At 44.6% G+C, this 72,089-nt stretch overlaps 1 protein-coding gene across 1 annotated transcript; it reads right to left on the bottom strand.

Annotated features, from left to right (window-relative positions):
• Nucleotides 1-14,878: 14,878 nt before the first annotated feature.
• Nucleotides 14,879-42,962, bottom strand: LOC115479433 (cytochrome P450 2A13-like). The gene is made up of 9 exons (XM_030217328.1): nucleotides 42,634-42,962; nucleotides 34,515-34,677; nucleotides 30,451-30,600; nucleotides 30,178-30,338; nucleotides 28,090-28,266; nucleotides 27,671-27,812; nucleotides 27,067-27,254; nucleotides 19,662-19,803; nucleotides 14,879-15,299 (listed from the first exon to the last, which is right to left on the bottom strand). Exons 1-9 carry the CDS (start codon nucleotides 42,811-42,813, stop codon nucleotides 15,118-15,120), a joined length of 1,485 nt encoding a protein of 494 aa, XP_030073188.1. The 5' UTR covers nucleotides 42,814-42,962; the 3' UTR covers nucleotides 14,879-15,117.
• Nucleotides 42,963-72,089: the final 29,127 nt, after the last annotated feature.

Raw genomic sequence — 72,089 nt, 5'->3', positions numbered from 1 at the left:
ATTCCAGCTAAAGAAATGTTGAAAAAATATTTTATCGAAGTTTTGGGCATTCCCTCAGATGCATTTCCCCCTTTAACTAGGGTGTTTTACATTTCTGGCGCTGGAACTGGCGATGTGCAAGTACCTCAGGCAGATGTGAATTTAACACAGTTTCTGGAAAGTTCATTGGAAGTTATTATGGAAAGGACAACGCTGCTGGTAACATTTGCACTAGAGCTGGAACGCAATAACATATTTAGATTGTTTTTTCGCCATATCACTACTCCCTTTCTTGGCTCAAAAATCCAAGTATTTCCGGATCTCTCATGAGAAACGCAAAAACGAAGAAAAGACTTCTTATTATTGAAATCAAGGGTCCTACAATTGGGTGGGACCTTTATATTGAAATTTCCTTGTAAATGTTATATTTCTTTAGAAGCTACTAATTATATATTTTTTTGAACCAGGAAAGCTTATAGAATTTATTGTTAGCAAAGAGTAATGTGATGTTAGCAATGGATAATAACGCTAGATCGGCTGCGTCAACCTGAGTCCTTTGAAACTCACGTGTTTTGAGATTATACCTTGGTCAGTTGGGCTAATTAATTTAAAGTTCCTGGTTCTTGGATCGTATAAGGTTTAATGTGGACAGACATATAAATTTGTATTGTACCTTCTTTATACTTTACTTGAAAGAATGTTTTCTTAATTCTGAATTTATATATTTGGCATAAATGTTATTAAAATAAATTGATAAATAAATTTAAAAAGAACCTGCAGCATTGGAGCCCGGTTGACTTTTTTTTAAAATATATTTTTATTACATTTGTACCCTGTGCTTTCCCACTCATGGCAGCTCAATGTGGCTTACATAGTATATAGAGGTACTTATTTGTACCTGGGGTAATGGAGGGTTAAGTGACTTGCCCAGAGTCACAAGGAGCTGCCTGTGCCTGCAGTGGGAATTGAACCCAGTTTCCCAGGACCAAAGTCCACCATTCTAACCACTAGGCCACTCCTCCAATCCACGTGAAGAATGTCCATAAAGGGCACTCCTGACGAGCACTTGGCTATTTTTGCCCTCCCCCCCCCCCCCCCCCACAATTTTTTTTTTACATTTTAATAATTTTTCCAATCCCACGCAGCCCCAACGAGAGGTATAGACCTCTCGTTAGATTTTCCAGCGTTTTCCAGCGTTAAGGCAATTGGAAAAGGTTAGTGCATCTCATTACGATGGGGTTTCTACACAATTTGCTCATCTGCATTCCATTTTCGTTAGCTTCTACAGTCCTTGGAAAAAAGTCTTTAGTGCATGCCAGGGTTTACTACTTGCTCGTTAATGGCTCTTTAAGGGCTCGTTAAGTTTAGTGCATCTGGCCTGCATCAGGATTTTGCACCTTGATGGCTTGTCTCTCTGTGCACCGATAAATACATTTACAAAGCTTTGCTCAGAGTCCTGAGAGTGTGCTTTTCTTTGTTAAGAGATTTAAATTTCCCTAACACCTAACTTTAGGCATCCTTTTGAAAACTAACCCCATGTGCATTCTTTATGAAATACTACCCAAATCTCAGTCAAGTTTCAGGAAACATTTTAGCACAGAGACAGCATTGGGCACTGTCCAGCCGATATTCAGCCCGCAGGAGGCAGGCTGGCTAAGTGCCGCGATTGGCGCTGAGCCCAGATATTCAATGCTGGGCCATTTCCGGTGAGTGGTATTGAATTTCTGGGTTTTTTGGGGGGCTGGTTAAGTTTATAGCAGCCAAAGATAGGACTGCTATTTAGGTGGTCTGATTTGGCCAATAAACCTAGCTTTTGAAATACTGAATATTTGAAGCTAGATGGTTATATTACAAGATATAGACGGTTAGCCACTTTGGACCCGATTCTGTATATGGCACGTTAAATCTAGGTGCATCCGATGGATGTGACTAAGTATATTCTATAAGCTGCGCGTAAATTCAGATGTGGTTTATAGAATACTCTTAGGCCAGGTGGGTGCATGTAGATTTAGGCGTGGTCATTTATGTCAGTGAAAAGCTAGTGTAAATGCCTGTACCTAACTCTATGTATATAGGCCTGAATTCTATAACACGCACTGACACGCCCATGCTCCTCCCATGACCATGCCCTCATTTTGGCTGCACACAAAATTTACACATGCCTCTTTATAGAATATGCCTAGAAAGAAACACATGTAAATTCCAATTAAGTCCAACTAGTGATGATAATTGGTCATTATCGACCACTTATCATGATTAAGTGGCTCATCAAGGGGGTCTTTTATTAAGCCACGGTTTTTTAGCTCACGGTAGAAATCAGCTGGCGGCAAACGCCAAGATGCCTATAGGAATATAATAGATGTCTTGGCGTTTACCGCCAGCTGATTTCTACGTGAGCTAAAAATGCTACTGCAGCTTAATAAAAGAGCCCTTAACAATTAGTAGTACACATAAATTGGCCGCATTAACAAAGTTACGCGCTACTCTGCACACCATATACAGAATCCAGGGGTATGCACTAAGCAGTAATGGTCTTTGCACATAGAGTGCCTTTTACCGCCCAGTTAGCGCCGTGCGATGCCTAATTATTGCTGGGTTAGCACCACACTAGAGAAAAAACTTGTTTCTGGAGCACCAGCCAGAACTACCGCCATTGGCTGTGTTGGGCCAGCGGTAGTTCCAACTTAGCTACCTTGTAAAAGAGCCCTTAAGACTGACAGCATAGGTCACTACCGCCCGGTTACCGCGTGAGTCTTTACCACTACGTCAATGGCTGGCAGTAAGGTCTCAGACCCAAAATGGAGATGTGGCAATTTTGATTTATGATGCACGTCCATTTTCGGCAGAATTTTTTAAAAAGGCCTTTTTTACAGGTGCGCTGAAAAATGATTCTGCGCGTGCCCCAAACCCACGCCTACACTACCGCAGGCCATGTTTCAGCGCGCCCTTGTAAATGGACCCCTAAATGACTAACATACCACATTTGCATATATGTTCTTGCCACCTTATTGCAGTTCCTGATAGAATTACCCGCACTTTGTGGTACATTGTTTGCACTTCTGTTTTATTTATTTATTTATTTTGGACATTTATACCCCACGTTTTTCGCACAGTTTTGCAGGCTCAAAGTGTTTTACAATGTACTGATAGGCTATCGCCAGATCAGTGGTGATACGGTTACAATTAAATTAGATAGAATAGAAGAAACAGGGAAAGAAGAAAATAGGGAAAGGATAAGTACTACTACTACTACTACTACTATTTAGCATTTCTATAGCGCTACAAGGTGTACGCAGCGCTGCACAAACATAGAAGAAAGACAGTCCCTGCTCAAAGAGCTTACAATCTAACAGACAAAAAATAAAGTAAGCAAATCAAATCAATTATTGTGTACAGGAAGGAGGAGGGTAGGTGGAGGCAGGTGGTTACAAATGGTTACGAGTCAAAAGCAATGTTAAGAGAGTCTAAAATGGTCCGTAGATATGTTGTTAGGAAGGACTTCAGGTTATATATTGAATCCTTGGAGTAGGCTGAACCTCTTTTGGCTGGAAGAGAAGTAAATGGACCGGACACACCAAGATGACCTTTCATGATGGAAATGGAGTTGAAATCCGTTCCTTTATCCGTCCACTTGTTGGCAGCCAACAAGCCTGCCAGTATGAGAGAGCTCTTTGGGTGTTGATCCACTGCACAAGGGGAGTTAACTGTCCGGTAAATGGACAAATTGGGAGGTCCGGGAGGCAGGCTGAATCAGGGCCGATCCGCCATAGTTGAATGGCGGTTAGGGCGTGGAAATGTCAAAGACGCGCAAATCCGGCTGACTTTCAATGATTTGCACTTCGGATCACCTCGGTCAGTTAAAGATCAAGCAAAGGCGGGCCAATTCAAGACCGAGTGTCTGTCTTACTAGGTTTTCAGCAGAATTTTCAGAGAGCAACTCCCTCTGTGAAATTTCACTGTGGAGCTGAGCTTGCAGTCCTGTGGGTACAACTTTGTTTCTTTTGAATAATTTTCTATGGAAGAAACATGAATCGATTTATGCACTGCGGACTGAAGTTTATATTTCACAGAGAGGAGGACCGGTGAAAATATCACAAGATGGCTAAAGAAGGAAAAAAAAGATCTCCCCAGTCTTATACATGCTCACACACATACATATAAATTTATATATGGAATCATTGGCATGTCACATTTGAACCAACCCACTGGATTTAGGTGGAGAAGGTCTGATGACTCCTTCAAGCTTACTTTAAATAGGATATCTTGCACTTCCATTTCATGCTCCAATGTGCCCAGAACATATAAAGGGTCATTGTTATAACAGCACACCAAAGCTGTGAAGGCACATAGATGTAATGCTGTGCATTTTTAAAAATAAATATTCAAAGCAATATCCAGCATTAACTGTGGCAATATATATATATATATATATATATATATATATATATATATATATATATATATATATATATGTATTATATAATTGTTAATGCTGTAATGTGTGTGTGTGTGTGTGTGTGTGTGTATATATATATATATATACACATCTACTATAATAAAACTCACCCTCAACGTTCTGAGGACACTGATGTCAGTGAAGCCAAGCCCTGACTTCCTTCAAAAAGGTTCGAAGGTTCGTGGTGGTGAAGCCACCAAAATTGCTCCGGGCTCCGCCCTCAAGGGCGGAGCAATGGCAGAACAACGAACGGGTTGGCAGGGAGGCAGAGGGGGGGTGGGACATCGCTCCGGGCCCCGCCCTCGCGTCAAACGTCATGACGTTGGGGGCGGAGCAATGGCAGAACAACGAAGGGGTTGGCCAGGGAGGGAGGGGGTGTTGGCGACGAAAACCTTGCTAGCGCCCGTTTCATTTGCTCTGAAACGGGCCTCTTTTACTAGTATATATATATATATATACTAGTAAAAAAGGCCCGTTTCTGTTAGAAATGAAACGGGCGCTAGCAAGGTTTTCCTTGGAGTGTATGTTTCAGAAAGAGCGTGTGTGAGAGATGGAGCGTGTGTGTCAGAGAGAGAATGTGAGAGAGAGAGAGACAGAGTGTATGTGTTTGTGCGAGAGAGAGAGTGTGTGAGAGACAGTGTTTGTGTTTCTGTGTGACACTGTGTGAGAGAGAGGGACAAAGACAGTGAGTGTGTGAGTGAGAGTGTATGTGGCAGACAGAGAATGAGTGACTGCGTGTGTGGTGTGAGGAACCCTCTCATCCCCTCCCTCTCCCCTGCCCCCTTGCAGCCAGGCATGTGCAGCGACCCTCCTCTCCCCATGTTCCCCCTGCAGCCACCCATGTCCAGCATCCCCCTGCAGCCACCCATGCCCATCAACCCTCCTCTCTCCCTGCTGCGTTCTTCCTGTCTCCCCTGCTCCCCCTGCAGCCACCCATGTGGTCTCAGGCCCCTCCCCTCAGCATCCCTCTTGTCCCCCTGCAGGCACGCATGTGCAGTGTCCCTCCTCTCTCCCCTGTCCCCCCTGCAGCAAGCCATGTCCAGCGACCCTTCTGTCCCCCTGCCCCCCCTGCAGCTACCCATGTCCAGCGGCCCTCCTCTCCTGTGCAGTCACCCATGTCTGGGGACACTCTTCTCCTTTTTCCCTGTTCCTCCCTGTGGCCAGCCATGTCCATCGACCCACCTGTCCCCCCTAATGACCACCAACCCTTCTGTCCCCCTGCCCGCCCTGCAGTGTCCATCCTGTATCCCCTGTCCCCCTTGCAGGCACCCATGTGGTGTGTGGAGCCCCATCCCTATCTCCCTGTTCCCTGCCCCCCCTGCAGCCACCCATGTGCAGCGACCCTCCCTTCCCCTCCCCCTGCTTCCTTCCAGCCACCCATATCCAGTGAGACCCCCCCTTTCCCCCCCCCAGCCGGCGCAGCACCCAAAGAAAGCCCCTTGTCCCCCCCTTCGCGCATCACCCGACCCCCCCCCCCCACCGTGGCACATCACCAAGCCCCCCCCCCCTCATCAACCCCCTTGCCACCCGCAACCGCTAATACAAACTGTGTCCGGCGGCTGCTGCTACTGCTATTCAGCAGCAGCAGCCCGTACATAAAGAAAACCAAAAAAAAATCCTCCTAAAACACACCTCCATTGAGAAGCATCTCACATTGGCTGAAGTCTCAGCATGCGCTCCTCCTCTCCCCTCTGACGTCTCGGCGTTTCTCCGGGGTCTTCCGGCAGGGGCACTGACGTTGATGGGAGAGGAGGAGCGGCTGCAGAGACGTCAGCCAATGTGAGATGGTTCTCCACGGAGGTGCATTTTAGGAGGTTGTTTTTTTGTTTGTTTATTTTCTTTATGTACGGGCTGCTGCTGCTGAATAGAAGCAGCAGCAGCCGCCGGAGCAGCAGCCGCCGGACAGAGTTTGTATTAGCAGTCGCAGGTGGCGAGGCGGTCGATGTGGGGGGGAGGGGCTTGGTGAAGCGGCGGGGGAGGGGTTGGGTGATGCGTCAAGGAGGGAAGGGGGTAGGGGCTTTCTGATGACCCGTTGCACGGGTTGTTGTGGCGATGCGGCGGGGGGGGGGGGCACTTAGAGGTGCACCGTCGAGGCTGTTTGTGTGTGTGTGTGTGTTTGTGTGTGTGTTTGTTTGTGTTTGTGTGTGTGTTTGTTTGTGTGTGTGTGTGTGTTTGTGTTTGTTTGTGTGTGTGTTTGTGTGTGTGTGTGTTTGTGTGTGTGCGTTTGTGTGTGCATTTACGTGTGTGTTTGTGTGTGTCATATTGTCTTTATTGAAACTTGCAACAAGACAAACCAAGCATACAAACAAGCGATAAAACAAGCAATAAAACCCGCTAACTAATACATAAATAAAACCTTACTGGCCAATACCCCCGCCCCTCAACAAACCCTCCCACTCAGGGAGGCTGAAACGAAAAACCCCTCCAATGCCTTGCCCACTGTAGTCCAGAACAATGCTCCTTCTCCCTCACTGCCAGCTGCTGGACAAAATGTACCACATCCCCTGCCACCTCCTGTACAGACAGCCACTTCCGATATAATGAAGCTTGGCAGCGTGCCTGCCACAGGAAGTAACAAAGGGCTGCAGCGATGATATACAGTGTCTCCCTACACCACCCCTTTCCTTTTGGAAACCCTCCATAGGCCCATTCTGCATAAGATAGCTGGTGGAAGAAAGGAATCCCTAATTGGCGGGCTACTGCCTGACAGACTTGTTGATTGAACGGGCACTTGAGGAGGAAGTGGTCCATTGTTTCATCCTCCGTCACGCACTCCCCCCTCGGGCACTTACGATCATTGCTGTTTCTATTTTTCATGTTAGCTCGAACATAAAGCCGGCTGTGGAAAGTCAGCCAGGCCATGTCCGCAATCTTCCGGGGGAGGCGTGATGAATTGAGGAAAGCCAGACCTTCCTCCTGTATTGGACCTGGGCAGTCCCTCAAGGCTAGACGTGTTGAAAAGTGTGTCTGAATAATGCGGTGTTGTAGCTGCCTCCTGTCCTCCTTCTGGATTTCCTGTACTGTGATACCCCATCTCTTCACCAATCTCAACAGAGGTGAGATGTACTGTGGCAAGTATCCCGCCTTCCCTCGCAGGGGCATTGCCTGACCTCCCCTCACCCAATCCCTCAAGTACCGCTGAAGCCAGGAGGCCATGCAGTCTGCCCAAGCCGGCCTCCCTTCCCGCAAGACCCCTCCCAGATTTTGTTGGAAAAAGAAACAACTAAAATGTACCACAGGGTTGACCATTCCCAACCCCCCCTCCCTTTTGGGCAAATAGGTCACCTCCCTCCGGATAATATTCATCCTGTTCCCCCATAGCTGTTGGAAAAACAAACTGTATACTCTGGCATGTAACGATATAGGCAGTAAACAGACCTTGGATATGAACAGGAGAAGGGGTATCAGATAGGTCTTAATGACATGCAGTTTTTCCACAAACCGCAACTTATATGATTTCCACTGGGCCACCCTTTCCTCGACTCTCCCCAGCCCCTTCTCCCAGTTGATCGTATCATAGTCCTGTCTGCCCACCCAGAGACCCAGGATCCGTACTTCATCCCTTGCTACTGGGTACTGACTGGGAAGTTTGAAAGCTGGTCTGCCCTGTCCTACCCAAATTGCGGAGCTCTTATCCTGGTTTATCTGGGCCCCCGCAGCCTGTGTGTATTCTGCCATCCAGGTCTGAACTCGCTCGGCTTCCTCCTTGCTACTGATTACTACTGTGACATCATCTGCGTAGGCGACACATCGCCATGTGTGTGAACCCAAAGAGATGCCCTCTAGTTGACCGCTAAACCCTCCACTCAACCTTCTGAGGAAAGGATCTAAGGAAAGGACGTACAGCAAGGGGCTGAGGGGACACCCCTGCCGTACCCCTGACCTCACTGCAAAGCTCTTGCCCACCCAACCATTTATTAGAGTGCTACTCCTTGCATTGCGATACAAAGTCTGGATCCACCCTATAAACTGGTCGGGTATCCCATAGCACCGAAGCACTAGCCATAGGTACTCCTGGGACACCCTGTCAAAAGCCTTAGACTGATCAAGGGTCAGCAAATACTTTCCCTTTGTCCCACCTTGACTCCTTTCCACTATTTCACGGATGGTACAAACTGCTTCCACTGCCCCTTTCCCCTTCACCGAGCAAAACTGTGCTGATGACAAGAGACCACCCACTGCCCCAGCCAGGCGGTTGTAAATAATCCTGGCCATTATTTTCCTATCTACATTCAGAAGACTTATGGGTCTCCAGTTCTCGATAAGTTCCAGATTTCCCTTCTTTGCGAGGAGAACCAAAATAGAACACTGCTGTGAAGGGGCCAAACGCCCGTTCTGCAAACAATTATTAAAAATTGCAGCTAACACTGGAATCAGGACCACACGGAATTTTTTGTAGAACTCTGGGGTCAGCCCATCGGGACCCGGAGTTGTACGTGCTGATAGCGTATCAATAGCATCATCTACCTCTCCTGTGGTAATGGGCCTAAGCAGTTGTTCCATCTCCCCCTCCGAAACCTTTTCCAAGCCTGGGGCACTCTGCACGTATGATAGCATGAAGTTAGAAACCAAGCTCTCTTTCCCCCACAATTGGGTGTAAAACCGAATGACCCTGGCCTCGATTGAACGTTGGTTCGTCAATCGCTGCCCTGCTTCATCTCTCATAGCATAAATGACCTTGTGTCCTACTGCTACCTTGCAATTCTGGAAAGGATCCGGGGAATACCGATGCCCATATTCCCTTTCCAGAAGCAAAGCAGCGTATCGATCATATTGCAACAGCCTCAACTGGGCCTGCAAAGCTTCTATCTCTCCCTTCTCTAGATGGTTGGAGACCGCGTGGTCCAATTGCTTACGAAGACGACAGCACTGTGCCTGTAACCCCTGACTCTGCTTCCTGGCTAGGGACCGGAAAAGGGCCTTGACTCGCCCCTTTACCATGTCCCACCAGGCTCCCTTATCATCCATCACCTCCCATAGTGTTTCTTGGTCTGCTAAAAAACCCTCAAATATTTGTCTGTTTTCCTCTACTTCTAATAACTTTGCACTCAGTTTCCAAAATCCTGGGCCTTTCTGCGCCCCTTCGCATATTGTTAAGACTGTGGAAACTAAGGCATGATCTGAATATTCCGTCCATCTATTTGGCTGCCCCTGAAACTTAGCCAACCCGCCTACAAAGAGCCAGTCAATACGGCTCTCCGTGTCTCCCCTTCTAAAAGTGAACCCCTTCCCTCCCGCCACCTCCAGTCTTGCCTGTTTTACAATTGCTGCCAGCTGGAGGCTGTCATAACCCACCTGACGCCTGGACCCCTTTCTATCTGCTTGCTGTAAGACCATATTAAAGTCTCCTCCAAATACCACCAATTTGCTTGTATATAAATACGGTTTCACCCGGAGCAACAGCTGCTTGCGTTCCCAACTAATCTGGGGCCCATAAAAGTTAATGATTCGCACTGCTACCCCTCTAATGAAAACGTCTAAGACAACACACCTCCCTATCTCCACCTCTATTTCCCTCGTAATCTCCACTTCTCGGGTGGCAAAAAGAATAGCCACCCCTGCGCATCTTTCTTTGGCCAGAGACCAGAATGAGGGCCCCCCTTTCCAATCTCTCTTGGCCCGGTGCAGGAGCTGCAAAGAATCCAAATGAGTCTCCTGCAACAGGATGCAGTCTACCTTGCACTGGGTCAAATCGCTAAAGGCGACAAATCTAGTTCTCTCTGCCTTTATGCTGGCTACATTCAGAGTTGCAAAGATTAAGGACAAGGCAGCCATGGTTTATTTCTTAAATTTCTTACCCCTCCTCATCTCTTCACCGCAATCCCTCTTCACAGATATTCCTGCCCCCATCATTTCTTCAGGATCCTCTATAATTTCTTCTAATTCCAAATCCTCCCACTCTGAGTCATCTTCCCCGGCTTTCTTTCTACCCTTTTTTTTCTTGGTTTCCTCTGGACCAGCCCTTTCCCCTTTCATCCCTTCCTTACCCTCCTCTATTTCCTGCATGAGGCCCTTCGTTAAACTAGTAGGATGTGATGTTAGACTTGGGGGTAACACTGCTGGCTCCTCTCTGTTAAGTCTTTCAGATGATTCATTCCTTGCTCCCCTCCCCTCCCTCCTCTTCTCCTCCAAAACCTCCCTTTGGGGTGGATTCATCTCAAGATCACCCTCTCCTTCACCTGAAACCTGAAACACTGCATATCGATTACTCTGGCTCTTCTCCAGAATATCTGTTCTCCCCGCTCGGGCTAGCCCCCTCCCCTCCTTCCTCCGACCCCCCTTCCCTCCATGTTTCCCTACCAGGGTCCATGCTTCCCCTTCTTCTCCCCCCTTCTCCCCACCTCCTTCTTCCATCCTTTCACAAATACCCCTTCTTTGAATGTGATCCAAACCTGATGCCCTTTTCTCCCCCTTTCCCTTTCCCTTAGTGCCTGCCTCTGTATGAATAGTGGTATTTGATTTATCCATTAATCCCTTTAATGCTTCCCGCTTCTGTCCTTGTATCCTTGTAGTTTCTGCTTGTGCCCCTTCCTCCCCCCTCCTCTCTTCCTCTACCTGATTGTGCGATGCTTGTGGGCACTTGCTAAAAGGGTGCCCCAAGCCTCCACACAGGTTACAGCGTATGGTAGTGCAATCGCTGGTGTCATGATCTGTACTACCACATCGCGAGCACTTTAACACTGTACATGACATGCTTAAGTGACGGAAAGATCCGCACCTGTAGCACTGTCTGGGTTGTCCTGCATAAAAGCATTGAATTCGATCCCTTCCAATGTATGCGGCTGAAGGTATATGTTGGGTGACATAGCCTGCCTGTTTTAATTTTACAAGGGCACTCCACCCCCCCGCCCACACACGACTCTGGTCTGGTATTTTGCTTAATGGGGTCCTAATTTCGGCATACCGTCCCAACCAGTATGACAGGTCTGCAGCCATAAGAGATTCATTACGTACCAAAATGGTAATCTGGACTGCGTCCTGTCTACTGATGGGGACAGCCTTAAAATCCACCCATCTACCCTGATGCTGCACCTCTGTGTACTTTTCCCAAAACAGGTCCAAACCTCGCCCTGTTAAGAAACTAATATCATATTCAGGGATTCCCACAGGGTGTATGCATGCATACAAATCTTCAGGGATAAAGCCAAGGGAGAATACCATTCTTAAAACAACCTCTCTAGGTGGTGCTACCCCTGTGCCCACCCAACGCAGCTGGACAACATTTCGACGTTTTGGGGTAACACCGCTCCCGGGACCCCGCAACGGACCAGAAAATGGATTTCCCCTTGTCTCCATGTCTGACTCCTGCCTCCCCTCCTCCTTCCCTGTCTCTGCCCCTCCTCCCCGTACTACTGCTGCAAAGGATAAAGGGGCTGATACCAGTATGCTCCCCCCTTCCCCACTCCCTTCCTGCCTTCCTCCCCTCCCCCTCTCTTCCCCCCCCCCCCCCCCATGTCCACTAACCCCACTATGTTCAGTTCACTTGTGCTGTTTCTGTCTCTTCCCCCTCTGCAATATTCTACTTCCAGTCCTTTGCCAGTTGCTGCTGTTCCCAACCAGCACTCGTTCCCTTGCTCTGCAACTGTCCCACTCAGACCAGGTCTGGGATCTGTCTCCTCTTGTAGCTGACACTCTCCTCCATGCACTTTCTCTGTTTCTGACACTGTCATACTCAGTCTGAGTCTTGGCTCCGCCTCCTGGTGCAGCTGACACTCTCCTTCATGTACTCTCTCTGTATCTGGCACTGTCTTACTCAGTCTGGGTCTTGGCTCTGCCTCCTGGTGCAGCTGACACTCTCCTCCATGCTCTGTCTTACTGGGTCTGGGACTTGGCTCCGCCCCCTGGTGCAACTGACACTCTCCTTCATGTACTCTCTCTGTATCTGGCAATGTCTTACTCAGTCTGGGTCTTGGCTCCACCTCCTGGTGCAGCTGACACTCTCCTCCATGCCCTGTCTCACTCGATCTGGGTCTTGGCTCCGCCTCCTGGTGCAGCTGACACTCTCCACAATTCTCTCTCTCCTTTCTGGGACTCCTGCTTTGATGGGCATGAGTTTCTGAGAAGCTCCCTTCTGCTCTTTCTTCTTGTTTCTGAGTGGCAGAATCTATTGGGAGCCCCTGCCTGTCACTGAGCTTCCCCCATGATGTCATCAGCACTTCTGATTGAGATTGGATGGCAGCTCTTGGACAGCCCTGCTCAGAGGTCTGCCCTATCAATTCTGTCCATGAGTGACTGTGGTGTTCCCACGATGTTCCCGCCCTCTGTCCACCATATTTGCTCTCAGCTTCTTCCATCTCTTGTAGTACTCCACTACTCCATTCCTGTACTTTCCCATCCTCTTTAGTCTCTGTCTCCATCTGCAAAACCCCTTGTTTTTGCTCTACTTTCCCTCCCGTTGTTCCTGGTAACTTCTGTACTTGCTCAGTGTGTAGTGATTCTTCTCCTACCTCAGCATTCAAACTGTTCTGATTCTCCAGGCTGTCTTTCTTCTCTGTCTCTCCCAGCAAACCTGAGCTCTTCTCTGTGGGTTCGGCTATGCCCTGCCAGCTCTCTAAGTATAAGGGACGTTTTTGAATTTTTTTCAGTTTCATAGCTCTTTTGTGTTCCAAACTTGCCAGGCTCTCTTGCTGCATGCAGTGCTGGAGCCCCTCCTTATCCACAGTACCTGCCACAACTGGACTAGGAGCCTCTGTTCTACAAGGCTGGTAAGTGGATGGAGCACCTAGCTCTTGGGAATCCTGTAGGAAATAAAATACTGGTGATAACTGGGAATTATTTGTGTCAGTCTTGTCTTTCCCTCCTTCTGGCTGCTGCTGTTTCTCTTCCCCTGCTGTCCCTTCCAGCATAGCCTCTGGGGTGTCTGGAACCACGGAGTCCTGTGTGTCTCTGGGTTCTGCTTCCTGCTGGATCTGGGACTGCGTCTGGGTCTGCTGCATGCGTTCCCTGTTCAGGAAAACCTCACGAAGGGGATTATCTCTGCAGTTCTTTAGTTTTTGCAGCTGCCTTTGTTTTGCTGTAAGCCGCTTCTGGAGTGCTTCAACTCCCTTAACATACTTGTCTCGTGGGCCAGTGGAAGCCAGGTTACACATAGTTTTTGCTAGCTTCAGCCGCTTCCTCAGTACCTCTATTTCACCTTCTACTCGATTCATTTTCTTCACTGATCTAATTACCTCTTCAGGAGTCATATGCTGGGCCTCTTTCTTCTGCCAGGCCCTAGGCCTGGATTCCTTCTCCTCCTCTTCTTCCTCACTAACGTCCTCTTCAGACTCTCCGCTATTCTCTTCCACCACCCCTCCTCTGATACTGGATGCAGAGAACCCTGCTCTGGAACCCGGGCCCTGCCTTCTTGCCCCCTGTTCTTCACCCAGCTTAGGAATGTTATGGCCAGGACTTACAGTCAGGGTGAGCTGGCTCCTCAGCAAGCGCTGCTGGGCTCTGGTCCTTCCTCCGTCCACAGGCCTGGGCTCTCCTGGTTCTCCTGGTTGCATGCTTGGGGCTTGGGTGGAGGAAGCCTCCCCTCATAGTGTTTCTCAGCTCCAAGTGTGCTAGGCCTTTCAGCCTGGGGCCCTCCTGCAGGGGGGCCCCCTCCCCTCTGCATTGTTCAGCAGCCACAGGGTACAGCAGCTCTCCTTTCAGCACCTCTTCACCACAGGTCTGTACTCTGTGTGTGTGTTTGTGTGTGTGTTTGTGTGTGTGCATTTGTGTGTGTGCGTTTGTGTGTGTGCGTTTGTGTGTGTGTTTGTGTGTGTGTTTGCGTTTGTTTGTGTGTGTGTGTGTTGTTTGTGTGTGTGTTTGTGTGTGTGTTTATGTGTGTGTGTGCGTTTGCATGTGTGTTTGTGTGTGTGTGTTTATGTGTGTGTGTGTTTATGTGTGTGTTTGCATGTGTGTTTGTGTTTGTGTGTGTGTTTGCGTGTGTGTTTATGTGTGTGTGTGTGTGTGTTTGGGTGTATGTGTGTGTGTGTGTTTGCGTGTGTTTATGTGTGTATGTGTTTGTGTGTGTGTCTGTGTGTGTTTGTGTGTGTTTATGTGTGCATTTGTGTGTGTGTTTATGTGTGTGTTTATGTGTGTGTGTGCGTTTGTGTGTTTGTGTGTGTGTTTATGTGTGTGTGTGTTTGCGTGTGTGTTTGCGTTTGTGTGTGTGTTTATGTGTGTGTGTGTTTGCGTTTGTTTGTGTGTGTGTTTGTGTGTGTGTTTATGTGTGTGTGTGTGTGTGTTTATGTGTGTGTTTGCGTTTGTGTGTGTGTATGTGTGTGTGTTTATGTGTGTGTTTGTGTGTGTGTGTGTGTGTGTGTTTCTGTGTGTGTTTGCGTTTGTGTGTGTGTGTTTCTGTGTGTGTGTTTGTGTGTGTGGAGGGGGGGGAGGATTGCGGGTGGCTTTTGTGGTCGTGTGGTTGGGGAGTTTGCCAGCAGTCTGTAGCGATTCCTAGGCAGGGGGAGGAGTACGGAAACACTCCCCCTGCCTGGGTCGTATTTAGAGTAAGCTGGAAGGAATCATCAGACCTTCTCCACCTAAATCCAGTGGTTTGGTTCAAATGTGACTTGCCAATGATTCCACTAACCAATGAAAGGCAGCCCTTTTGAACCAATTAGTACAGGGTAAACCCACGCAATCTACGAAGTAAAGCAGGCAGAATCCTGATCCAAATTTGTCATCTTCCCATCTCCCAGCCCTAGAGGTTCCTTTTAACGAGGAACAACTGATAACTTGTAGGCCTGCGGGATACTTATAAAGTTGCTAAATTCTGGGCTAATGTCAATGTCGTTGGGTTGAATGTCTGATTTCAGAGTAAAGTTCTGCAGAATGGAGACAAAGAACACAAAGAGCTCCGTGCGGCCGAGGCTCTCTCCCAGACATACGCGCTTCCCTACAGATGAAAAGAAAAGAAAAAAATTCTTGCTTGATTATATTTAAGACAGTGCTACAATTTTACTCAGTTTGGCATTATTTTACTTGTGGAAAAAGAGTCCCATAAAATTTTGAAGCCAAATACATGCATATAAGCATGCACAGAGAGAACATCATGTGTACTTCTATTCACACCATGTGTAAGTATTCCCGAGTGCAGACACTAGGCAGAGTTGGGAAAGAATTGCGTTGCACATCCATCCTATATAATAAAACACATCTCCAACATTCTGAAGACGAGAAAGTGAAGCCTTCAAGCTTTGAAGCATTCCTGCAACGTTCCGGAACTACGTGTCGTCAATTGAGGAGATGGATCCTTACAGAGCGCACGAATGCTTCAAGGCTTGAAGGCTTCACTTTCTGTGCTTCAGAGCGTTGGAGATGCGTTTTACTATATAGCGTGTGCTCGGTGCTTTTCTGTAGCACATGGGGGGAATTTAATATATGCTGATTAAAGTGGAGGAGTGGCTGGAGGGGGGGGGGCAGGGGAGATAGGACAATAGCAGGGTGGCTGGGGGGGCAGGGGAGAGAGGACAATCGCTGGGTGGCTGGAGGAGGGGCAGGGGACACAGGAAAATCGCTGGGTGGCTGGAGGGGGGTGCAGGGGAGATAGAAGAATCGCTGGGTGGCTGGAGGGGGGCAATGGAAAAAGGAGAATCGCTGGGTGGCTGGAGGGGGGCATGGAACAGAGGAGACTCCGTGGGTGGCTGGAGGGGGGCAGGTGACAGAGGAGACTCAGTGGGTGGCTGGAGGGGGGCAGGGGAGAGAGGAGAATCGCTGGGTGGCTGGAGGGGAGACAGAGGAGACACACTCGCACCCAGCAGTCTCACTCTCTCTCTCTCTCTGTCACACACACACACTCGCACATTCACTCTCTCTCTCGCACACTCAGTCAGTCTCACACATACTCTCTCAAACATACACACTCAGAGGAAAACCTTGCTAGCGCCCGTTTCATTTGTGTCAGAAACGGGCCTGTTTTACTAGTACTTTATAAAATACCATAACCATTACTTCTTCCAATATATCTTATCTATAGTGGCTGGACCATCAGATGGTGTGCATGGTATCCTGTTATTTTCTACATAGGTATCACCCAACTCTTCATAGATCCAATTAGTTTTTTAAACATTTTTTCAAATATTCGTCAGTATAACTCTTCCTAATTATATTCTTTTCGCTCTATGCAAATAATAGAAGCACTTAGCTTAAGATCTGCAGGTGACCTCCCTCAACAGGATCATGTTTTGTAATAACTACTTCAGGATACAGGCCCCAGAGACTTCTTCAGAGACACTTACTAAATTAAACTATGCTCACACTCATCTAAGCTTTGAAAATTATTTCTATTTTGCATGTAATATCTTGGCACTGTGAGTGTGGCATAGATATCTATATCATATACAAACAATGACCCACTGATGCAGGCATTGTGCCAAAACATAGGGGTCCATTTACTAAGGTGCACTGAAAAATGGCTTGTGGTAGTGTAGGTGCAGGTTTTGGGTGTGCACCGATCCACTTTTCAGCATGCCTGTAAAAAAGGCCTTTTTAAACATTTTTGCCAAAAATGGGTGTGCGGAAAAATCCAAATTGCCACGCATCCATTTTGGGTCTGCGACATTACCACCAGCCATTGACCTAGTGGTAAAGTCTCATGTGGTAACCGTACGGTAATGAGCTACACGCGTGAAATGCCACTTGGCACGCAACCAATACGCGTGTCCGAAAATAAAAATGATTTTTATGCTGTGCGTATCGGACGTGCACCGGAAATGAAATTACTGCGTAAGAGCCATGCGGTAACTCCATTTTGGCGCACATTGGGTGTGCATAGACGCTTATGCAGCTTAGTAAAAGGGCCCCATAATTGTGCTGGCGCAGTGATTAATAAAGGATGTGTTGTTGTTTCACTCCCATTTTTGGCCACCTCTTCATTATGGTTCCTTGATACAGGTTAGCGTGCACCAAATTGGCACTAATGCCGGGGCAGCACGTGTGCCCGGCAGTAATTCCAATTTTGGCATGTGCCGAATCCCACGGTAACTGGCAGTGCGCCCACATTGGCGTGCGCTGCAGGTTTACCATGTGGATAGCGCATGAGCCCTTACCGCTAAGTCAATGGGTGGAGTTAAGGGATCAGGCCATATCTAGGCGTGTGCTAGTTTTAATATAAGTGCAGGCCCATTTCCTGGCCCATTAAAAATTGCCTTTTTCCCATGCAATCTAAAAAGTGGCTCAGCGTCAGGGCTTTTTTTTTGAGGGGGTACTTGGGGGTACTGAGTACCGGCACCTTTTCTACTGTCTGCTAAAATTGACCCATGGACTCCAAGTTTTAATGAAAGAGCTCAGGCTCTACATACCAGTTCTGCCTTGTCATAGATTCTGTGACTGGTTGCAAGGGGCCTGGTTATTGTGGGATGGGTCCATCATTGATCACCTCACCCTTGAAGGGTGGTCTAGCATTTGAGTACGGGCACCTTTTTTGCTAGTAAAAACACAGCGTGCAAATAAAAGATGAACCCACACTACCGCAAGGCACGTTTTACTGGGGCTTTGTAAAAGGACTCCATAGTGACTGGAGAAAATGGGTCACAGGCAACTTTTGATCTTTGAACCTCTAGCAGGAAGTTGCTGCCATCTTGGGTTTACCTGCTGCAACTACAAATGTAACACAACTTTGGGAGCAGAACATATACTTCCTAATTCTTGAAAATATGCCTCGAGATGCACATGCGCATTTGTGTGTGCATCTAAATTGAATAATGACCCAATTAGTGCCAATAATTGTTTTTTTAACAAGCAATTATTGGAGTTAATTAAAAACAAATACCATATACGTACGTAAATTTAGGCGTGTGATTGGGACCTACATTTTACATGTGTCCTAGACAGAGGGGCATGGAAATGGGTGTCTCATGGGAATTTTGGAGTGGAGCAGGGCATGGATTCAACTTACATGTGCAATTGTAGAATAAGGAGTCTTCGCTTGTGAATTTAGGCATGGTTATTTGCACCACATTTTCATCGGTGCAAATGGATGAGCCTACATTTACGTCAGGCCCCCCAGTACTTAAGTGCCATTCTATACACCGTGCCTATCTTTAGGCAAAACGTATTGAATACTGCTTAAGCGGCGGGGGCGGGGGGTCAATTTCTTAGGTGCCATTTAATGAATCTAGCCTATAGTGAGCTTCTATTTTGTTCTGTGGGGAAATGGAGAGCTCATGTAGCTAATTGGGACTGTGCTTATGAGGTTTTATCCAATCATATGTTTTAAATTTTATTATATTAATATTTTTCTTGTGGTCTCTCTTTGTAATATAGTCTTCTGGATATTGCTTGAAATATTTGTATAGTTTTTTTTTTTTTGTAAATCTTGGAGGGGCATTTTCCATTTGATGTCTAAATCCGATGTTGGACATGGTCATCCTGTCATTAAGGGCACTTTTTTGTAGCTTATTTATTAATAAAACAGGTCTAGACCAAAATGTCCAACTTATAGTCCTGGATGTTTTTGTTTTGTTCCCGTTATGGCAGTAAAATGTCCAAGTGTTAGGAACACCCAGATCCCGCGCTTAACATACCCCTGACATGGCTTCTTGTGATTTGAATGCTTTTCTGATGAACTTCATAGAAAAACATCAAAAAATTGGGGGCCCTTTTACTAAGTTGCGTAGGCACCTATGGGTTCCCAACAGATGCTAAATTGGAGTTACCGTCTGGTTACCGCATGGCCCTTGTGGTAATTTCAATTTTGGCATGCATCCACGACACGTGTCCAAAAAGTATTTTTTATTTTCTGTCGTGTGGCAGTTACGCCCGCCAAGTGGCATTTGACTGTGTAGATCATTACCGCTGGATTACCGCGTGAGACCTTACCGCTAGAGGTCAATGACTTGCGGTAAGGTCTCAGACCCAAAATGGACATGGGACAATTTTTCATTTTGCCACGCGTCCATTTTTGGCAAAAAAATTTTAAAAGGCATTTTTTGTAGGTGCGCTATAAAATAATTCTGCACACACCCAATACACGTGTCTACACTACCGCAGGCCATTTTCAGCGCACCTTTGTAAAAGGACCCCTTGGTTTTGAAAATACCAATTTGGACATTTTTGAGAGAAAAACGTTCAAATGCAGATTTATGCCACTTTTTGGATGTTTTTCTCTTTTGAAAAAAGTTTTTAATAAAGAAAAATATATAGCCTTTAAATAATCTGCACTTTTAAAGCTAATATTTTTGCAGTCTATAAAATACTTTAGGTACCTTTGCTTATTTGGTCACCATTTTGCCCAAGAACTCAACATAGAGATTTTTACCTGCAGAAAAAGCCATGAATGCATCATTCTTCTTAAAGCAGCCATTCTCATCCAGGAAGTGTCCAGGGTTGAAGCTCTCTGGGTTACTAAATTCTTTTGGGTCCCATAGCACAGAATGGAGAGAGGGAATTACCTTGGTTCCCTGACAGAAAGAGTGAGATAGCTTTGTACATCAAGAATTTAAACATTTCTATTCAAAGGCAATTTTTAACGGTAGGCATTTAATGATAGATATGAAAGATACTCGAATGGACTGTAGGCAGAATGGAAGCCTTGACTATTGGTGTATTCCTCACATATTACAAATCTGTGTGCTAATGAGCCTCTTTATATGTGTGTGTGTGTGTGTGTGTTTTAATCTTGTGTCCAATACAGGGCAATTTTATAAGGCACATATGCATGTATAAGAGTGCTTTATTCTCTCAAGTAGACATGTAAAAAGTAGGCACAAAGAAGTCAGAGTGCCTACTTTTGCATGATGTACACATAGGAGGCACTTTTTAACAAAGCTCCTCCATTTAGGCAGTATATCAAGTGTGGAATAAACATAAATGGAAAATAAATAAATTAATAAGATGCCATTATAGAATTGGTATTCTAGTGTAAACCCAACATCAGCCCACCAAAATGTAGGCATGAACATTCACAATAGGTCTAGGTCTCACATAAAGTTTTGTACCCACACGCAAATTACAGTATTCTCTAAATTGCCCACATAAATGATCGGCTCAGCCTATTCCCTGCCTATCCTCCTCCCCTCTAACAGTTATCCCCCTAATTCTGCATTTTTGGTGCCAAAAAAGAAGGAAACGCGTTAAGCACAATTCTATAAAGGCCCATCACGCTTAATTTTCAGCTCACAACTAAGACAGAGCGCCTAATTTTCCATGTTGAAAAAAGAGGCGGAGATGGCGCAGAGCATGAGCGGAGCATGGGCATGTCTTGAAAATCAGCACAGAAATGGTATTCTATAAATGGCGTGGATCTTGATAACACTGAAGATCCAAATGGATATTTGTACCTGCTATAAAAAGCACCCAAGTCAGACTCTTTAGGATTCATAAACTCTGTTGGTGTGTTCTTCTGTATGTTTCTTGATATTTTTACAATTTTGGTGAATGCGTAAACCTTACCTTATACTCAGTTCATCTGTATTTTGTCTTTGCTACTGATGTCTACTTTCTTATTGCTGATTCTTGTTCTAGCTCTATCCCTTTCTTATGTGTCTTACTTCCACCCTTTGCCGTTTTTACACTTCTACCCTCTTCTTGAGCCCAATATTTTGGCAGTTAAGAAGTATATTGTGAAATGTTGCTTAACAATAGGGTGGAATGGCGTGAATATAGGGTGCGCATTTGCTGGCTCGACTATGTTCACTCCTCATACATGGGTACAGAATATGATTTGGCACCTACATCCTTTTCCTGGGCAGTGACTCCTAATGTGGAACCTTGCATTACGTAGCTATGGTTTAGGTTCCTCTTCCCCACATGCATCATTTTGCACTTGCTCACATTAAACATCATCTGTCATTTGGAAGACCAGTCTCACAGTCTCTCGTAAGGTCCTCTTGCAATTTTTCACAATCCTTTTGCGATTTAACAATTTTGAATAACTTTGTGTCATCAGTAAATTTAATTACCTCACTAGTTACTCCCATCTCTAGATCATTTATAAATATGTTAAAAAGCAGCGGTCCCAACACAGACCCCTGTGGAACACCACTATCTACCCTTCTCCATTGAGAATACTGACCATTTAACCCTACTCTCTGTTTTCTATCTTTTAACCAGTTTTTAATCCATAAACTTTCTAATTTCCTCAGGAGTCTTTCATAAGATACTTTGTCAAATGTCATTTGAAAATCCAGATATACAATATCAACCAACTCACCTTTATCCACATGCCTATTCACCTCTTCAAATAAATGTAGTAAATTGGTGAGGCAAGATTTCCCTTGACTAAGTCCATGTTTACTTTGTCTCATTTATCCATGCATATTTATATGCTCTGTAATTTTGTTCTTTATAATAGTCTCTACCATTTTGCCTGGCACCGATATGAGTCTCACCAGTCTATAACTTCCCAAATCACCTCTGGAACCCTTTTTAAAAATTGGCATTACATTGGTCACCCTCTAATCTTCAGGTACTAAGCTTGATTTTAAAGATAAATAGCGTATTAGTATGCAATAGCTCTATAAGTTACTTATTAATTTTTTATTTAGTTGGATGTTGCTTGCACCTTTTCTGTAGTAATGCAAGGTGAGTTACATTCAGGTACACTGGGTATTTCCCTGTCCCCAGAGGGCTTGCAATCTCAGTTTGTACCTGAGGCAAAGGAGGGTAAGTGGATTGCCTAAGATCACAAGGAGCAGTAGTGGGATTTGAACCTGCCACTTCTGGATGTCAAGAACAGCATTCTAACCACTAGGCCACTCCTCCACTTTTTCCAATTTTATCAGTACTCTTGGATGTATACCACAGTGGCGTAGCCAGACTGCCAATTTTGGATGGGCCTGAACCCAAAGTGGGTGGGCACAAAATTTCTCTCTACCCCCCTCCCCCAGCAAAATTTAGTCACGCTAATCAGATGCATTTGTCACACAGGGTAAAGTGCTGCTTTTCAGTGCATCAGATTTCAGAAAATTTATTTAATAGCCTAACACCCTTTTCAGTGAGCTTTCAGAGGCCAAAACCTCCTGCCTCAGGTCGCCTGACCTAAGGAAGGAAGTATTGGTCTCTGAAACTTCATTAACACAGGTACCATATTACTTTATCCTAAATTAAAAATAAAATTATTTTCTTTACCTTTCTTGTATGGCCATTTACTTTTTCTCATTGTGTCGCTCCCAGTATCTAGATTCTGCTTTCCTTCGTATTCGCTTAACTCTTCTGCCAGGTTTTCCTGGCCATTTGTCATTTTTCTCTCCTTTTTCTTTGCTTTCTTCAATATTTTTCTGCCTCTCTCTCTCTCTGTCCTGATTTAATTCATTCTTACTATCCATTCTTTAATTTCCTTCATCTACTTATGGCCTTTCATCTTTTTCTCACCCTTGTTCTCCCCTTGCCCCTTCCTCTTATTCTCCAGTCTTTCACTACTCCCCTTTTCTATCCAGCAGTTCTCCTCTTTCTCTCCCCATCCTTCCAGTCTCCCCTCTCTCTCCCCATCCTTCCAGTAGTCTCCCCTCTTTCTTTCTGCATCCTTCCGTCCAGTGTCACCTCTTTCTCCCTACCCTTCCATCCAGCATCTTCCCTCTTTCTCTCCCCATCCTTCCATCCATCTACCCTCTCTCCTGATCCTTCCATCTAATGTCTCTCTCTCCCTCTTTCTAACCAGTGTCTCTGTATCTCTGTACCCTTTTCTGTTCAGTGTCCCTTCTCTCTCCACATCCTTCCAGTCTCTCCCCTTTCTCTCTGCATCCTTTCAACCATCTCCCCTCTTTCTCTCCCCATCCTTCCATCCAGAGTCTCTCTCCCCATCCATCCGTTTTCCCTTTCTCTCCCCATCCTTCCATCTGTTTTCCCTCTTTCTCTGCCATCCTTCCATCTGTTTTCCCTCTTTTCTCCCCATCCTTCCATGTTTTCCCTCTTTCTCCCCATCCTTCCATGTTGTCCCTCATTCTCTGCCATCCTTCCATCTGTTTTCCCTCTTTTCTCCCCATCTTTCCATCTGTTTTCCCTCTTTTCTCCCCATCCTTCCATCTGTTTTCCCTCTTTCTCCCCATCCTTCCATGTTTTCCCTCTTTCTCCCCATCCTTCCTTGTTTTCCCTCATTCTCTGCCATCCTTCCATCTGTTTTCCCTTTCTCTGCCATCCTTCCATCTGTTTTCCCTCTTTTCTCCCCATTCTTCCATCTGTTTTCCCTCTTTCTCCCCATCCTTCCATGTTTTCCCTCTTTCTCCCCATCCTTCCATGTTTTCCCTCTTTTCTCTTTTCCTCGAGGCCCGCCCTGCATGCCAGCGCCAGCCCCAGCTCCCAGCTCCCATTGCCGGCCGCTGCTGCTTTTCCTGTTGAGCAGCAGGGCCGGCGCTACAAAAAGAAGAAGCGCTAACGCTAAGGACAAAAAATGTTTAAAAAAAAAAAAAAAGCGCGGCACCGGCAGGCACTGTCTAGGCAGCCTTGAGGCATTGGCTGCTGGCTCGCAGGCTCCTCCCATCTCTTACGTTACTGCCCCTGCGTCGCTCCAGGGGCAGTGACGTAGGAGACGGGAGGAGCCTGCGAGCCAGCAGCCAATGCCTCAAGGCTGCCTAGACAGTGCCTGCCGGTGCCGCGCTTTTTTTTTTAAAATATTTTTTGTCCTTAGCGTTAGCGCTTCTTCTTTTTGTAGCGCCGGCCCTGCTGCTCAACAGGAAAAGCAGCAGTGGCCGGCAATGGGAGCTGGGGCTGGCGCTGGGCGGACCTTGGCTGAAATTGGGTGGGCCTGGGCCCAGCCAGGCCCACCCATAGCTACGCCCCTGGTATACCATCCAGTCCAACTAATTTGCTACTCTTCAGTTTGTCAAATTGTCCCATTACATCTTCCATATTTGTAGAAATTTCCATCAGTTTCTCTGACTCATCAGCATTGAATGCTATTTCTGCTACTGGTATCTCTCTCACATCTTCTTCAGTGAAGACCAAACCAAAGAATTCATTTAATCTCTCCACTATGGCCTTGCCTTCCCTGAGTGCTCCTTTTTCTCTTCAGTCATTAACTAAGGGGTCCTTTTACTAAGCCGCTTAAGCCTCTACGTGCGCCCAATGCATGCCAAAATGGAGTTACACCCCAACTACCGTGTGGCTCTTGAGGTAATTTCATTTTTGGTGAGCGTCCGCTTCGCGCGTCTGAAAAATATATTTTATTTTCGGAAGCACGTTGCAGACACGCACCAAGTGGCATCTGACACGCATAGGTCAATACTGCCCAACTTCTTTACCACTAGGTCTATGGCTGGCAGTAAGGTCTCAGACCCAAAATGGACGCCTAGCAATTTTGATTTTGCTGCATGTCCATTTTTGGCAAAAAAGGCCTTTTTTACAGGTTAGCTGAAAAATGATTCTGTGATCGGCCAAAACCCATGCCTACACCACCGCAAGCCATTTTTCTGCGTGCCTTTGTAAAAGGACCCACTAAACTTTTAGCAGCTGCTGCCATATTGCCATCACAACCCAACAGTGTGTGTGTGTGTGTGGGGGGGGGGGGGGGTGCTGTTTGATGGTATTGTGTTTATGTCTGTCCTTAAATAGTACAAGGGATCTACAAGTCCAACTGAAGTTGAGACTCCTGAGGTAGATGCACTGCATGCTGAAACGTAAGACTGCGTCGAGTCTTGATACCATTTTTATAGAGCCCTGTGGACTGTATGTCATTTTTAGTTGATCTTTTTTGTGACATTTTTAATAAATATTCCTTGGTTGGCACTTCTTTGGTTGTTCCCCTTTTAGTTTTGTTGTTCTTTTTTACGTAGAAGTTTTCATATATTGTACAAACACAGGTGTTTCTTCCCTTGATCTCTCCTTCTCTAGGATAGTTTACCCTTTCTTGGGGGATCTTCAACTGCAGCTGTTCCCTGCAATGAGTGCAAATTCCATGACTCAGCTGTACTACCATTCTCAATTGAGCTGGCAGGTTAAGGGTGGAGCATCTCAGGCATAGATGAGTGATGTGCACCACATTTCCTGTTCCTATATACAGCCTCACTGGCTGAAGGAGGTCTTAGGGCAATGTGAGTTCTGATGCATTATAACATCTGCAGTACTGATCTCAATCATGGTGATGGGGGGGGGGGGGGGGATAAAAATATGCTGGAGCCTGTATAGCACTTCACATCCCATACTAGGGTGGTTTGGGGGTGGCCTGAGATGTTGGATATCTAGCCTATGTAGTACTATGGATACCTCATAATCAAACTTTGCAGCTGTGCCTGGGCCACTAGCCTAAAGGTTAGGGCAGCATTTTTCAACCTGTGTGCCATGGGCAGGAGCATACTGATCGTTCGGGCAACTGAGCACTGCCTGAGGACCCAGAGCATCAGGGGGCCCAGTGCCTCCTCCTCTTTTAGCCAGCATGTCTCCCACTCATCTTCCCCCCCCCCCCCCCCCGCCTCAGTCAACCTTATACTGTGTCTTCCAAAGGGATCCCCTGCAGCTGCAATATTTTACAGGCACTGCTTGTAGTCTTCTTGCAGCCTCTTTTCTGCCGTGACCTACCCCCTTCTGACGCAACTTCCTGTTTAGCGGGAACAGACCAGGACAGAAGAGAGGCTTCCAGCGGGCTACACACAACAGCTGTGAATTACTTCCACTGCCAGGGAACCTCCTTGAAGATGCAGTTTAAGGTAGACTGGGGAGTTGGGGGAGGGGAAGAGAGAGGGGTGTGGGGAAAAAAGCTAAAACCTGGGGTGGAGGTGGAAAGGAAGAAAGAGAAAAAATGCTGGAACCACGAGGAGGGGAAGGGAAGGAAGAAAAAGAAAAATGCTGGACCCATGGGACGGGGCGGGAAGAAAGAGTAAAATACTAGACCTGGGGAGTGGAGGGGAGTTAGAGAAGAAAGAGAAAAAAGACATAGACTGGAGGGATAGAGGGGGGAGAAGTGATGGATAAGAAGGGAAGGAGAAGGTGATGGACCCGAGGGGAAGGAGGGAAGAAAGAAAGAAGTGATGGACTCAAAGGATAGGAAGAAATGATAGATCCAAGGGTTAGAGGGGAAGGAAGAGAAATGATGGACCTGATAGTGTCGGAGAGGGAGAAAGAAGCTGGGCCAAAAGTGCAGGGAGGGAGGGAAGAGACAAACTTACTTGGTCTTTTTACAGAACCCAATTGCGCTTTTCTAGGAGCGCCTAGTATGACTCACCCAGGATTATAGAACGGTTTGTTTGGAACCTTTACAAGAACCATCTGGTACAATCAGTTTGGAACTGTTAGAATTATAACAGATATTCATCTTGACCCCTGAGGCAGGCGTTGGTGAGCGCCGAAACACGGTCCGTGTCGAGTCACTTCCAATAAATTCTGTACCATCGTTCCAGCTCTGGAGTCCTTTTTGTGCTTTTTCTTTATTGCTATATTTTGTGTAATTCTGGACCCTCTCTTTCTTGCTGTTTGATACTAGTGTTCACCAGTGGTTAGTGGAAAATATGCACGTGCACAGAGCAAAAAGTGTTGGTTCATTTTTTTGTTTGTTTGGTCTTTATGCCAGATTTTCATGCTTTTTTTGGTTCACTTCACAAATTTGTTTTAATAAAATCGTTAACACACATTAAAACTTTTAAACATGTATTAGTCAACTTAACATATATTAATTCAAAGGCTAATGTATTAAATTGACACACACTAAACCTTTTAAAGCAGAATAGCACATTGAATACACACTAATGGATGCATATCACTAATGGGGAATCACTGGAAAAATAGGGAGAAATTACCTTGTGGATAGTATATCCATGAAACTGGATGTCTTGTGTGACTACATGGGGGAGATTCAGTGGCAAAAGGTCACAGAATCGCTGAATCTCGTGGATAACAGCATTTGTGTAAGGCATCTTTGTTCGGTCCTCCAAGCGTGGACTATTCTCTGGGCCTAGCACACGATCGATCTCTTCGTGTAGCTTTTCTGAAAGGGAAATCAAAAGAACTTTTGATAAAATAAGACAGGAAAATGAAGACTTGGTCTCGGCAAGACCCAGCAATTGTCATGGATGTGCGGATCTGCTTTCCAAACATTATTGGTAGTATAACAAAATATATGACTTCTAAATACCCTTCAAGATAAGATATGTCCTTCTAGGTGCCCTGATTTCCAAAGGACTTTGGCTTCCCCAGAGAAAGTGGCCTTATTGCTTTTTCTCCATCTGTCCTACTCTGTCCACAGCAATTACTGTAGCTCTGTTTCTATCACAAAGCAGTAACGATATAGTCGTGTTCCCTACTGGATTCTATCATTGGTTTTCCATGATAGTCACATAGCCCGAATTTAAAGGACTTACAGGCCACACACATAGACAGGATCAGCCAAAACAATGATTATACCTTCAATTTCTGGATATTTTAAAAGAATCAAGAATCCATATCTCAAGGTGGTGCTGGTGGTTTCTGTTCCCGCAAGGAATAGGGAGAGAACTGTTGCGACCAAGTTCTTCAAGTGAAAATACGAAGAGGAGTTTTGCTTTTCCTTGAAAAGAATAAGACCATTACAAACGATAAAGCTGAGTTTAAAACAAGCATTTATAAAAGTTTTGGACTTCAAGAGCATTTATGTCCATTTCATAATAGATTTTAGGAACTTGAGAGACTACAGCTACATCTGTTTGGGTGTAAACAGAATAGTCAACTGTGCATAAGAAATGTTTAGATCAGAGCATTCATTGTTAGAAGAGCTCATCGTCCTTCACAGAGACAGAAAACGAGAGAAAACTTATATGGTTGCTCAGCCTGCTCAAACTTAATACCTGCTCCATTTTGATTAGGAAACTGTCAATGAAGTCCCGGGGATTGTTGGAGTCCAGGGTTTCCTGGTTATGTTTCACTTTCTTCAAAACAAACTCTTCAATGCTTTTGAGACAATAAAGTATCCGATTGTGAGGCCCAGGAAGGTATTTCATGATACTTGTAAACATATCAAAGAGCTGTAGATGGTAGAAAGAACAACAGTATATTGTACAGTTCCTGCCAGAAAAAATAAACTTCTTACCTGCTATCACTCACTTGACTGCAGTTTACTCTCTGATTCCCCGATGCTCAGAACCAAACACGGGTGCTAGAGGCTGTTAGCTCCGGACTAGCACCCGCATTAGTGAGCAGAGAATGCTCACAGGCTCTAGCACAGGAGAAACCTGGCCATGTCGGCAGAGGCTCCAGTATTTTTCTAAGCTAAGTGGCTTTTGAACTTTTAAAATGAAAATGTAAAAGTTTAATTAAAATTTGGGATCAATAAGGATTACACAGTGCTGCATAAGAAAATGGTCATACTGCAGCACTTGTGCTGTGATATCTGAGGATCCCTTTATAAAAAATTTTTTAAGTATAAGTATGAAGAATTGCTGATGTTTGGCAACATCTAAACTGTTGGATGAGAGTATTAACTGCTGGGAAAATTGATTTAGTTTTGTGTTGTGGATCCCTGCATACATTGGCGCCGACTCCGTGGGTGCTCGAGCACCCCCAATATTTCCCTGCCGGAACCGGAAGTTCCCCAGGAGCCAGCCCACTGCCCGACCTCTTCTCCCACTCCCACAACAGTCCTTTGCCTGCTCCTCGCCTTCCTGCATGCCGCCCATAAATTAAAAGTCATCTTAATTACTGGGGTCCCGGCGGCAGCAGTAGTGAAAGGCGAGCGTGAGCAGGCTCGGCGAGTCGGCGCTTCAGCTTGCCTTCCCTTCTCGTTGCTCTCAGCTCTGCCTCTGGTCCCGCCCTTGCTGAAACAGGAAATGAGGGCGGGATCAGAGGCAAAGCTGAGAGCAATGAGAAGGGAAGGCAGGCTGAACTTAGCGCCGACTCGCCAAGCCTGCTCGTGCTCGTCTTTCACTACTGCTGCCGCCGGGACTTTTAAGTTATGGGTGGCATGCAGGAAGGTGAGGGGCAGGCGAAGGACTGTTGTGGGAGTGGGAGAAGAGGTCAGGTTGGAACTCGAGTTGGAGGGAGGGAGGGGCTGGAACTCGGAGAGCAGGAGGGAGGGGGGTCTCAAACTCGGAGGGGGGTCTGGTACTCGGAGGGAGGGAGGGGGGTCTGGAACTCTGAGGAGAGGGGGGGGCGAGGGGAGGAGGAGAGGGTGGCGAGGGAGGGGACAAATGCACCACCTGTTAAAAAAAAAAAAAAGAATTAAGCACCCCCAATCATTTTGAAAATTTGGCTCCTATGCCTGCATATGTAGTTTTGTTCCAAGTTTATTGGGTTTACAGATACAAGTGATGGCTTTTTCTGTTATGATCCCTCAACTATTAAATAGTCTTCCTTCTGGTGTTAGGCATTTAAGAGGCCCTTTCATTAAGCCGCGTAGGTTCCTATGCGCGCCCAACACGTGTCGATTTGGAGTTACCGCCCAGCTGCCGTGTGGCCCGAGCAGGAATTTTGTTTTTTTACGCGCACCCGCTACGCATGCCAGAAAATAATTTTCATTTTCCTGCGCGTGACAGAAACTGGGCGGTAATCATCATTCTACGCGTGTAGATGATTACCGCACGGTTACTGTGTGAGACCTTACCGTTAAGTCAATGGGTGGCAGTAAGGTCTCAGACCCAAAATGGACGCGCGCCAATTTTTATTTTGCCGCATGTCCATTTTTGGTAAAAATGTTAAAAAGGCCTTTTTTACAGGCGCTGAAAAATGGAACTGCGCGCTCCTAAAACAGATGCCTATACTAGTGCAGCCCATTTTTTCAGTGCACCTTAGTAAAAGGACTCCTTAGGAAGACAAACGTGACTCAGAGTTTACTTTTCTATCAGAAGAGAATGGCAGATCAATTGTTCCTTTAAAAATGCTTTTGTTACCTTCTGTAAGGAATGCAAGAGTATCCCTGAGTGAAGAAATGGCTCCTTTACCTGTCCCCAGATAGAGCTAATGAGGTGAATGCTGTCATTCAAATGTTCGAGTAAATGGAGAAAATCATTATCATCATATTCAAAACGGTTCCCAAAGACAATTGAGCAAATAACATTTGAGGTCGCTTGGTATAAGAAGAAAGTGGGGTCAAAGGGCAATCCTAGGGAAATGAAAGAGAGAGAAGGTTAGCAGAACTCAGATATAAGGGCTGGTGATGGAGAAGATTTATATTTACTGAAATGCTGAACAAAGAAAAAATCTTGTACATAGACCTTTGGTTGTCCTGAGTTTCTCCATCAAGAACTGGGCTTCCTCCTGGATTCGTTCCTCAATGCTTCGCTTCCCCATTCCAAAATTCTTCAGGGTCATGATAGCATACAGGCGCATCTGCTTCCAGTTCTCTCCATTACTACAATTAATCCCTTGAAAGAAAATCAGAAAGATGGGCTGTCTCTTTCTGTCTCCTTCCCATCCTCCAAATCACCTCAACCTGCTGCCACCAAATCACTGGTGCTACTCATGCTCCTTAAGCCCCACCTCCAAGCTTAGACTGTATGGGGACACTTTTACAAAGTGGCGGTAAGCCCAATGAAGGCTTACCGCTTGCTAAAAAGGAAGTTCCCACCCCCAGCGTACCGTCATATCTGATGCTACTAAAATCATTTTATTTTTGTAGTGCCAGTGTGTACCTGGCCATTTCTTGAAGAAAAGAAAGACCTACCTTTTACCCGCTGTGGTAAAAGGGGGCCTCAGTGCACGACAAAAACACGTGTCGATGCCAGCACAGGTCCCCTTTTGCTGCTGCTTGGTAAAATGGGCCCTAAATGTTTTAATACTCTTAACAATCATTAGTTTGTAAATTTAAAACAAATCGGAGAAAATCTTTCTTCACCCAATGCGTAATTAAACTCTGGAATTCGTTGCCGGAAAACGTGGTGAAGGCGGTTAGCTTGGCAGAGTTTTAAAAGGGGTTAGACGGTTTCCTAAAGGACAAGTCCATAAACCGCTACTAAATGGACTTGGGAAAAATCCACAATAACAGGAATAACATGTATAGAATGTTTGTACATTTGGGAAGCTTGCCAGGTGCCCTTGGCCTGGATTGGCCGCTGTCGTGGATAGAATGCTGGGCTCGATGGACCCTTGGTCTTTTCCCAGTGTTGCATTACTTATGTACTTATGTAATCCCTCAATTTAACCATTGTTATGTTTTCTAAATGAAAACCATTCTCCCTCTCTTTCAATTGTATTTCATCAAAATCTGCAATGAGTGAATTAATGAATTAGTTGAAGCACTAATAGTTTAAGACCCAACACAATTAGCTTAATTTATCAAATCATTCATTTCATTTTTCTTTTAAAATTTTTAATAAATTCAATAAAATTTTCCAATAATTTCTTAGCAACCCACCCCAGTAAACCAAAGTACCCCTCGTCTTCGCTACCCAACCCCCCTACCCCAACCAACATGAATCGCACTGCTGCAGCAATGCTAATGATATATGCCCATAGTTAATTCTGTGAGGTTTCTATATGTTTGTTCACACAAATATAAATAAATGGAACCACATTATTACAAGAAAAATCATACAATAAAATTATTTAGTACCTACCATCCTTTTCTCTTTGTCTAAGTATTCCTGGAGGCATAGGTAAGGTAGAATACAGGACGATTTACAATGTGTACTACTACTTATCGTTTCTATAGCGCTACTAGACGTACGCAGCACTGTACACTTGAACATGAAGAGACAGTCCCTGCTTGACAGAGCTTACAATGTAACTCTGTGCATCAGTATTTCCATACTGTTGTGGTTAGTTCTGGGAATCTAATTTATAAAGGTACATAATTGCTGATTTTGCCTTTCTAAATAGGCTTAAGGGAGGTGCCTTTTTGGTTCTCCGCTTGTAATCTTATCCCAACATGTCTTTTCAGGCGTTTTTCACTAAGGAGTCCTTTTACTAAGGTGAACTGAAAAATGGCCTGCGCTGGTGTAGATACGTACATTGGACGCGCACAGGTCCATTTTTCGGTGCACCTGCAAAAATGCAGCACAATGAAAATTGGCGCGTGCCCATTTTGGACCTGAAGCCTTACTACCACCCATTGACTTAGCGGTAAGGTCTCATGCGTTAACCGGGCGGTAATCGTAAGCGGATTGCTTGCCAATTACCGCCCGGTTAGCACCGTGCGCCGGAGAGCAGATGCATGGAAAAAATGAAACTACCACCTGGGCCACGTGGTAGATGGGCGGTAGTTCAAAAATGACACACATAAGATGTGCGTACGTGCCTACGCATCTTCGTAAAAGGGCCACTCAAGCAGCAGTGCCTGTTGGGGGAAGAACCCATCTGTCTGGTTGTCTATCCCTCTATAAGCATCTGCTTCTTTCTGCATCCACAGATATGTAGTAACGTGTAACATAGTAGATGATGGCAGAGAAAGACCTGTACGGTCCATCCAGTCTGCCCAACAAGATAAACTCATATGTGCTACTTTATGTGTATACCTGACCTTGATTTGTATTTGCCATTTTCAGGGCACAGACTGTAGAAGATTGCCCAGCACTAGCCCCACCTCCCAACCACTACTCCCGCCTCCCCGGTGCTGCCACCCAGTCACCTAAGCTTCTGAGGATCCATTCCTTCTGATACGCATGGACAACTTCACTCCACCAGCAAAGAGAAGTGGCACTGAAGAGCTGGCAGAAGTTCCCAGAAATTCCTTACCAGAGAGTGTGGAAACCACAGTCAATATAACTGGGTTTTAAAAAAGATTTGGACAAGTTTCTGGAGAAAAAGTCTATAAACTCTTATTAAGACAAACCTGGGGAAAGTCACTGCTCGTATCTGGGGGCAGGGGTATAGCCAGCGGTATGTTTTAGGGGAGGCCCAGAGGTGGACTGGTTGGGGACAAGCACTTCCTCTCTCCCCCCACCTCCTGGCCATGTTAAGTATCATACCTTTGCTGGCAGGGATGCTGAAGCCTGCCAGCTGAAGAAATCCGCTGCCCAAGCCACCCCTTCCTCCTCATGCTGGGCAGCAAGGAAATCAGTGGTGTGCCTCCATCTACCAACACTGGCACTCCCATGGAGTGCTTGCTTTGGTGGCTAGGAGCACACTGCTGACTTCCTTGTCTGTGAAGCAGCATGAAGGAGAAAGGGGTGGCTCGGGCAGTGGAGTTTTTCAGCTGGAAGGCTTTGGCATTCACACCAGCTATTGAACGGGTGCTGTCGCTTTGGAAGGGGCCTGAGCCCAAAGTGGAGGAGCACAGGCCCCCAAGCCCCCCTTTCTATGCTACTCTCTGGGGGTAAGTAGCATGGGGATCATGCCGTGTATTACCTGGATTGGGAATTATTGGAAAGTGAATGCTGGGCTTGATGGACCTTTAGTCTGGCCTAGTATGAGAAGTCTTATATAATTAACCCCTTACCCACCCAACCCACACCCATCAAAGTTAAACTCGCTCTTTGTAGATAAATGTACACATAATACTACTGATACTTACAGACCTCTATATCATCAGTTACTAGAAAGGTGAAGCTGGACAAGCATGCATGACTGAATGCTGGAAGAAATTGTTGCCTAGAACAGTGTAGACAAAGGTTAATTGGTCCTTATCCCTGAAATGTTATATAGTGCGACCTAAGTTGCGTGTGCAAATCTGGTCGTATTCAGTGTTATGCGTGCAACTTAATTGGATTAACAAGCCAAACAGTGCCAATAATTGCCACTTAACAAGCAATAATTGCCACTAATTGGCTTTAATTAGAATTTACATGCACAACTTTCTAAGCGTATTTTATAAAGTAATACGTGTAAATTCTAAGATGCAGATCTGAAAAGGGGACGTGGGCATGGGAGGGGCATGGGCAGGTTGTGGGCATTCTTTGCGTTTACGCTCAGTGTTATACAATATGCCCGTTCCATGTGTAGCTTAGGCATCTGCATTTACATCAGGTTTTAGTTGGCGTAACTGGCCGCAACTAAATATAGTTGGAGGAAATGGGAGTTGGACGTATTCTATAAACTATGCCTAAATTTGGGCGTATTCTATAAACCAAGCCTAACTTTAGGCATAGTTTATAGAATAAACCTAGGCATATTTTTTTCACTGCTGATTTTATAGGCGTCATGAATAGAATCTAGCCCTATGTGCCAGGAACAGCTGAACACCTTTTGGTTGGGGGAGGGGAGAAACAACCCAATTTCTAGCCCTGGCCACAGTTCTCTAGTTGCTGATGCAGTGTTGGGTAAAGTATTAGTTGGGCCATGGTCTACTCCATTCTGCTGCCTATGTTATCTGCTGACATCTTCCAATTGTACTATTATTTACCAAATCCGTGAAAAATCTGATCGAACGATGGCATTTTTCCTCTTTCAGAAAACACCTCTGCTTGGTTGATCAGCGCTTCCTTTACAGTCTCATAGCCATTCAGTATCACAACCTTCTCAGAGCCAAAATATAGCCTGAAAACAGGGCCATGCTTCTCACTCATCTACAAGGGAAACCAAAAGAAACTGTTTGTAAAGTCAATCATTTACTTAAGTGCAGATGGTCTGAGTTCATATCTGCTTAATTCACTGACAAACTCTCTTTTCTCTTGTTTATAAATATATAAAGTTATATACACAGAAAAGACAGGACTGTGATTACCCATTAGGTGAATTAGGCAACTACCTAGGCTGACAGTTTTTAGGGTATAGCAGTGCAACATCCATGCAGCAGGACATCAACAGTTAAATATTGCTGTCAGCACAGTAGCTAGCCTTTCAGCACAGGATAATGTTCATCAATACCTACCACAGGAAGTTTGTGATAGAGGGGACAGGACATAATAGGCTCTGCGGTATAGACCCCATGCCGCACTGAATTCCATTTCCAACAGCAGCCTGAGGTGCCGGGTAGAGAATGGAGGACGGCAGCAGCAGAGGGGAAGAGAGGGTGATGCTGGACCCCTTTGGGTGTATGGCAAAAGAAGGGAAGGGGAGATGCTGGACACTTTAGTCGTAGGGAATGGAAAAGAAGGGAACATTTTGAACAAGAAGGAGAGAGGGTAGAGACATTTACATATATAGATGCAAACTACACTTGTAAATGTTGCTATTTCCTTGGGTTTATAATGACACCTAAAATGACCTCCATAATATACAAGGTGAGACAAAAAAAAAGTAACCCCCTAGAGTTTTTTTTGCTGTTTTCTCAGCAACCACTTGGAATTTCAACATGAAATTTTACAGCTCTATTTGTTACTACCTACATTTATGTGCTAAGTGGAATGAGATTTTCTTTAAACACAGCAAAGTTACAGACTTTTTAGTGTGACCATCCAATGATTTTCACGCGTTCAAAATGTTTGCATTGTAAAATTACCATTATTTGAAAACAAAAACAAGGGTACCAGCTAACTGTTAATGATGTCACAGTGACACAGACTTTTGTCTGGGGGGCAATGTTGGAGGCCTATCACAAGCTCTACCCAAAGCCACAAACAATCGCCAAACTCAAAGAAGCGATGCAGATGATCTGGGACAGCCTTACACAGGGACCGATCGGTAGGTAGTAACACTAAAATGCCATTTAGCTCCCTATGCACCCAACAACCTTCTAGCTTTTGCTGTTGCCTTTTCTGCCTGTTTGGCCACCTTAAGATCATCACATAGGATCACACCCAAGTCTTGTACCTCTCATTCAGGTTTTTGCAGCTCAAATGCATGACACTGCATTTTTTATCATTAACTCTTAGCTGCCAAATTCTGGACCATTCTTCAAGCTTCGCTAGGTCCTTCCTCATGTTATCTACACCATCAGGGGCGTCTACCCCATTGAAGATTTTGGTATCATCCATAAAGAGGCAAAACTTACCCATATCACTTACAAAAATGTTACAAAGAACTGGCCCAATAACCAAACCTTGCAGCACACCTCTGGTAACATCTCTTTTCTCAGATTGAGATCCATTTACTTCTACACTCTATTGTCTTGCACTCAACCCGTTTCTAACCCAGTCAGTCACTTTAGAGCCTTTACTGAGGACACTAAGCTTATTTAATAGTTATCTATGCAGAACCATGTCAAAGGCTTTGCTAATATCTAAATATACCACATCTACCGTGCTCCCTCGTTCAAACTCTCAGTTCACCTAGAGGGGCATAATCGAACGGCGCCGGTGAAATAGATCGCTGGTGATCTATTTTGGCGGCAGCACAACAGCTGGCCGTAACCATATTATCGAAAAAGATGGCCGTCCATCTTTTCTTTCGATAATACGGTTTGGCCCGGCCAAATGCCAGTGTTCACCGGGTTTGAGATGGCCGGTTTTGTTTTTCAGAAATAATGGAAAAAAATGCCAGCGATCTCAAACCCGGCGAAATCCAAGGCATTTGGTCATGGGAGGAGCCAGCATTTGTAGTGCACTGGTCCCCCTGACATGCCAGGACACCAACCGGGCACCCTAGGGGGGCAATTCTAAAAATTAAAAAAATATATACAAATACCTCCCAGGTGCATAGCTCCCTTACCTTGGGTGCTGAGCCCCCCAAATCCCCCCAAAACCTACTCCCCACAACTCTACACCACTACCATAGTCCTTATGGGTGAAGGGGGGCACATACATGTGGGTACAGTGGGTTTTTTTTTGGGGGGGGGGGGGTTGGAGGGCTCAACACGTACCACCACAAGTGTAACAGGTAGGGAGGGATGGGCCTGGGTCTGCCTGCCTGAAGTCCACTGCAACCAACAAAAACTGTTCCTGGGACCTGCATACTGCTGTCAGGAAGCTGGGTATGACATTTGAGGCTGGCATACAGGCTGGCAAAAAAGTTTTTTATTTTTATGTTTTTAGTGTGGGAGGGGGTTGGTGACCACTGGGGGAGTACGGGGAGGTCATCCCCCATTCTCTCCGGTGGTCTCTGGTCAGTTGGGGCACCTTTTTGAGGCTTGGTCGTGAAAATAAAAGGACCAAGTATACCCGGCGAAATACTGATTAACGCCACTTTTTTTTCCATTATCCGCAAAAGCTGGCAATCTGGTAGCCAAGCCCATGCCCGCCTTTGCTACGCCGCCGACATGCCCCCTTGAACTTTCGCCGGCTCGGCGACGGGAAAACGGCGATGGTGTCAAAAAAAGCAGCTTTCGATTATACCGATTTCGCTGCTTTTGAGAGATCGCTGGCCATCTCCCAATTTATGTTGGAAGATGCCCGGCGATCACTTTTGAAAATAAGCCTGCTAGTTTAAAAAGTAAATCATATTTGTCTGACAAGACCTACCTCTACTAAAGTCATGATGACTTGGGCCTTGCAACCCATTGGATTTTAGAAACCTCACTATTCTCTGTTTTAAAAGAGTTTCTATTTATTTACTTATTACAGAAACCAGACATACCAGTCTGCATTTTCCAACCTCCTCTTTACTTGCACTTTTGTGGAGAGGGACTACATTTACCCTTCTCTAGGCCTCTGGGACCAGTCCCAACTCTAGAGAATAATTGAAAATGTCAGCCAGTAGAACAGTCAGAATTTCCATAATTTCCTTCAGTACCCTCAGAGGTATGCCCCATCACTTTGCTCATTTTTAATTTAGCTAGTGCCTCATAAACGCAGTCCTCTGAAAATAGTTCAGAGTTTACCATATAGAAACTGTTTTAGAGTCTAATTTAGGAAAAACTTGCTCCAAAAAGGCAACCAGATCTACACCCTCCATTCCCTCAGGAAGCATGAGTACTCTCTCGTTATTGTGTTGGTTGTGATTATTTGCATCTTCCATCTCTTGATGCATTGCCTCTAGCACCGTTTGGTGTTTCTGTGTGGTTTGCACCTCTTCTTCAAGTGCCATCACTCTGTCTTCGAAAATTGAATGCTGCTCATCAGAGTTTTGAAGTTGTGCGGACAGATATACCATGTCGGTTTTCATTTCAGTAATTTGTTGTGCACTGTCCAGAATAAGAAGTTTAATTTGGGAGAGCTCTGCCATTACCAGATCCAAAAGTTCCTAGACTTCCCCCTGTATTGCCATTTTTATCAGTGCAGGTAAATCTTCTTTAGGGTGTTTGTTGCTGGCAACAGGTGGAAATATGGAGTGAATCTTTTTTCTTTTGTCCCAGACATTTGTACAAATGGCTTAGCAGGTGAAACAATACTAAAGGAGGCTGCACTCTTGCTTGGGGAGGTTTATTATCAGAATATGTTCAGGAGCACGGTTCTAGGCAGCCATACTGGTGAGATGCTGGACCAGAAGACCCACCACGTGTATATTAAGTTTATTCTGTTGGAGCACTATGAAATTAAGAAAATAGAAACCTATGCATGCTAGTTATCACCAGAAATCCAGATGCTGAGTGTTCTTCTTTTGAACCTGAATTAAAATCAAAGTCATCCCCTCTGGAACTCCCACTGAGTACCATCCTTAATCCTACAGCATAAAAGACATTTCCCCCTACTCATCACACCCCTTCCTTAGCAGTGAGACATGTGCCCCCTGCCGTTGAAGAGGTAAAGGAGTTGGGATGCTGGCATTGGTGCTTGGAAACAGGAAGATTTATAAAGGTAACTCAAAATTGTCCAAACAAATCTTTCCAATATTTAGCCTATGTTTTCAATATTGCTGCCTCCCTCCAAACTAAAATCTGTGCACACATATGGAAGTACTTGTATGCTGAATTAATGTTGCATAAATTCATCTCTACAGCAACGAAGATGTTAGGTGACTTGATCCATGTAACAGAGAATCAGAAGTAGCTCATTATCAATTAAAATGTAATTCTACCACTAATTCATACTATTTTATTACAGGTTCCATTTTATACAATGAGACCTAGCTAATGTAGCCTTCCTTCTTCTGCGTAGAACACTTCAGTCTTATTTTACCGTGTTTCAGTCATGGCCGATACCTCAGACAAGATATTCTGTCAGTGAGAGAAGGTGATATAAAAGAAAATCACCAACCACCTCAAAACCAAATGTGTTCAGGGAAAACTGGCTGGGAACTATTACAATTATTTACAGGCAGATGCTCAAAACTCTGGCGTTATACAGAACAATGCCAGAAAATACCGCCACAACAGTGCCGAAGAATTACTTCCTAATACTCAATGCTAATAGTATACAAATGATATGTGTGCTATTAGCTTTGAACATTAGGAAATAACGGGGGAGGATGGTGTCTGCCGCGTGTGCTCCTCCATCCCTGTCAGAATCCTTTCAGCAATGGCGGTAGCCCAGTGGAGAAACATGCTTATTTTCCTGCTTCCACAGACAATAGATCCATTTCTGGGGCTGCGGCCACTGCTACAGCCGCATAGGCATGAGGTAAAGTTTCTTCCAGGGGAGGCTTTCAGACCCAGCCTGAGCAAACCATCTCACTGCTACAGCCGCCACCACCATTCCTCCGTCCCGAGTTCCAGAGTCTGTTCCCGAGCCCTGGAGCAGTATGTTTGCCCAATCGAAGCTCAAATCCTCTCTTCAGAAGTCCTAATGCCATTTCCGACCTGGCGTTAGGTTTTCTCTGGTATGGGCGTCCTTCTTCAGGCGCTGTTCTCTGAACATTGTAGGGAATAGAAAAAGACCTAATTTAAATTGCATTAGCATGCTATTTGTGCTAGTCTGGGGTGATCTTGGTATTTCCATTGGTAGGGGCATCTGTGCATTGTGCTCCGGCAAAAGTGGGCACTAGTCTGGCTCTAATGACCTCTAGCACCTGCACTTGCTCCTGAGCATCAGGGCCTTAATGTATAGGAGAATCAGTTAAGATATTACAAGACTCTCAGGGCCCTGTTTACTAAGCCACGCTGTAGGCATGCAAACATTTGAGTGCATGCTAAAAAGTTTGCACGCCTACAGCACAGCTTAGTAAACAGGGCCCTCAGTAAATAAGGATGACTCTTTTTATAAAGTGTAAATATAAATGTTTTATTGCACTGAGTTAAGTTTAAATAATTTAAAACCAATTAAAATTCAGTTTAAAAACCTTTTCAGTAAATATGCTAAAACTTTACCATAAAATCTTTAAAAAATGTACTTAAAATTTAAATCTTTCCTTTTCTATATTGGATCCAGTTCTATCTATCCAACTGTTTTTAAGTGTGTGTACGATGGAACTCTTACATAAGATTAGACATCGAATTTTCAGGTATTGACTTTTACTTTCCAGCTCCAATTTTAATTAAATTATTAAAGAACGTTTTTCCTTCTGGAGAATAATATCTCTTTCTTTCAGATTTGAATCAACACTTGTTTCTTTTCAGGTAAGTATGTGCTATATTTTTTTAATAGCTCAGTCTCTGTAATGTTTTAAATGTCTCTCAGGTTCTTTTTTTCTGTACTTATCTGTTCTTCATGCTCTCTTTAGTTCTTTGCTTCATCTATCTTGTAATTTTCATCAGTGTCTTTATCTTCTCCCTGTTGCTATTGTAAAATAAAAATTATAGGAGAGTCTGCTTCCTTGTGTGTGTGCAGGTCTAAAATGGAAGCCTGCCTGCACCAGGAACCTATTATTGTAAAATCTAAATAAATAAATAAAAATAAATAAATTAAACTTATCCTGTCTTTTATTCCTGACTTTCTTTATGATATCTAAAAGGTATAGCTGGTCTTCTTCATTGATGACACTTACATACTCATATAAAATAATAACTTCTACAGGAGTCTAAAAGAGATACAACTCCAACAAATCTTCTCTTAGATGTTCAAGAGTTTCCTTTTATAAATCCTAGACAAATCCAGAGTCTGCTGTGACAGGTTAATTCTATCTTATTTCAAAAAAATAAAACAAAAATCCCCCCCCCCCCCCCCTCTTTTAGCTCCAATTGTTTTTAGCTGAAAATAATATATTGTTTCCTCAGGAACAATATCATATCAGTTCCAATGATTATCTGAAACTCTCAGAGTATTTTTTTTTTACTCCTTCACCAACAACAGAATTGATCTGTCAGAAATATTCTGTTAGTTACCCAAAATTTGGGCTGAATTTTTCAAGGCTATATTTCCTTAAATATTTTTATTAGTTAACCAGAATAACTGTAAATTCTCTCACCAGAGAAGTGTTAAGGATACATCTTTCTCTCAAAAATTGTTTGTCTTACTAGTGGAGGAGTGTGGTAGCCGTGTTAGTCCACTCTTAAGGTTATCAATAGAAATCAAACAAAATAAAACATGGAAAAGAAAATAAGATGATACCTTTTTTATTGGACATAACTTAATACATTTCTTGATTAGCTTTCGAAGGTTGCCCTTCTTCCTCAGATCGGACATAAGCAAATGTGCTAGCTGACAGTGTATGTAAGTGAAAACATTCAACCATTACTATGACAGTCTGACAGGGTGGGAGGATGGGGGTGGGTGGGAGGTATGCATGGGGACATCAAAGCATATCATTGATATTCTAACAGGATGGGTGTGGATAGGTGAGGGGTGGGGTGATCAACAGAGACATACAGCTTTATGGTTTATAAAATTACTAAAAATTCTCAGTTTGTCACAAGCACTTCACATTCAATCAGTTTACTGTTTTCCTCAATATTCACATCTATTCCTCACAAATTCATCCTTTCACAAAGACTAGAGCAGCAGCTCCTCACTCTTTAATGTCTTCTGTTGCTCTCCTCCAACCTTCTTTTGCTAAGTTTCTTTCTTGACTTGTGCAGCCAATCAGCATCAATCTTTCATACAGTTCAAACCTCATTAACATTCCATACTCTTTTTCTAATATTAAAACTAATATTTAAAACCTTTGCTTTACGTTAAAACCATATGAATCAGATCATAGCCATGCATACATGTGAATTATGTGAAAATTTGAAATTTCTAGACCCCAAATTACCCAAAATGGGTGTCTATCAAATCACAACATTTTGCACTCAAATGGAGCATAAGAAAGGTCATAACACACATTAGCCACCTATCCACATCTCAGTAATTTATTTTTTTTAACTTTATTTCAGCTTGCAACACATTTTAATTAATTTCAAAATATGGTGTCAGTGCAGGTCTTCACTGACCTCATTGAGCATGCTCACAACTATGGCCATTCTGAGCACTCTTTTGACCCCCCCCCCCCCCCCCACATATCCCAACATCGATCGGGGCTACTTACTGAGAAACATGGGCTTTACTCACACATGTGCAATTGCACAAATTGCAACAAACAATTTGCTCCACTCTTTGGGGCTTCCTCCAACTTGCCCACACTCATTTTTATTATTTTAATTAATTTCATTGGTGGCCAGAGCTTAAAACAACTACAGGGAAACCCAAGAGCTCAGGACCTCGATCTTCTTACTGGACATGCCGCTGCGCACGTGACGTCATTGATGTCATCGCAACTCCTGGCAGCCACCCGACTCTGCAGCAGTCCATGTTGATATCTACACTCCTAAGAGCATCATATAGAGGAGTAACCTTCATGAATGATCAAACCACTGGTCTTTCCTAGCAAATGTTTAAAAAAAACAGACTCACCTTCATAAAGGTTTTTCCTATTTCCTTGGGATCCATCTGCAGCAAGTTGCCTATAAGAGGAAGGGGAATTGGACCTGGGGGAAGTTTGTCTTGTTGGTGCATTGTCCTCCTTATCAAAAAGAAGAGAAAGCAGGAAAGACAGGCAGCCAGGAAGAGGGTCTGTGCCACAGCAGTATCCATCCTGAAGAGGCTTTGGTTTCCACTGCACTTTTCCTGGTCTATGTCTTTTATCTCTGCTTCTGAATCCACAAGATTTCACTCTGGTGTCAGATAAGGTGTAAATCAGATGCTTCTTAATATTTCTAAGTCCAAAGAAGAGCAACACAGATCAGTTATCTGGTTTCTTGCACTAAAGCTGCAGAACTTGTTGGTTTTTGCCAGTTTCTAAATACTCTTAATCCACACCTTTTTTTTTTTTTTTTTACCATATTACTCACTTCCCAGCATTAACTGCTCAAGAATGCTGGCACTGACTGCCAAGCTTAGTAGAAGGGAGTTCCAGCTGCCCTCAGCTAGTGGAACTTGAGGATACCAACCAGCTACAGCAAGGGTCAGTTCTTGTGTTAGACATGCTGGGGCCCAGAGCATAAAATAAGAAGGGCCCCTCAATCCCCTTTCCTCCCTGACCCCCCTCAGTCTCCCCACCTGCCATTGCTACCACACACTGATAGACCCTCACCAAAACAGAAGAGATCACAAATTAAAAATAAAAATATGTAGACACAAATTGAGCCTGGAACCCCAAGAAGTTAAATTTGGAATGAAATACAGCACTGAAGAGATAAAACCAGAGGTGCATTTCCTTTTCTACTGCTTAAGCCTGGCTGCCGTGGTTTGTTTGTGCTCCTCATTCAGGCACGTTGTATGCAGCTGCCAAGAAATGCAGTTAGTGCTCAGTGCCACATCTCAGATCTCTGTTTCTGGCTCCCATACACACTCCTCCTCTTTTCCCTTCTCTTCTGTGTGACTGGTGAGGGCCTCAGGCGGCACTCTTCTGAGGTGGCATCTTTCCCCTTCCGTTCTTTCCCCAACGCCTCTGAGGAAACAGGAAGTTACTTCAGAGAGGTGGGTTGCAGAAGAGAGAAGGGATTGGGACTGGAACAGAAGGGTGATATGTCAGATCGTGGCAGGGGGTGGCGGAGGAGGAGTCGGGGTGGCAGCTCATTCCTCTCCTCAGAGGGAAGATTGTCTTGGGCCACTCCTGGCTGTCGCAACACTGTAATATGTGCCTCACATCTCATGTAGTGCCTCAACACAGCCACATATATACATGTCATATTGCCTCTACTTGATGGGACTCTGTTATTGAGGCCAGGCATGTTTATATTTAATAGTAGGTGTCATGAATCTGCAACTCTTTTGGCTCCACAGGTAGCAGGAGTGTCAGAACACACGGAGTGGCACTCCTTCATGTAGGCCTCAGACACACATGGATAGAAACATAATTATTTTCCTGGATTAGAACTCCCCTAAATATGCATGCTTCGAGTGAGGAGGGGGAGAGTACCTCATAACAGTGGACACCATTTGCTACCCTTCCCTCAGACATTAATGTGTGAGTATGGTATTGTCCAGTTATATGATGTCATATAGTCCAAAACAGTACATAAGTAATGCCACACTGAGAAAAGACCAAGGGTCCATCGAGCCCAGCATCCTGTCCACGACAGCGGCCAATCCAGGCCAAGGGCACCTGGCAAGCTTCCCAAACGTACAAACATTCTATACATGTTATTCCTGGAATTGTGGATTTTTCCCAAGTCCATTTAGTAGTGGTTTATGGACTTGTCCTTTAGGAAACTGTCCAACCCCTTTTTAAACTCTGCCAAGCTAACCGCCTTCACCACGTTCTCCGGCAACAAATTCCAGAGTTTAATTATGCGTTGGGTGAAGAAACATTTTCTCCGATTTAGTTTAAATTTACTACACTGTAGTTTCATCGTATGCCCCCTAGTCCTAGTATTTTTGGAAAGTGTAAACAGACGCTTCATATCCACCTGTCCCACTCCACTCATTATTTTATATACCTCTATCATGTCTCCCCTCAGCCATCTCTTCTCCAAGCTGAAAAGCCCTAGCCTCCTTAGTCTTTCTTCATAGGGAAGCCGTCCCATCCCCGCTATCAGGGCCGTGCCTAGGGTCTCTGGTGCCCCCCTGCAGACTATCGGTTGGCGCCCCCCCCCCCCCCCCCCCCGTCCAGCAGAGCAGGAACAGAAGGGAGCAGGCAAGTAAGCCGGACCTCAGGAAAAAATAGCACTGTATGTATCCCTCATTGATAAGTCTCTGACTCTAAAGTTTAGCAATTTCATTAAAGCAAAATGTATTTTCACATATCACATCCTATCCAAGGAGAATGTTTTATATATGTCACCCGTCTGTGGTAAAACTTCACACAGTATCAAAATACCTCTAATATGTAGTCGTGCCAGCCGAGGAAACTAACTGTGCTCAGCTCACAAGAGACAGAGTGAACATAAAATAAAACTTCATCCTTAAAAGATAATATCGGATGAATGCATGAAGGTGAATATGAATTCCTGTGAATGGAATCAATTTGATTTACAATAAATCCAGATACTACTCCCTCATATATATAACAAAAAATTATTTAAGTGGAATGGAATTATTTGACTGTACTGGTAAACAGAAAGAAATACTCTATTGCATTCTAATCTCCTTTGCACCAAAGGATATAATTCAGATCAAACATTTATCTCTGATCAACTATCTCAGATCAAATATTTATTTCAGATCAAATATTAAGGTTTCCTTGCTTACAGTCACTTAAATCTACCTAGCCTTTATATAGCTTATAGGATTTAAACACTCTTAAACTGAAATTCACCCTTTTCTATTCTTCATAAACTTCAAGTAATCCTGAAATATTCAGATCCTTTTCTCACTAGAGAAACTTCAATCGCCACCAATCTCTTTTCACTTATATTTTCTCATTTACCACAATCAGACACTCTTTTATAACTTCAGTCAACAAACACAGGAAGTCACAGCTGGATGTCTCTCTTGGCAAAGGACAGCTCTCACTCTGTTCACTTCCCGGGCAGATTTCTTAACAGAAGCTGATCATCCAATCAGAGAGCTCTATTTGAATGCAGATTAACATACAGACACTCATGGGAATGTTTAGTGAAAAACACCGGACTAATTTGCATATGATTTAAACAAATCTGAGCATATGACAACCAAGTACAGACTCCCAGCTCCTGAATTCTGCAATTAGATTTAAGGCAAATACTTTTAAAACTTATTTTTAGCACTTTTAAAATTTCAGGTTCTCTTTAATTTGAATGCTGTTTCAAGCTCTGAAACTCACCCTGACTGAGGAGCTAGCCCCAAACTGAAGCATAAATAGCAATCTGGTTGTATTCTCATGTAACTTGAAGAGCCTGCCTGCCTCAATTAATACTGCTCATTTGCATGAAAAGGGGAGGGTAGCGGAGATAGGAGAATCACAAGTTCAGGTGAAAGATTTTGCAAGTGAGCAGACGGGACAGCAGGGCAGTGGCGCTTACCGCATCAGCCCTGCCCGCTATCATTTTAGTCACCCTTCGCTGCACCTTTTCCAATTCTACTATATCTTTCTTGAGATTCGGCGACCAGAATTGAACACAATACTCAAGGTGCGGTTGCACCATGGAGCAATACAACGGCATTATAACATCCTCACACCTTTTTCCCATACCTTTCCTAATAATGCCCAACATTCTATTCGCTTTCCTAGCCGCAACAGCACACTGAGCAGAATGCTTCAGTGTATTATCAACGACAATGACAACAACACTCAGATCCCTTTCTTGGTCCGTAACTCCTAACGTGGAACCTTGCATGACTTAGCTATAATTCGGGTTCTTTTTTCCCACATGCATCACCTTGCAGTTGCTCACATTAAACGTCATCTGCCATTTAGCCGCCCAGTCTCCCAGTCTCGTAAGGTCCTCTTGTAATTTTTCACAATCCTGTCACGAGTTAACGACTTTGAATAACTTTGTGTCATCAGCAAATTTAATTACCTCGCTAGTTACTCCCATTTCTAAATCATTTATAAATATATTAAAAAGCAGCGGTCCTAGCACAGACCCCTGAGGAACCCCACTAGCTACTCTTCTCCATTGTGAATACTGCCTATTTAATCCCACTCTCTGTTTCCTATCCTTCAGCCAGTTTTTAATCCACAATAGGACATTTCCTCCTATCCCATGACCCTCCAATTTCCTCTGTAGCCTTTCATGAGGTACCTTGTCAAACGCCTTTTGAAAATCCAGATACACAATATCAACCGGCTCCCCTTAGTCCACATGTTTGTTTACTCCTTCAAAGAATTGAAGTAAATTGGTCAGGCAACATTTCCCCACACAAAAGCCGTGCTGACTTGGTCTCAGTAATCCATGTCCTTGGATGTGCTCTGTAATTTTGTTTTTAATAATAGCCTCTACCATTTTCCCCGGCACTGACGTCAGACTCACCGGTCTATAATTTCCCGGTGGAACCTTTTTTTAAAAATCGGCGTTACATTGGCCACCCTCCAATCTTCCGGTACCACACTCGATTTTAAGGATAAATTGCATATCACTAACAGTAGCTCCGCAAGCTCATTTTTCAGTTCTATCAGTACTCTAGGATGAATACCATCCGGTCCAGGAGATTTGCTACTCTTCAGTTTGCTGAACTGCCCCATTACGTCCTCCATGTTTACTGTGAAGTCAATAAGTTTCTCTGACTCGTCCGCTTGAAATACCATTTCCGACACCGGTATCCCACCCAAATCTTCCTCAGTGAAGACTGAAGCAAAGAATTTATTCAATCTCTCCACTACGTCTTTGTCTTCCTTGATCGCCCCTTTTACCCCTCGGTCATCCAGCAGCCCAACCAATTCTTTTGCTGGCTTCCTGCTTTTAATATACCAAAAAAATTTTTTACTATGTTTTTTTTGCCTCTAATGCTATCTTTTTTTTGTAATCCCTCTTGGCCTTCTTTATCTGCGCCTTGCATTTGCTTTTACACTCTTTATGCTGCTTCCTGTTATTTTCAGACGGTTCCCTCTTCCATTTTCTGAGGGTGTTTCTTTTAGCCCTAATAGCTTCCTTCACCTCACTTTTCAACCATGCCGGCTGTCTTTTGGACTTCCGTCTTTCTTTTCTAATTCGCGGAATATGTTTGGCCTGGGTCTCCAAGATGGTATTTTTGAACAGCGTCCATGCCTGTTGTACAGTTTTTAGCCTCTCAGTTGCCCCCCTAAGTTTTTTTTTCACCATTCTTCTCATTTTATCATAGTTTCCTTTTTTAAAGTTAAACGCTAACGTATTTGACTTCCTGTGTATAGTTACTTCAAGGTTGATATCCAAACTGATCACATTATGATCACTGTTATCAAGCGGCCCCAGTACCATAACGTCCCTCACCAGATCATGCACTCCACTAAGGATGCTACTGTGATGACTACCATAGTTTAACTTTGTGAACTAACATATGCACAAATGCTTCACTCTACAAACATGGGCAGATGTCAGTTACCTAGACAGCACACTGTGCTACCAAGGTCTGCTTGACCCTGGATCCCAGAGCAATACGTGGTGTAATATACATAAATGTTGCCAACATCAACAGTAATGACACCTGCTAGCATGTCCTCTTGAGATCATTCTGTATCATATCATGTCACATGTGCAGACTTGGAGGGGTCTCATGGCTTCTGCTGGTAGTGCGTCCTGTGGGCACAAGATTCCTGTAACATGTTCCATTAGGTATCACTAATGCACTTGCAATCCCTAGGAGGCCTGCTTATTGATGTTGCTTCTTTTCCACCATACTTTTCATTGTGCATATGAGTTGGCCAATCACCTTGCAAGTTGTCAGTATCTGTCCTTGATAGACGTTACTGTTATTTGGTCTGCCCTATCTCACTAGTTGCTTTCCAGTATGTGATATGTACATTGCTCCAGCCTGATACATGTTCCTTCCTACCACCAGTGACTAGAAAAATTATTTGGGCCATGCAGGCCTCGGGCCTCATTTAGTATCCTGCACAGTGTTTACTGTGCCACATCTGGCAGGTACTAATAAGCTGCTAAAACCTGTGAGGCCTCAGTCTCACATCTTGCATGATGCCGATATTATATAGAACTTCTCGACCTGGGATGCTTATAGTATTTACAACATTACACACAGTTTTGGACCTCTTCCCTGGCTCCTTTCAATTGCCAAGCTGCCACTTTCACCCAAGTTGAACCTATGGCACACATATCCCCACCTTTTTTGAAACAGAGGCAACAATGGCAGGACATTAGCATACATAGCTCAGTAAACAATTTCAGAGCTGTGAGCTAAGTCTGGGCATGTGTTGGACTTTTTACAATGCAGTCTTCAACACTGACTGATCTTGTCTCAACAAGATGTGTTCTATTTCCCATTGCCAAAGTTTCATTGAATCAAAATATTTCAGATAGTTCTGACACATTGATTTCTGAGCTGCCTGACAGATGGTTGGTCATTTTAGAAACATGGAGGTTTCATTGTTGCCCAGCACAGAGGCTGTTCATCTATGCTATTCTTAAATTAGCCATATCTGTTTAATGCATTACCAAATACCCTGAATAAAATGGTTGAACTATGGCACATGACAGGGGTATCTCCTTTGGACATTTATTCTCTGTGTCCTCCATTCCTTGTCCCCTTGAGTCTCTATCCCTCCAGTGCAGCATCTCCCCTCTGTGTTCCTGTCCCTCCCCTCCCCCTTTATTCATCTACTGTTCTATCAGTGTCCATAACCTCCCTCTATATTGAGAATCTCTCTTCTGTGTTCCTTTCTCCATGCGTCCTCCATGGACTGCCTTTTCTCTTTGACTTCCGTTCCCCACCCTCCCTCCGTGGTCAGCATTTCTCCTATGTGTCTGTAGCTTACTCTGTCCAGCATATGCTTCTGCATCCCTATCCATCCATTTGTGTCCAGTATTGACCCTAGGAAACCATGTCCATATGCTCCATCCATTTCCAGCATCTGTTTTGTGACCCTATGTTTCCACATGTCCACATTCTTTTCCCTCTCTTCCCTTCCTTCTGCACCCCACCCTTAATCCCCTTACCCTCCCCAGTCTGGCATCTCTCGCTATATTGGCCTAATATCTGTCACTCTCTCTCTCTGTTTTTCTTCTCTGTGCCCCCCCCCCCCCCCAAGCAAGTCCAGTGTCTCTCTCTCTCTCTCTCTCTCCCCTTCCACCTTTGTTCCTGGTCTCTTTCTCTGTGTGTCTCTCTGAACTCCTCCCCCCGCTTGGTTCAGAGTTTCCTTCCCTCTCCCCCCCCCCCCTTCGTATTCTCCCAGTTCCGCATTTGCCCCCTTTTCTCTACCTGCCTTTTGGTCCAAGCTTCTGCTTGCACTCCCCCTGCCCCCAGGTTGTGTCTCTCTTCCTACTTTTAGATTGCTCCTTTTTCCTGTGTCTCTCTTCCTCTTTCCTGTTCCCCTCTTCCCCCCATGCAACCTGAGTACAGAGAGTCTCAGCACCAGCCCCAACTAGGGTTACCATATTTGCTGTGACAAAAAAGAGGAAACAAAATAAAATTCAGCCCCGCCCCACTACATCCCTGAGCTGCACAGTAACCTTGACCCCCTGAGAAAGTCAAATACAAAATTAAAAGATGTACATGACATGCTCATGAAATGCTTGGAAATATACATTTCATGAGCATGTCTCCCTTTCTTTTCCCTCCCATCCATGAGTAGCATATCCCCCTCTCCTCTTCTCTCCATCCCTTCTATATATTTCCCTCTTTTCCCTCCCCTCATGCATGTCCCCCAATCTTTTTTCAGCCTCCCTTCACCCACCTTTTTTTACAGCTCACTTCCTCCCTCCTTTCTCCACCCATGAATCCATCCACATCCCCTCCTGGTCACATCACCTCCCATACCTTATTGTGCCCTGATGGTCTAGTGGCCTCTTTGGGGCAGGAAAGAACCCCACTCTTTTCTGCCTGGCACTGCCACTGACTGCTCACTGCTGGTGCCGCTTCAAAATGGCTGCCAAGACTTCAAGCAGTGACCTCACAAGACTTCTGCGGAAGTCTTGCGAGGCTGCTTCTTGAAGTCTCGGCATGGTATGATCGCATTTTCAATATGGTAATATTAGGGCCAAGCTAAGGAACAGGTTATTTTGAGTTAGTCTTTGCTGTACCAAACTTGCTTTCCTTGTGCCATCATCACCATTCAGCTGGAAAGGCAGTGTCGTAAAAGCTGGAAGATAAAGGATTTTTTTTTACATTTATATTACACATTATCCCAAGCAAAGCTGAGTTCAATATGACTTACCTTTGACAATACAATATGACAGAATAATAGAATTCAGTTATATCATGGGAACAAATAGGTGGATATGTCTGAAGCATTTAACAAAGTTGAGATTAGCATATATACCCAACGGACAGTGGCATACCAAGGGGGGGGGGGGGCGGTGGGTGCGGTCCACCCCGGGTGACGCCGCCGGGGGGGGTGCCGCGCGCCTGTCCGCTACGTTCGTTCTGTGCTCCCTCTGCCCCAGAACAGGTTACTTCCTGTTCCGGGGCAGAGGGAGCATGGAAATGAACGAAGTGGACAGGCGCACGGCACCACCCCCTCAGCGGCGTGCACTCGGGGGGGGGGGGGTGTCACACTGCACCCGGGGGGCATGGCGCATCGGTGATCCGCCCCGGGTGTCAGTCCCCCTAGGAACGCCACTGCCAATGGAGCATTTAAAAGTCTGTCCTTTAATGATGCCTCATGTTCAGAAGTATTATTTTCTCATTTCCATCTTCCAAAATTCTAGACAGCATATGAACAGATCAGCAAGACCCAAAGCAGTCCAAAACAAGTAAAGTCAGAAACAACAGTTTATACCTAATTGTTCCACCATCCTTAGGATTCACCTTTGGAATTAAAAACCTATACCATGTTCATGTAAGGTCTGGATAAACTAATTAAAACAAAGTTTAAAGCAAATGCCCTTAATATGTAATACTTGGTAGCAATAATGAAACAGTAAAGGAATATTCACATAGCAAGCAGCCTGAGCCAATAGGTTTATTTTTAATTGAACATAATTAACTTTATATGAACTTAGCTGCTAATAGTGTACTAAACTGGACAATGTTGGCACATTTAGACTGACTCTGGACTTCTGCATGAAGGTAGCTCTGCCCTCATTTTTCAATATCTGTCTTTTAAATAGTAGTAATAAAAAATATCACATACATTTTTATAATATACCACTGCAATCTACAAAACAAAAGGAGCAAGTTCCCACATGCCATCTCTTTCTTTTGATCTAAGCACAGGTAAAAAAAGGTTTTAAATGCTCCCAGGTTTCAACCTAATTCATGTTTAATATGGGATATAAATATCATAAATAAGTAAATAAATAAATAAATCGATAGATAGCAACTCTGAATATTGAGCACCTGATTCTCATAACCTGATGTCTGTTTTAGTGGCTCTTTACCAGGTGAAAAAAAAAAATCTCTGCATGAATATAACACATGCTAGGGTGTCCCTATAAGCAGCCTCTCTAAATGACACATTGATTATGATTTATAAAACAAATTACTACTCTACCTATGAAAACATATTCCGTTATTATACTTATTATTTATTTATTTATTTATTTATTGCATTTGTATCCCACATTTTCCCACCTCTTTGCAGGCTCAATGTGGCTTACAATATATCATGAATAATGGAAATACATGAAAGATTCCTCTGTGTACATCCATATGCTGCAAAAGCTGGCATGTTTGAAAAGATATGTGGGATCAAATAAAAATGCTACCAACAATAAATAATGACAGCATGGATGCAGTAACTCATACGTTTGTTTGCTTTGTTTTGAGTGTACTTGAATGACAGCTGTGCAGTGGAGGGGAAAGAGAGACAAACCTGTCACTTTATAAACGCTCTAATTGTATGGGTGTGGGCTGCATGGGCAATAAAGGTCATACTGGTATTGAGGGATTTTATAAGTCTAAAACTTAGACCCAAATGCTGTGTAATGATATAGAAGTGCAGTGTCAGTGGATACCATTCACACAACTGTATGAAGTGTATGTAAGTCTCACATGTAAAAGACTCAGTTATACATTCTTGATCAGTAGAGGCCCAAAAGTGAACTAGAGCCATCTTAGTTGTGGTAGCAGTGTGTTAGCTATAAGTTGTGTCCCACTCTTCTAGCTTATGTTTTGCCTGTGGGGGATAGTGTCATTTGTTAGCACACAGGACATGCAGGTTATAAGAAGGAATCGCTTCTTCCTCTAAGCTGAGCAGGAGTCTTCCACATACATTACTGCTGGTGGGGGGTGGGGGGTGGGGGTGGGGGAGAAGCAGGTTCCCTACAGTTCTGTCTATCTTGCCCGTCCCTCACTAGAGAAAATGTGATAGTGAAACAGAACCCTCCCCCACACACACACGCTGGCAGGACTGTATCTAGCATACTCCCGCTCCTCTTAGATGGCACAGTAAATTTATTTATTTTTATTTATTTATTTGTGACTTATATCCCACATTTTCCCACACATGCAGGCGCAATGTGGCTTACAGAGAATTAAATAAGAGTACAGACTTAACAGTTTAGGCAAGCATAAAGAAGTAAGTAGGAGGGAAGAAACTAACAAAGTGAACTTGATAGGGTAAGGAACAAGGGATGCTTTAATCAACATGGTAAATTGAGGGGTAAGTCTTAGCAAAGAGGAATGTCTTTAACAACTTCTTAAAAAGGGCATGGTCCACTTGAGTTTTAAGGTGACGAGGTAACGTGTTCCAGTATTTGGGACTCCAATAACGGAAAGACGAGGCGAAGATTTTCTTATATTTAACTCCCTTACAATTCGGAAAATGGAGGTGGAGATAGGACCGAGCAGCAGGGTTGGCATTTCTAGGCGGAAGATCGATCAAGGGGAGCATGTATTCCGGAGCAGCCCCATAGATGATTTTATGTGTTAGGGAGCAGATCTTAAAAGCAATGCGCTCCTGTACAGGCAGCCAATGAAGTTTAAATCGCAGGGGGTCGGCGTGTGCGAATCTCCTTTCGTTTAGGATGAGCCTCGCCGCAGTGTTCTGAGCCGTTTGGAAAGTTTTCAATAAGGAGGCCTGGCAGCCCACATAAATACCACTACAATAATCCAGGTGGGATAGGACGAGCCAATGGACAAGGGTACGAAACAAGTCTCTGGGAAGGAGGTATCTGATGCGTCTTGCCACATTTGCTTATCCCTCATACGTACATGATCCTGACATATCACTACTTTCTGGGAGGTGGTCAATAGCAGTACAGCAGCTTAGAGAGAACAGTAAGGTGCATAGCTGCCAAGAGGGGTGAGACGGGGGGGGGGGGGGAGGCAAAATTCTCTGGGTCTGGGCCTCCGGGGGGGGAGGGGCCCAGTGCAGGGGTCTCTCTCTCTCTCTCTCCTGATCCTGACTGGACCCAGGTGATCATGTCCTGACAGGAGCAGGAGAGAGAAAACTCCAGCGCCGGGCCCCCCTTGCATTCCCTGCCTAGCAGCTGCTGGGCCCTCAGGCCACGCATGCTCAGTATGTTTGTGCAGCGCTGCGTAGGCCTTGTAGCGCTATAGAAATGCTAAATAGTAGTAGTAGTAGTAGTTTTGAGACTGAGTATGTGTGACCTGAGGAAAGCAGCCGCAGGGGCAGGCAATGCTGGGCAGAGGAAGGAGCCATACTGCCTGCAGCTGGTGGGGCCAGCTAAGATGCTTCAGGCGAAGGGCGGCGGTGGTGATGACGATTTGGCAGGGGGTGGGGGGTGGCAGCGACGATGATGATTCTGTCCCAGGCCTGGTGTCGGCGGCCCTGCCCCAGGTCCGGCTCAGTCTCTTGGCGGCCCTGGTAGTGTGTACAACATCACTATACCCATGAGTTGGCAGACACATTTAACACATTGGCTATACCTCCTCAGCTGCATATAAAATGACTTCTTGCACCTTAATGAGTGCTACAGTGCAAAACCAACAAGAGCACAACATAAAAACGAGTACTACAGAGATGCACCTTACCTTCCTCAGTTAGGTTGCATTGCCACACTCCACAGCACTTACACTCCATGCGTTACCTCTATCTCCCGTCTTAATAATGGAGTCAGTCATGTCATGAGCTGTAAACCTAGAAGAACATTCAAACACACATCAGTCTAAGGGACCTGAGAAAAAAAGGGGAATTGGGGAACATTTCTATGCAGACATTTTCTTTATCATGTCATGGTGAGGTATAAATGCTGTTTTTTACACCAAAGCTCTATGAATGATGACCTCCCCCTCCTTGAGCTTTGCCTTCTGCCATCGAAGGATGAATTACCTACATTTATTTATTTTATTTATTTATTGCATTTGTATTCCACATTTTCCCACCTATTTGCAGGCTCAATGTATCGTTATTGGTAGATAATAGATTAGAAGATAACAATTTGTGTTACATAGAGAACATGGATGACATAATAGTAATTAAACAAGCAGGTATAGGAAAAATAGAAAGAAACAGTTCTGATTATAGGTAGTGTGAAGATGTGACAGATGTATACAGCTGTCATACATAGAGCAAACTCATAGTATACCAAAGAAAATCAAAGATGTAAAGATCCGTCACATCGGATATCATTCCACATGGTGACACATATGAGAACTAACACTTCAACGACACATTTTTCGTATGTTATGTAAAAAGATGTTCTACTTTACCTGTACTGTACTGCCTCCCATCCCCCCCCCCCCCCCCCCCCCCCCCCTCTGTCTTTTCTGTACCTGGCTGCTAGTCACTGCTGGTAGCCATAGACAGGAATGCAGACATCCCTGGCTTTCCTTACTATGGCAGCCCAGTATCTGGAATACACATCTTTTCTTCAGTTACAAGATGGCAAGGTCAAATGTACCAATAGGGTGTTGGCAGGACACCTTTGCTACCTTCCATTGGAGTAGGAGGGGGGAGAGGTGACGACATCACTTTTTCTATAAGAATACCTGCACACAAAGAAATCCTCAGAATTAGCCATATTTTGCAGGAGACTTTTCTCTGTCCTGATTCAGGGCATCCTTGCTAATTGGCTATTCTCCAGGAAATATATTTTCCCTTCTTTATTTCTGCATTGCTTCTGGTAAGAACTATTTCTTTATAACAGAACTATCCTCTCCTTTCTTTATATTTTATCTCACTTCAGAACCACTGATATATTTCCTGCTTGAACCCCTGATATATTTCTCTCTCTATTTCTCTCTCTCTTTCCATACTTTCAGATAACTTGTGCTGATCCCTACATGTTTTCAGATAACATGTGACCTATCTCTCTCTCTCTAAGAAAGCCTGGTCTCAGGAAACATGCTGTGATCTCTCTCTCTCCCTCTCTCTCTCTAAGAAAGCCTGGTCTCAGGAAACACCTGTGATCTCTCTGTTTCTCTCTCTCTCTCCATACTTCCAGATAACATGTGCTGATATCTATCTCTCTCATTTTCTTTGTCCTCCTTACAACTGTTCCTTATCAAATTAGTCTGATTGCTTATTATTATTACCTAAGCTATTGATATTAGATTCTGTACATGTGATGATATTTTTCTAACTGAGATTCTGTACATGTGATATTTTCCCAAGACTTTCAAACTGATATCTGAAGCTGTGCTGGTAAGAATAAAAAAAACACTTCTAACTCTCTGATTCCTTTAAACTTATTCTATGATATTTTTCTTTATTTTGGTACAAAGTGAATAGCATAAACGCAGCCGGTACAGTTACTACAAACCTCACTGGCATCTGGGTCACTTTCTGAGATTTCTAAGCAGTGGAATTGTGAAAGGATGTTCACTAGGTAAGTCTGCTAAGTAATAAAACAACCGTGGCAACCCTCACCAACCTGCACATTTATATACCTAGGATTTAATTCTGGTTAAAGTTGTTCCCGCTGTCTCTGCTGCTTGTTGGACCACTAATTTATCTTTTTTCTTATCAATGCTCATTCGGTTAGAAACATGCTAGAAGTATTGAGGTCTCTGCTTGTGATCCATAATCCTGACTTGTGTATTATTGAAACTTGGCTGAGTGACATGGATACGAAGTTTGTTAACCAAATTGGCCAAATGGATTAAAATGTCTTTGTCCAGTCTCGGGTAGGTAAGAGGGGTGGTAGCTTGATGATCTTGCTGAAGCATAGGTTTGTTTTTCAGCAGAAACCTGTCTTGAACACTAGTGTTTGTGAGTTTTTGTACTTATCTTTCCCTGGACTTTGTTTGTTTGTGCTATTGTCTTCCTTGGGCTCTTTATGCTGATAGTTCTATAATTTCTGACATTTTGCTTTCTAATGGCATCTCTTCTCATAATGCGATCTTATTTTAATTTGCATTTTGATCTAATCACTTTTGACTCAGTTATTTCTGATTTTTCTTGGGCTCTTGTAGGTTTCGGCTACTCATATGGTAGGTCACATGCTTGACTTATACTTTCTGGATGAGACTTTCGTATCTAGTCGCACCATGGTTGCTTCTCTGACGCCAGTGCCATGGCCTGATCATTATTTGATCTCTTTGGCTGTTCCAATGTTCACTAAGCCTGTTGGCCTGGGGTTTCATTGGGTCAAGCATGTGAGGGGTGCAGTTGATCCTGTACAGTTGAAGGGTCTTTGAGTTCCTAAGCTGGCTAATGTAAGCGCGCTATCTGCTTCTGATGCTGTTGACCTTTGGCATAACTCAGAGGCAGAGTGTTGGATATTATTGCTCCCTTCAAGGCAGTTACTTGTGTGTATAAAACTGGTGCTCCTTGGTTTACTGATGCTCTGCAGGCGCTGAAGCAATCCCTTAGGAGGAAAGAGCATGACTGATGTAAGGCTGGTGGTTGGGAGGCGGGGATAGTGCTGGGCAGACTTATACGGTCTGTGCCACAGCCGGTGGTTGGGAGGCAGGGCTAGTGGTTGGGAGGTGAGAATAGTGCTGGGCAGACTTATACGGTCTGTGCCAGAGCCGGTGGTTGGGAGGAGGGGCTGGTGGTTGGGAGGCGGGGATAGTGCTGGGCAGACTTATACGGTCTGTGCCCTGAAGAGCACAGGTACAAATCAAAATAGGGTATACACAAAAAGCAGCAAATATGAGTTATCTTGTTGGGCAGACTGGATGGACCGTGCAGGTCTTTTTCTGCCGTCATCTACTATGTTACTATGTAAGTACCCAGATGCCATTCGCATGTCTGAGTATAAGATGCAGTTGGACATTTATCAGCGGGAGTAGTTGCTTGTGAAGAAGTGGTTCTTTGATTCTATTGCTAAGGCTTCTTCTTCTCATGAGTTGTTTAAATGAGCTAAGACTTTAACAACTCTGCCTTCTGCTCCTTTTATGTGATATACTGTGTCAGGAGTTTGTTGATATTTTCCTAAAGAACGTGGCTAATATTTCTAGTTCCTTTGGTGATATTACCTCAGGAGCAGACTTCTGTTCTGGAGGATAGATGGTTGAGTTTTTCAATAGTCTCCAAGGGGCAGTTGAAGACTGTGATGAGTAGGGTTAACCCCTCTTGTTATCCATTGAATGATTGCTCCCCAATGCATATTAAAGCTCTGAAAAATGATCTTTTAGACCCTCCGACTGCTATCATGAATACGTTGTTACAGGAATGGGCTGTTCTCTTGGCTCTAAAAAAGCTTTCTGTTCGTCCCTTGATGAAGGGTAGTGCTCTAGATCCTACTTGGGTGATAAATTATTGGCTTATTTTGTACTTGAAATTTCTGGCAAAATTTTGGAGAAGCTGAGGTTGGATCAGTTGCTGAATATCAAGCACTTAGAGTTTGTATGGATGGTAACAAGTCGGCTTGTTCTCCTATCACAACAGGAGTCTTTAAGGGTTCTGCCTTCTCTGCAATCTTATTTAATATTTATTTGATGCCGGTCTGCCATGTGCTCTCATGCTTGGGAGTTCATTATTGGCTTTATGTTGATGACATTCAGTTTTTCTTTTTGTTTTTGCGATGCATTAACAAGGCAACCACCATATGGGGAGGCCGACCATAAAAGGGATGAAGACCAACAGTGGGCAGAACAGAGGGGGAGGGGAGGGACGGGGAGGAAGGTGAATGGCATAGAAACAGGAAAAGAAGAACAGGAGGATGAAGGAGAGGAAAGAGTTAAGGGTAAAGAAAGGAGAAATGCATGTTCACAGCTGGCCACCTTTCCCCCTTTTATTTTTGAATGGTGAGCCTCCCCACTGCACTGTCCTGGACTTACCCTGCAATGAAGTGCTGTTTATATCTCGATACTCCTGTACCGCTAGTGATGCTCCAAATTGCAGGAGTAAGGTCAGGCTGATTCGAGGGACAGAGCAGCTAATCTTCAGAGGCTGTTGCTGTGTAGGTTTCTTGGTGGGAGCACAGACAGTGGCATACAACAGGAGCTATCAAGAAGGGAACTACTGGGGTGAAAGGCATGCGTCTGAATGTGCAGGGCTTTGTTTTTCAGATCATATGGAAGTCCATATGGGCTGATAGAGGGTAAGGGCAGCTTGGGAATGTCAATGTATCGGTCAGGGTTGCAGGCAGAAGTGATTTCAAGATGGACACAATTGCGAGAGGAACCGCCAGCACCAGTTACATTAGGTGTGCAGCGAAATAGAACAGAGGCATCACCAAGTCTATGACGTGGTCGGAAGTTGCCAGCCAGCATGACTAATGGGCATGTTATGACCATATAGCAAGGGCGAGCAGGCAGCCATTTTGGGGTATAGAGGCACTGTTATTAGTATTAATGGTGAATTTTCTTTTAAGATTGAATGGGCTTGCATAAAAAGGTAAGTTTTCTTCAGTTTGGGCCACTGCTTACTAGGGACTGCAGAGGACAGCATAACATAAGGAGATACAAGGCAGGCTCATGCTAACTATTAAAAAAAAAGAGAGAAATTATTTCCTTATGATCACTCCCCCCATCCGCCCCCCCTTTTATAGTAACTTTAGAAGTTTAAACAAGGATTTGGTTGAGGCCAGGGTAAGAGGGGATAATTAAAGGCAATGTGAGTAGTAGTACTGAGTGATCCTTTGGCTTTAAGATTACAACACTTTCAGGGAGGTGGGGGGGGGGGGGGGGATACATGCTTTCACCAGATTGGCTCTTCTTGATCTGCCTGTACTCTTTTAGTTGCTTACTCTTACTCATTACAGCACCTAATGGTCAATCTATCTCAGTGCCTCCAGCCTAGGAATGCCACCACAGTGCAACAAAAGTAAGAAGACAGCAGTCAAGTCATCAGGAGTGGCTCCACAGAAGGTGGCAGCAGGAGAGAACACCGTAGTGGATGCACCAAGCCAAAGCAGGAAGACACCGCGAGTCAGGTCGGTAGCACTGGGACAACCACAGCAGGACATGGACGCTCTCATGACAGAGCTGAGAAAGCAGATAGAACAACATGGAATGGCGATGTTGACTCAACAGCTGCAAGCAATGGGCAGCAGCATGGTGGTTAACAGCCCGCCCGCCCCGGTCAGTGAGCTACAGGTACTATCACCTATGACAGCCAGACATACAGATAGTCGACCAGGGGGTCAACCTCATTCGCAAATACCTCAAAGTATGGTAGACATGTCTTTAGCTGATGTAATCAGAAATGCTATACAAAGGTATAAAACAAGGGAAGGAACAAACAATACTATGGGACATAACCTGGCCAATGCAAAGCCCCAATAAGTGGTTAACGTGCAGGGCTAACTCATAATTTAGACACGGTAGACTCGACAAGGGCACTGCCTATAGGCAAGGAAGGCACAGCTAATCCTAGGGAAAACGTCTTATGTGGGGTTACTATCCTTCTAGAGGTGTACCCAAAAGTATGAAGGAAAAAAATCTGGTGTAAGAAACTTATTGATATCTTCTCCCTGCTTCTACATGAACAGGAGGATGATAGTAAAGACATGAGAGAGAAGTTACTTTACCCATTTGAAAGAGAGAGGAAACCAAAAATATTTAAGTATAAACAACTGTCAATATCTTTATGACTGTTATAGTTGAGAGAGAACCCGAAATGAGCCCCTTCCTCTTTAGATATATGGATACCATAATTAGAGCACATAAGCGATGTGGAGGTTGGGCATGGCTCAACTATGATACAAAATTTAAGAAAAGTATGGCAGATGATCCATCCATTTCATGGAAACACAGTGGTGGATCTCTGGCTGGATGAGATGTCGTCATGCAGACCATTTCAGTCAGACAGAGCCTTTACTCATACTGAAATATTAGCAAGCAGACAGACAGAGTATTTAATCAGCTACCGGTGGAGGGGATTCAAGCAACATGGCTCACAGGCAGGGAAAAGAGCCTGCAGGCAATACAATACTGGCCAGTGCACCTGGTACCCCTGTAAATTCAGACACGCCTGCTCCACATGTGGAGCAGGGCACCCAGTCACCCAGTGTAGAGCCCCAAAAGAAAGGAGAACCCTGGGTTACCATGCGGGACGCAACTCTGAAGGTACTACCACCATCCCCTATCAAGCATGATGTCATGCATCCATGGCTGACTCGGTACCCAGATAGGGCAAGTGCGGCAGCAATTAGGACAGGTTTCAAGATGATTACTACATACCTTAGGCAGGGCCAAAGCAATATTCAGCACAATACCCCAACAATGCATTCTCTGCATGCATGCACCACATGGTGGCACTAGAAAAAATAGGCAAAGAAATAGCTCTTGGTAGGATAGCAGGCGCTTTGAAGCTCCACCATTTCAGAACATGATTATCTCTCCAATTGGCATAATACCCAAAAAGGAACCAGGTAAATTTTGCCTCATTCATAATCTATCCTACCCCATTGACAAGTCAGTGAATGATTTCATCTGTTCAGTCCATTATCGGGCTCATTTTCAAAAGAGAAAAATGTCCAAAAAGTGGCATAAGTTTGCATTTGGGACGTTTTTCTCACAAAAACGTCCAAATCAATATTTTCAAAACCTATTTTTAGACGTTTTTCTCTGAAGTCTACCAGAAGGCATCCAAATCTCAAGGGGGAGTGCCAGGGGCGTGTTCAGGGCGGAACTTGGGCATTCCTAAGACTTAGATGTTTTCCAGCCATAATGGAACAAAACAAAACCGTCCAGGACTAAGTTTTGAGCTAGACCTATTTTTATTACGAATAAGGCACAAAAAGGTGCCCTAAATAACCAGATGACCACTGGTGGGAATCAGGAATGACCTCTCCTTATTCCCCCAGTGGTCACTAACTCCCTCCCTCCAACCCCTCAAAAATGTGATGAAAAACATTACTTACCAACCTCTATGCCAGCCTCAGATGTTATACTCAGGTCCATTAGAACAGCATGCAGGTCCCTGGAGTAGTCTAGTGTTGGGTGCAGTGCACTGCAGACAGGTGGACCCAGGCTCCTACCTCCCCTACCTGTTACACTTGTGGAACATAGGTGCCCCCTTCACCTGTAAGGGCTATGGTAGTGGTGTACAGTTGGGGGTAGTGGTTTTGGGTGGGTTTTGGGGGGCTCAGCACACAAGGTAAGGGAGCAATGGTGAGATGTGTACCTGGGAGCATTTCGTGAAGTCCTTCAGTGCCCTAGGGTGTCCTATTGCTGTACTGGGATGTCAGGGGGACCAGCCTATTAAAAATGCTGGCTCCTCCTACATCCCGATGGCTTGATTTTGTGCAATATGCATTTGGACATTTTGTTTCTGAAAATGGACCAAAAAACAAAACGTCCAAATCATAAAACATTGTTCAGAACAATATTTTCGAAAACAAAGGATAGAAGTTTTTCTTTTTTGAAAATGACCTTCTTTCTATTTGGATTTTGGACGTTTTTTGCAAAACGTCCAAAGTCGGACTTAGATGTCATATTGAAAATGCCCCTCTATGTGTCCTTTGATGAGGTCATCCACATAATAAAGAAGCATGGGGTACACGCAAAACTTGCCAAAGTGGACATTGACTGCATTCCATCTCCTTCCAGTCCACCTCAACTCATTTCACTTACTAGGTTTAATCATCAATACTATTTCGACAAATGGCTGCGCCATTTCTTGTGCTTACTTTGAGCAGTTTAGTTCCTTCATGCACTGGGTAGTAGAGCAATTAGCGCCATCCGGGGCACTTGTTCACTACCTGGATGACTTTCTGTTCATTGGCCGAGATACTCCTGTGTGTGAGACCATGTAGCAACTAACTTTAGTATTCCACTAGCAATCGACAAGACGGTAGGACCCTGCAGTGTACTGACATTCTTGGGCATTAAGTTAGACATTAACCACCAGCATTCCAGACTCCCACAGGACAAAATATTCAAGCTGCAGAGGGCAGTTGTGGCAATGCTACAGTCCAAAAAGGCTACACTAAGGCAATTCCAAGAACTAGTAGGATTACTAGACTTTGCCACAAGAGTAATTCCTATGTGGCGTATCTTCACTAGGAGATTGGCATTAGTGATCACGGGAGTAACTAAAGCCCATCATCACATCAGGGTATCCAAGGCCATTAAAGATGATTTGTTGGTTTGGAGTAAGTTTCTCACTGCTTTCAATGGGTTGGCCTTCTGGCAGGCCTCCCAGTGCAGGCTTGAGTGCTTGAGTTATTCATGGATGGGGCAGGGGGAGGAGGATTCGGAATTTACTTTCAGGGCACCTGGTGCACGGCACACTGGCCTCAGTCATGGGTGGAGTCTGGCACCACGAGGGACATTACATTTTTGGATTTGTTCTCTATCATGGCAACTTTCCATATTTGAGGCCAATGTCTAGCGAACAGGGCACTGATTTTCAATTCTGATAACATGGCGGTAGTGAAGGCTATTAATAAATTGTCAGCTAATGCACACAATACGATTAACTTATTGAAGGACATAGTGTTGCAATGTCTGTGTTATAATGTGGGAATTAGAGCTAAACATATACCGGGCAAAGAAAACAACATTGCAGATGCTCTTTCTTGTTTTAAGTTCTTGGAATTCAGATCCCTCAACCCTACAGCGGACAGGACGCAGCCAGCATGTGGGAATTTGACCCACCGAGGTCTGGGAATTGATGCTTAAATCCATGTCAGACAACACAAGGAGAACATGTACACAGGCATTTTTATCTTTCATGCATATCATAGAGGAATAGGGCAATAGGGACATTTTCAATTTGCACACTCTTGTTAACTTCATACTACAGTCCTGAGCAAAAGGTTACAGCAAGCCATATGTAGCAGCCACATTTTTTTTGCCAAAGCAGCAGGCATAGACAACCCGGCAAAGAAATTTGTGATTACCAGAATGATGAGGGGATAGGAGAGGGGGATGGGAGAGGGTAATGTATCAGTTTTAGATAGGAGATGGCCCATTACTCATGAGTGCCTGATTTTTCTCTTTGGGGTGCTAGGCAGGGTATGTTTCAATGAATATGAAGGCCAGGGCTGCCGAGAAGGGGGGGCAGGGGGGACAAAATTCCCCAGGCCTGCTCTCCTCCATCCACCACCATGCCGGGCCCCCCTGAATTCAAATCATAGCGCCTCACCTTGACCTCGCTCTGTGTGAAAGAAGCGCAGCAATGGCAGTCTGCAGATCGCCTCCCTTCGGGCCTTCCCTCCCTGTGTCCCGCCCTCGCGCAAGTTACATCAGACGAGGGCAGACATAGAGAGGGAAGGCCCGAAGGGAGACGATCTGCAGACTGCCGCTGCTGCGCTTCTTTCACACAGAGCAAAGTCGAGGTGAGGCGCTACCCTATCATGGGCCTGTCAGTGTGAGATATCATCTTCAAGGGGAACACTTTAGAATTATTCATCCAAAAATCCTAGCCTGATCAATTGGCAAAAGGAACAAGAACCCTATTGAAGCGGGCAGTGGGTGACCTATCCTGCCCCATCAATACTTTCAAAGCATACATGGCAGGCAGGCCGCAGGAATTTAATTGGCTACTTAGTCAAGAAAATAACACCCCAGTAACCCATTTTCAATTCACCAGTTTTACATTTCTGCCCTGAGTGCTTGGACATGCAAACCAGTAGTTATAGAACTCACTCAAACAGAATCGGGGCAGCTACTTCAGCAGCCGTGCAAGAACTTTTCAGGGAACAGATTAGGGCTCCGGGCAGATGGAAATCAGATGCATATAAATGATACATCAGACCAGTCAATAAAGATGAAGGAAGGCAGGCCGTCCACTAAACAGAACAGGTTTTATTTAATCCCTTTCCCTTATCGTATGTCTTGCAGGTCGCCATGAAGAGCAGCTGTGCATTTGGATATGCGGACACTCATACATACACTGGGTGCAGAGAAGAGCAAAAGTCAGATCTGCCTCTGAGAACTTTGGTTTCCATAGAACAAAGGTAGTAGTTAACTGGATGGGTCTTAGAGGAATGAGGTGGGACCAGTTTATGCTGACTGAGCTATGGGTGTTGTGGAACCAACCAGACCCATATGCTCTTATAGTGCACCTAGGCGGGAATGATCTGATTGATATCAATAGCGATTAGCTGATAAAAAAGATACACGCCTGGCCTGGTCCTGCATCACCCTGAGACAGGTATGGAGGGGCGAAAGAGCTCATTGGTCGATAGGCAAAGCTAGAAAAAAATGTTGCAAGCTATGGAAGTGTTATATTTTGTAAATAAATATTGTGTTTTACGTTCCTGGCTGTGGCCTTAATAAATTTCACTTTCCATCGAAAACTGACTCCGGTGTGCTTGTAGAATTATAGATCCAGAGCCGAACATGTGCCGAGTGCCCGATTTGGTGGTCTGTTCCTGATACTTTGTCTTTTTTTTTTTTTTCCTTTATTTATACATTTCACATATACAAGATCAAGAACACCTCTTGTACAATCTAGGAGAACTGTAAGAACATCTTTCCACAGGAAATCACAACCCTCACACACTCACCCGCCTCCCCCATTAGTCCACAAATAGAGCCAAGGAACCAATCACCATCTTGGGCAAATTAAAACCATATAAACCAACACAAAAAATGACTCTGAAGGGAGTAGTGGCAGCAATTATAACCGAGGTGGGGATACATTCTCCGCCCCTGCCTCCAGAGAAGGAGCTCCCCTATCCCCCCGGGACTCCAGGAATGCTTTCAACTGCATAGGTTCAAAAAACACATACTTAACAGCGTTCATCTTCACCACACATTTACAGGGATAATTGAGCCAAAAGAGGCCCCCCAACTGAAACACAGTAGGGCGCAACTTAAGAAAAGCTTGTCGCCTCCTCTGCGTCACCTTGGTCACATCAGGATACATCCGTACTTGTACATTCAGAAACTTTTCTGTCTGAAATTTAAAGAATAACTTCAAAATCCTATCTCTATCAAACTGAGAAACAAATGTCACTATAAAAGTAGCTCGCTCCTGCCGCTCCTCTTCACCCTCCAACTCCCGAATAAAGTCCAACATGTCAAACTGCCCAGTGAGATCCTCACCAGCAGCCCGCTCACCCTGGACCGCTCGCTTAAAGGGCTGCAGATAGTAAATCTGCGAGATAGGCGGGCATGCCGGTTCAGGCACTTTCAACACTTCAATAAGATATTTTGTAAAAGTCTGTAACGGTGCAGTCAGCTGCACCTTCGGAAAATTAATCAACTGCAGAGTTTTTACCCTCTGCCGGTTTTCAAGCGCCTCGATCTTCCTATGCAACCATTTATTTTCCATTATCATGGTGGCTTGCACCTCTTGAACCGATTGAATGGCCCGGTCATGGGCCTCAGTTCTTTCTCCCACCTTCTTCACTTGCAGACCCAACTGAGTAACAGTCTCAGTTGGAAGCTGAGAGGCCTGCGACAGTAACAACATTTTAGTAGATAATGAAGTTTCCAGGGTTAATAATGCATCCCAAATCGTTTCCAACGTAAAGTTAGGAGGCTTAGGTAACAGTGAAGACTTACTCAAGACTGCAGCACTCCTCTCGGATCCCAAGGCAATACCAGCTCCCTCCTCCAGAAGCGATCCCACCAAAGCAGTGTCTCCCTGCAAGCTGAAACTCCCCCCTTCCGGGGATTCGTGCGTGCTCCCAGCTGCAGCGGGTCCCAGCACAGAGCCAACCGCCCCTTCTTCAGGAGCCAGGAAACCCTGTCCGCTTACAGCCCGAACCGACGCAGGCATGGGAGGCGGTTCCCGCACCTCCTGGCTGAGCTCCGTCTCAGGCAGCAGGGACGCTTCGCCTCTCTCCGCCCCTCCCGACAACGAGACACCCGAACTCAGCTGGCTGCCGCCCACCACAACGAAGCGGTCCAGCGTTCCCAAAGCGGGTCCCGCGAGTGCCCCAGGACCAGGCACCCGCTTTCCCTTCCTCTTCGGCATTCTCCAGGCAAACAAAAGTTAGGTAAGCAAACACCGCCGAGCTGCCACGCCGTCCTCCCTTCAGGCCGCCATCTTGGTTCCTCTACTTTGTCTTTTCTTACGATGTGCTTTCAAAAGCTAAGCGCTTGGTGTTCTGACAACAGATTGAGGCTGAATCTAGGAAAAACTCAGATTCTGCTTATGTCAAATCATTTGGGTCCTGGGTCTTGGCCTGGTGCAGTGAAGTTTTGCAGCTGCTGAAATTACTTCTGAGTTTAAGTACCTTGGTGTGATTTTGGACTCTAAGCTGTCTTCTAATAATGGAATAATGGAAGAAAGGTTATAAATGGGCATCTGTAATATATACTAAGTCAAAACTGTATTATCTGTCTGTGTAGATTATATTATGTATTTAATTTTGTATCTGCAGTGTTCTCCTGTGTATTAATCATGAGTTATATTGTTTTCATCTTATGTAGCTAGTTTGTTGGGTTTGCTGTGCTTTCCTGTAATGATTGGAGTTCTAATGTTTGTCCAATTTGTACTTATTGTACTGCTTTTTTTTTATAAATTGTAAACCGTTCTGTCTTGCAGTAGCAATAAGATACGGTATATAAATTGATGTAAATAAATAAATAAATAAAATAAAGAGGGGTTATTCAAACAGCTTATTAGAGACTGAGATTGTTGTGATGTTTCAAAAAGCTGCTCTCTGAAGTTAATATATGGACTGTTTTTTAGGCTTTGGTTCTGACAGTGTTGGGTTACTGTAACTCTCTGTACCTTGGCCTCTCAAAGTCCATGATTCATTCCCTGCAGATTCTGCAAAATTCTGCCGCAAGGCTCTTGTCTGGTTTGTCAAACTTTGACCATATCACTCTGGTTTTGAGGGATTTGCATTAGCTTCCAGTGTTCAGGTGGATCAGGTTCAAGGTTCTTCTGACTCTGAATTTTAAAGCCTTGAAGGCTGACGCTCCTCCCTTATTGTTTTCTTCTTTTTGCTTTTATCAGCCTGTTGAAGTGCTAATTAGATATCCTGGCTTGAGGCTAATTGATCTGAAATGCTTCAAATTGCTGGCGCCTCGATTTGGAATACCTTGCCAGGGGAAATGTGAGTGGCGTCATCCATTGTGCAATATTATACTCAGACGTTTGGAGTCGTGATGTACGGGATTGCTCACTGTACAATGTTAGGTGCTGTGTTTGTTTTCAAATATGTGCTGTCTCAATGCTAATGATTATGTTCCTGTATTGTACACCTGCCTATGGCAATTGGATAGAGCAGTTTATAAATATTTTAAATAAATAAAATATACCTAACATTATTTGAGACAAATGACATCGTGCATTATACTCACCTGTGCGAGAGAGTGGCCATTAGACTCCAGCAAGTTTATCTGTCCAGAGCAAACATCAGGTGACACCTGGCAGCACACAGCCTAACTTGAAACTGAGGGATGAAGACAAATCTACAATTAGTTTCTCACTTACAGCAAATTCTGCCACTGAAGAAGTCTGGACTAAATAGCCACACCCAATTAACAACAAACATGGTCACAACCTTAAAGCAGACAATTAGGCATATTTTCAAAGCACTTTGGGAGGCTAAGTTCCATAGGCTTCTATGGAACTTTGGGAGGCTAAGTGCTTTGAAAATGAGCTTGATCATGACTCCAAAAGCATAGCATGTAATTACTAGGTGTGGTTTTCTGGCAAGCTACCAGTCTGTGAGAATGAAGGAAAGATTTAGGAGACATGATTTGCCCAGGGCCACCGAGAGGGGGGGGCAGGGGCCTTCCCTCACTGTGTCCTGCCAATCTGCGGCTTTCACACGGAGGTGAGGCGCTGCCGATTTGAGTGCAGGGGGTCCGGTGGCGGACGGAGGGGGGCTGTCAACGGAGCCGAGGGCGGGCAGGTGAGACCGGGGACTGCAGCGCCGGCGGCCTGGGAGCAGGAGAAGGAGAGAAACCCCAGCACTGGGGCCCAGCTCAGTCTCTCGGCGGCTCTGGATTTGACAAAAGCAAGTTCGATCATGATGGCACAGCATACAGTCCATTCTGTATAAAGAAAATGGCCTCACCATATTGCACTTTATACAGACATCTATGGATGCGTTATTACATCACTGGGATGTGCCTATCTCATGTGCACATTTACATCATCAGTGTGCGTATATGTCCCACAACACCCATATGACATGTTACTTTGGAGACCATTTTCCAAAGAACATGGCCAAACCGTGCCTATAAATCTGAGAGGTAGAGCACAGGAACATGCTCTTGGCCATGTAATCTTGTTTCCCAGTGACCTTTTAATGTCCCTCTCCCACACTAGCTTATATGCAGGTCTTCTAGAGTACTTTGTAACAAGTATCTTATAAACAAGAGAATTTACTCCCTCATGGATGGCACAGTCCGCATCCACTACCCATTCAAAAACACTTAGTTCCCTTTCTACCTGACCCACTAAACCCTCCATGTGAAGACAATTCTTAACTTGGAGGTACAGAAAAACATATTTAGAGGAGAATGATTAATGCTCCAGTAATACAGAAAAGGAGAGTACTGACTCGGATGTACCAATTGCCCAAAGTAACTTAAACCCAGTACATAAGTAATGCCACACTGGGAAAAGACCAAAGGTCCATCGAGCCCAGTATCCTGTCCACGACAGCAGCCAATCCAGGCCAAGGGCACCTGCCGAGCTTCCCAAACATACAATCATTCTATACATGTTATTCCTGGAATTGTGGATTTTTCCCAAGTCCACTTAGTAGTGGTTTATGGACTTGCCCTTTAGGAAACCGTCTAGCCCCTTTTAAAACTCTGCTAAGCTAACCGCCTTCACCAAGTTTTCCGGCAATGAATTCCAGAGTTTTTACCCTCTCAGTTGCTCCCTATATTAAAAAATCTTCACATCCCTCCCCAGAGAAAAGCCTCTGGCATACCACAAGGGGAGAAAAAAAACAACTCCATCCTCCCTACCAACAGCCCAAACTTCAGCCGACTCCACACGGACATAGTAGTCTTGGTGAATGGGTTAGCCAAAGTCCTAACTTCCTTTCATGTATAACCAGTGCCCGGTTACCACCAAACTTGATTAGTCAACAAAGACAACTGAAACCATTGAAGAGTGAAAACATGTATTATGTTAGTAGCAGGGTTTGAAGTGCAATAATGCACAGATGAGATAGTACAGCAGCACAATGGAGGCACACACACCTTCCACGGGGAAAGACAAAAGGCAGCAATGGTGGAATTGGGACTGTACCAAATAACCAAGGCAAACTTTGGGTCAGATTTACCATTGGCAAATAAACTTTTGGACACCTTTTACCCATGGTTTGCCTTGGTTATTTGGTACAGTCCCAATTCCACCATTGCTGCCTTTTATACTACAGCAGCAGCCACAGATGGCTGCTGAAGCAAAGTTTCATGAAGTAGAAGATGAGGCTTAGCCTTAATCCAAATTCCTTGAAGGAAGGCACAACAATCTAAAAGTGAATTAAAACTAAATTCATATTGACTGGATAAACGCCTCCAAACGTAAACAACTAATAAGGGAGGGTTCCTCGACTGATCTGTTGGGATTAAAAGAAAGAGAATTATCAGGTAAAGACGTAGGGGGCCCTTTTACAAAGGCCCACTGAAAAATGGTCTGCGGAAGTATAGATGCGTGTTTTGGGCATGCGCAGAATAATTTTTCAGTGCACCTGTAAAAAATGGTTTTTTAGAAATTTTTGCCGAAAATGGACATGCGGCAAAATGAAAATTGCTCTGCTTCTATTGTGGGTCTGAGACCTTACCGCCAGCCATTGAGCTAGCGGTAAAGTCTCACGCGGTAACCAGGCGGTAACGACATACGTGTGTCAAATGCCACTTGGCACGTGTCTGATACACGCGTACGAAGTTTTCGGACGCGCGTATTGGACGCATGCCAAAAATGAAATTACCACAAGAGCCACGCAGTAGCTGAGCGGTAACTCCATTTTTGCACATGTTGGGCACTCGTAGATGCTTACATGGCTTAGTAAAAGGGCCCCTAAATCTTTCCCCCCTTGTTACCCAAACAGATCATAAGAACATAAGACTAGTCATTATGGGTTAGACCAATGGTCCATCTACCCAATATCCTGCTTCCAACAGTGGCCAATCCAGGTAACCACTTGCCTCTACCTACCCTCCTCTCCTCTTTCCTCTACAAATTAATTGCTTTGCTTGCTTTATTTTTGTCTATTAGATTGTAAGCTCTTTGAGCAGGGACTGTCTTTCTTATATGTTTGTGCAGCGCTGCGTACGCTTTGTAGCACTATATAAATGCTAAATAGTAGTAGTAGTAGTAGTCACTAAGGTACCTGGCAGAAACCCAAATAGTAGCAACATTCTATGCTACCAATCCCAGGGCAAGCAGCAGCTTCCCCCATATCTATCTCAATAGTAGACTATGGACTTTTCCTCCCGGAACGTGTCCAAACCTTTTTTTTAAGCCAGATACGCTAACCACTTGAAGAGAGAATTCTGGATAGGAGAGAAGAAGAGAGGAAAATCTGATGGCGTGCACATCTCTCTGAGGAGAGGGACTAAATTGTTAGTTACGCCTATGATCTGTATCTTTTTCTGCTAAGTTCAGCACAAAGAAGGATTCAGGACCTGATTATTTACAGCTTCTGCTAGACTGAGAACCTAACTGCCATTGCAGGGCAAGGACTCATTGGAATAAGACCTGATTACAGTGGCTCACTTGAGGATCAGCTAGAACCCTGAAGAGGAACCAATTCATTACCCATCTGAAGTAGATGCTGCATAACTTTAAGGATGAGAGAATGAGATTTTCTTCTACAGTTCAGGGGCACTAGTTAGTAAAAGACAAGTCAAGGATTGGTTATTTCTCAGACACATAGAGGGGCATAATCGAATGTGAATGCCCATCTCCATGGGCGTCTATGTCCGAGAACGGGTACGTGAAGGGGTGGGACAGACCGTATTTTCGAAAAAAATGGGTGTCCATCTTTCGTTTCGAAAATACGGTTTGTACGGACCAAAATGCCATGGATTTAGTCGTTTGTGAGCTGGGCGTTTGTTTTTTTTAGCGATAATGGAAACTAAAAACGCCCAGCTCAGAAATGTCCTAATCCAAGCCATTTGGTCGTGGGAGGGGCCAGGATTCGTAGTACACTCACCCCCCTGACATGCCAGGACACCAAATG

This window comes from Microcaecilia unicolor, chromosome 11 (genome assembly GCF_901765095.1).
Source record: "Microcaecilia unicolor chromosome 11, aMicUni1.1, whole genome shotgun sequence".
Classification (NCBI taxonomy): Eukaryota; Metazoa; Chordata; class Amphibia; order Gymnophiona; family Siphonopidae; genus Microcaecilia; species Microcaecilia unicolor.
The sequence above is the reverse complement of the archived record's forward strand: the minus strand, read 5'-3'. Positions and strand labels throughout refer to the sequence as shown.

Coding starts and splice junctions, on each gene's coding strand:
- LOC115479433 (XM_030217328.1), bottom strand. CDS start 42,813: ATGGATACTGCTGTGGCACAGACCCTCTTCCTGGCTGCCTGTCTTTCC. Junction 30,601..34,514: donor TCAGATTTTTCACGGATTTG/GTAAATAATAGT, acceptor TTTTCTTTCAAG/GGATTAATTGTAGTAATGGA. Junction 27,255..27,670: donor AAAATATCCAGAAATTGAAG/GTATAATCATTG, acceptor TTTCCCTTTCAG/AAAAGCTACACGAAGAGATC.